Raw genomic sequence first — 72,089 nt, 5'->3', positions numbered from 1 at the left:
GCTTTACAATCTGATAGTAGTGAGGGGAATAATGTGTGTGCAGAGCCAACATCCCAGCCATCCTTGGCTTGGGTATACATCCCAGAGGATTTCTCACACTGATCCCGAAGGGATCTTGTGTGAGATTGTTCATGGCGGTTTTTATAGAAGAGACTTTGAGGCAGCCTAAGAATACGGGAATAGATACAGGAATGGATAACTAAAATGTGCAGATGAATACTGGAGATTATGACATCACAGTTAAAAATAAACACATACATGCACATGTAGCAAAGTGCACAGACCTTACAAATACAGTATAGAGTGAAAAAAGAAGGAGAAACAGAAATAAATTTATAGCACAATATGACTTATATTTTAAAATACTCTAATATTGCTACCTGTTTTATGAGGATAGGTTCATATCAAAAGACCAGAATCAAATATATTAGTGCGGGTGCCTATAGGAAGGGAAAAAGGATAAAAATGGGGACAGGGGATGGAGGGGAAAAACAGAATAACTAACTCAAATGAAAAGAGAGGGCTTACATTGCTAATGTGCTCTGAAATGAAGAGTGTACGTTTAGAAAAACAAAAACAAAACACTCTCTTTACTTCCTTCTCCAAATTCCTCTCAGCAGGAAGCAAACACAAATACTATTGAGTGAAATAAAAGAAAATAACATCCTATGCCGTCTTCAGGTAACACAGCCAGATGTGGCTAGAGTGTGCTCTCACCTAATCGTCCAAGCACATGAGGCCCAAGCAGCCACTGAATTTGCTGGTGGGGCTAAGTGTCTGGTAAAAGACGCAAGGATAGAGCCCTGGAGGAGTAGGTGAGTGTTAACATTTGTTTAGTGACCCTCCATTTAGAAAGAGTAACTCATATCCACACATCAGTAGTCTTGAGTTGTGAATATTTTAAGAAACATGGAGAATATCAAAACCACGTCACATGCAACAAACAGTAAGGGAAGAAAAAAAATGTGCTCTACCCACTTCCCCTCCCTGTTAGCTCTCACAGTGCCTACAGATGTTTTCCTTCTGACTCTCCTCTTTGCTTCCCTCTGTGACCCTTCCCCTCATACTGATTTTGTTTTTAACTTTCCTTGACTCTCAGTCCTGGCCTCCTGACTTCCTTGTAACTAACACCATATCCCTGTCGGCCTGGCATCCACTTGAAGATTATTGCTTTGCACTGGCATCTGAGAACTTCCTCTGCTCGTGACCCTAACAGCCACCACTCAGTGCTGTGTATTTGGAAAAGGGAGGAGGGGCAGAGGCTCCTACACAGAAACATCTGTGTTGGTGCCCATTTTCTCATATCTACTCGGAACATTTTTCTTCATTCGATGCTGTTAGGATGGTCTAATGTTGCTTTTTAAAATGAAAACCACCTTTAGATTTAGGGAAAATCACATTCACATTTATAAAGGCTTCTTATGTGAGATCTGAATGTTTATGCCCGAGTTCCCAAGAAGTCATAGGCCAAGAAGCAGACAACAACCTACATAGATTGGTACTTAGGGCAGTAAGCTAATAGGGATCCTTTTATAATTCAGTACTGAGCTTCCCTCCTCGTATAACCAAGCGGGAGGGGGGGGGGGGATTTTCTTTGGATTGAATATCTGTTTCCTGTCCTGATCACCGGCACCTGCTCCAAATTTGGGTGAGAATGCCACGTGCGGACCGGCATCTGGCGTCCCAAGCCAAAGCGAGCTTAGAAGACTCCATATGTGATCAGAAATGGGGGAAAATCCTGGCTGAGGTTTTCATTAGGCAAATGAAAGCTTTAGGGTTTCATTTCACTTCAAAGACAAGATCCTCCAAGCAGCACATCCTGTTGGGCTGGGAGTGATATTATATTAACAGCCATGAGGTGCCAGAGACGAAGAGTGGAATACAAGCCATCTACTTCCTCGCCATAAAACGTGAGGAGCTGGGCAATGCCAGCGGTTGTTTTCAAATTGAAGAGACGACTCAAGTATTCCTAGAGTCCTCAGAAAGTTTCCCCCAGACGGGATTTTCCACTTTGAGGCGGAATGAGTCTTGCAAATATTTCAACAACCAGAACTGTCTCAGCCGCGTCATAAACAGGAGCAACAGTCAGTTCAATTGTTATAGGCAGCCACTCTAAAATAATTCTCTGACTTTTCATTTTATCCTCCCTGTCAGCCAAGTAGTGCCATCTCTGTTCATTAAAACAGACTGATATAACTGAGAATGTCTCATTTCTTAAGCGCTTGCTCTGTGCCAGATACGTTGTTAGATAAATTAGCATGTCGGTGTTTTGCCATTTGTGTATTTTGCTCTCAGATCCTTTCTCGGACTTTCTGCCGCCGTGCAGTTTCACAGGAAACTGCGTTGTCAAGGCTTCTGTTTCCTCTGGCTTCCGTGTAGGTTTGACCAAGGTGAGGCATTTCCAGAAGGCTAACGTCCTTTCCTTGGCATTTCTGGAAGCATCTGTGCCTCCCTTGCTGTCCCGGGCAGCTTCTCCTCAGGGCAACCAATACTGCTGAGCAAGTCCTGCCTGGTTCTGCTTTTTACCAAGTTACCCTCCACCCAAAGCTCCAGTAAAGCCACTTTGTCTCTTTGTTTTTCCAGGAATAAAGGTGGTTATGGCTACATCTTTTGCCTAATCTCTAGGTTGCCTCACAGTTCCTGTATTAGCTTTTCAGCTATCCCAGCCCCTGGGTAACTAGTGCCATGGTTTTTTTTTGTTTTTTTGTTTTTGTTTTTGTTTTTTTTTTTACTAGTGCCATGTTTTAATTTCTTTCTGTTTGAAATATCCCAAGTTGTGTCTGGTTTCCTGACTGGATATTGGCTGATATAATACATATATACACTATCTTAATTAACCCACACTACAAAATCATGAGGAAGGCATCATTACCCTCCAGGATAATCATGCAGGATGCAAAGGCTCTGGGAAATTAAAAAAATGTGTGCGCGTGTGTGCATGCACCTGTGTAGATATGCATGCATGCATGTGAGTGTGTGTGCCAATGGTCACAAAGAAAGGAAATAGGGGATCTCAGGTATGAACTATGTACTCTGAGACTATGTTCTTTCAGTGACACTACATTGCCACTCCTTTCTCCCTGTCATCTGTCATATTAAAGAATACTATTGAATCTACATGTCCTTTCTAGTAGAAACTCCTCCTTAGTGGAAAGAACCCTCAGTGAAAAGGGATAAACAAACTATCAGCCCTGTGTATCGAACTTCCTTCCTCTGTCCCCAAAGTAAAGGTGCCTAATTCCTGCTCAGGATCAATTCATCCCTTCAGGCCTCAACCCTGTCCCCTTGGCCATTCTCCAGAGTGTTGCCTCTTCTGTTTCTCTCCCATCTTTACTGCAACTTCAACCTTTTTATTTACCCTCAATCCTTCCCAACACATGCACACAAAACTCTCCCTGTTAACAATAACACCCCCAGTTGATCCATCATCCCACACTCTTCCCAGACTTTACATCCCCCGACTTCTCTGCCTTCTCACCTCCCATTCACTTCCCCATCTCAGGTAATCTGACTTCTGCCTGTTTCACTCTACCTCTCTCATTCTGGATGGGAATGGTCTCCCGATTGACAAATCTCCTAATTCCCAGATGTTAAAGGATAGTTCTGATGCATTTGACACTGTTGTTGTCCCACTGCCGTGACCTTTTTCACCACTGTCCTCCACTAGTTCCCCTCTTACATTCAGATGGTTTGCTCCTGTCTCGTCAGAGGCTTCTGTTTTTACCTGCTTCTTAAATGCTGGCTTACATCAGGATTCTGTCCTTAGCACACCACTATTATTGGACATCCTCCACTAAAACTCTCATCCGTTCCTCAAGCTCTCAAATACCACTTATACGTTAAAATTCCCAAATGGGTATTTGCAGCACAATCTATCCAGATGTTTAGAGTCATTATCATAAAGCCTGCTAACCATCTTTAAACACAACACGTCCAGAACTGAACTCATCATTGTGACCTTCAGAATTGGCTTTGTCACATGTAATCTATATTTTATCATCTTCTGAGCATCTGAACACTCATACCTGGAACCTGAGAGCTTTCCATGGTTCTTCTCTCTCCCCTGTCCAACAGTTTTGGCCACATTAGCCTCCTATGTATCCTTCATCTGGTCCCTCTTCTCAATCTCTATTACCACCACCCTAGTCGCATTATAATCCTACCCTTCTCTGTCTACCCCCCACTAGTGATTGCATTGATATGCTAGGTTCCTACTTAACTGTCAAGCCTCAGCTGCGTCACTAAGCCCCTCCTCCTTCTGTGTGTCCCAGCATCCAGAGCCTTTCATGCATGTGCTTGTGCTTCCTCTCACTGCCCACATCATCTCTTCTTTCTGGACAGCTAGTCACTCTCTCATTACCTTTACCCATTCTTTAGATTACACCTCCATTCTGATTTCTTCAAAGAATCCTTTGCCATCCTACCACCTCATTATATTTAGAAGCAGGCTCCTTTCCACCAGAATATTTTGCCAGGTCGTAATTTTACATATGACTGACCATGCTTCCCCTCTACCAAGCTTACCTCTACCACTTGGTAAGCTCCTTAAGGGCAGGAACTCTGCAGGAAATCCCTAGGATTTGGTATTGTCCAAATACATATTCTGCAATCAGTAACTGGGTTATAACATAAATGAATAAATTGGGAACCACTGAAGACAGAACTTTTACACAGGAATCTGAAGAAATTTGATGAATCTCAGAACATGAAAACTTCTGCAGTTCCCTATTTTCTCATGATTGTTTTGAGGATCTTCCTATATAATATATTTTTATTTTTTATTTATTATTTTTTAATGTTTATTTAGTTTTGAGAGAGAGACAGAGTGTAAGTGGGGGAGGGGCAGAGAGAGGGAGACACAGAATCCAAAGCAGACTCCAGGCTCTGAGCTGTCAGCACAGAGCCTGACATGGGGCTTGAACTCACGAGAGCTGTGAGATATGACCTGAGCTGAAGTCAGACCCTTAACCAGCTGAGCCACACAGGCATACCTATAATAAATTTTTAAATCTGAGAATTTATGTAGTTTCAGAAATATTAGAAATATTTAGATATTTAGAAATTTATATTTAGATATTTATAAATAATTTATAAATATATATAAACATATATAATATTTATAAATATAAATTTATAAATATATAAATACCTATATATTTAGATATTTATAAATAATTAGAAATATTAAGTCTGTGCCCTAATACAAAGATATGTGTGTGTGTGTGTGTGTGTGTGTGTGTGTGTAATACAGCAGGTTTTAGCAATGTGGTCCTTATTCTCTTGCATCATGCAATGTGGGGAGTATTGCTTCTTTTCCTTTACCCGTAGTTTTGTTTTTGGTCTCATTCAGAATATATCTTCCTTTCTGGTCTCACTATTGGTGTCACCAATGCTTAAGATATGCTGAGAGGAAAACAAGAAAGTATTAACACAAACATTTTTAGAATTAGGATAGATACTGATACTTTGAAGCAAGTGGAAGTTAGGGTTGTGCTTTTTTTTAAATTTTTTTAATGTTTTTATTTATTTTTGAGACAGAGAGAGACAGAGCATGAGCAGGGGAGGGGCAGAGAAGCGGGGAGACACAGAATCTGAAGTGGGCTCCAGGCTCCGAGCTGTCAGCACACAGCCTGACACGGGGCTCGAACTCATGGAGTGTGAGATCATGACCTGAGCTGAAGTTGGACACTTAACTGACTGAGCCACCCAGGCGCCCCTAGGGTTGTGTTTTTAATTTCTACATCTGAAATTTCACATACTGAGATTCATGGATAAATGTATAAATCAAAGGAGTAACCAGCCAATGTAAGAAAGAAGTTATATTTTTATTGTGATGTCTATTTCAAACTGTGCATCTCTCATCACTTCATGTATTTTTGTAGAAAACCAAAAGCAGCATAACATTTCAAACATAACCCAGTACCTGGAACCTGTCAGAGAAGCTACTGATGCCAACTTAAAGGAGATTATGATTTGTCAAATTCATTGTTTTGTATAAACTTTCAGACATTTGGCAAAACTGAATGTGTCTGAATGGGGGATGGAAAAGAGAAAAATCATTGTTAAAGGAAAAATATTGGAACTTGAGCAGAAAAAAGGTTCCGTGCCCCAAAGAAATCTGCCCACAGTTCTGAGATGTATAGTTAAAACCATAATCAAGGACTGAAATGGGACTGAAATAGGTCCTAGCCCTTCCATTGACATTTTTCATATTTGAATGACTTTCATCATGTGTTAGTGATTGTTAATTCATTTTTCATTATATCTATTTTACCTATCATACCAAGACCTGCAAGTGTGGTTATGAACAGGGCTTTCAATTCACTACGATCCAGGTAGGAAATATTTTATCATATAATTGCCTATCTCTCTCCCAAAGAAAAACTATTAAAAAGGATCTAGTGACTGTTTTTACTCTTTTTTTTTTTTTTTTCATTTTGGACTGTAGTTGTTGCTCTTAAAGACAAAAAGAAAAACCCACAAAGAAAAAGGCTTTCCATGATCTTATATGATATACATTCATGCAGTTATATACCTCTACACACACACTTCTGTGCATTTGTGGACACATGTATACGAGACAACTTCTTAATTTGTTTTAATAATAACATAACTTCTTAAGAGATTTTCCTGTTGTTACATAAAAATACTGCTTTGAAATCAAGCTCAGGAAGGAATAACAGTCCAGAAAAGGGCTGGGAGACAAGGAAGTTATATTGTCAGGGCAGGAGCCAACATAGGAAAAAAGGTTTTTAGCCTCTCCCTCTCCTCCTGGGAGATACAGATAAAGGAGGAGTAGCCTGTGATCCAGAGGGAAGGACACTGAGTCAGATTCCTTAGGTGATTAAAAGATACAAAGTACAAAAAAAAAAAAAAAAAAAAAAAAAAAAAAAAGTAAGGTATTGGCTGAGAATCAAGATAGATTATAAAAGACTGCACATAGAAAAGGAGAGTCTGCTAGCAAAGATGTGGGACTTTTTTTCCTCCTCTTCCCTTGAAAAAGAGCCATAGAAAAACTGGAATAGAAATGCTTTTATCTAAAAAGAAAGAAATGAGTACATGTAATTTCTGGGTCATCAGAATAGCTCTGCAGCCAATCCCAGCTCCACCCTCACAGAGAAAAATTGGGCTAATGACCTTGAATGTCTCTTTTTATCTGGTGAAGACTGAAAAAGCCTCAGCTGGAACAGGGAGAGACAGGGGATCCCCCCACCAAGTGCAACTTCACCTTGGGAGTGGTCTGGTGCTTGCAGGGATTCGCTCTCCCTTATCGCAGTTCTGTGCCTTCAGGGCTGTGAGATGTTATCACAGACTCTGAAGGTGCAGGAGGAAGTCAGCCCACCTCCCCAGACCTGGTTGTCCTCACCTATAATACAAATTAAGGCAACCTCGCTTACTCAGAGGCTCTTCCAGCTGTTTTAGCATATCGGAAACATCTTTTCTAAATCCCAAAGGCCGAAGTTTAAAATAGTAATTCTGACCCCAAATTCCTTTCTGTTGGTGTCAAACTCAGCACTTTTCTGAACAACTCCAGAAAATCTCAGTAGGGCTGAACGCCATGTGTCCAAGAGGTTAAATGGGAGACAGAGTGTGAATTAGAGAGTTATTTTATAAACAAACACTAGCTAGGATTGAACTGTGTCCTGATTTGGAGGTGACTTAAGTCCAATTTCCTGCTCCTTCCCACTCTTTCCTTTCAGGACCAAAGGCATTAAGTGCTGTAAAGACAGCCCCTGCTGAGAGCCCCCCTCCTCTCCTCCTCAGGATCCTGACAGGAAGGAACTGCCTTTTGTCACAATGTGACTGACTGGTGAGTGACAGTGAAATGCTCCATCTTGCTCAGCCTGAAGGACAGTGGCACTAATCCTAAAGGACAAAAAAGAGTTAAAAAAGGAAATGGCTTGGGGAAAAACTGGCCGGAATCTCATTCAATGAGAGAACTGAAAGTATCTTCTGAATGGCAGCTAGTAAGAGGCCTATCAATCAATCCAAAGGTCTCCATACACTGTATGAGTACTGTTCCGATCAGTGAGACTCTACCAAACCTATTATGATGCAAAGTTGTGGCTCAACACCACACATCACAGAGCTCTTTCCCAGTTCTGTAGAAGCCCCGGTCAATTGAGGGCAAGGGCCCACACCGGAAGGCTTCTGGGAGCACCTGAGAGCTCAGAGCAGACCTTTTCCTTGTTTCCTTTCTGTAGCAGATGGCCTACTGCAGTGGCTGTGGTGTCTGCTCTCCTCACCCTCTGTCTTGGCCTTCCCCTCGGTTTCCTGCTGTCCTCTTCCGTAGGAGCTGCACAACTGAGCAAGGAATAGCTCTTAATGTGCCCATCATAGAGCTGGGAGGAAAAGAATACAGACATACTTGCCCCAGAAGCAAAAATAGCTCTTGTTGCAGGGCCATATTCACTCCCTTAAGGACTTCTGATTTTACAAAAGGAAACTTCCCCAAACGGAAAGGTTAGATGAAAAACACTATCTGAAAACTGTCTTAAAACTGATAGTGCTGGTTTTCTCCACTAAAGTGAAAACCAGGTAAAATCATGAGAGAAGTACCCTCTCCACTGGCTGCTGATTGGTTTTCAGACACCAGTTTGGTATTCGTTCACTGTTCAGATATGCAGAGAACTGCTTAGTTACATATTATATACTAATGTCTTCCAACCAAGATGAAAATACCTAACCATGCAGTACTCTGTGTGATTGCTATTACTTATCCCAGAATTACTGTTTTATTTGATAATTATGTAACGTGATAAGGTATACCAAGACAGCAGTCCTGATGTGTAAATAGGCAGATCCTTCTGGTAATTATATCTGTTTATCAGAGACCTGCTGTTTTATTGATATTTATTCTTTGTAATAGGGTCAATATATCTTGCTCTGTGTTCAGAAATGAGAGCATCCAAATGCCACTCACCTGTGACACTATTTTGATGTGAATCATATTTACTGTTAATTGAATTACAAAGTTTACACATATTTAGAAAATATATGCTCGATAATACATGAGTCTTAAGTATCGGAGACTCTATTAAATGCTTGGTCACTTTCAGTAAGTGCCTTATCAATTATATCTTTAATTATTGTTATATATCAAGATATGCTATTTGAGTAAGTGTTAATGGAAAGATGAGAGTTCTTTTTTTTTAATGTTTATTTATTCATTTTGAGAGAGGGGGAGAGAGTGTGTGCATGTTAGTATGAACGGAGGAGGTGCAGAGAGAGAAAGGGAGAGAGAGAATCCCAAGCAGGCTCCCCACTGTCAGCACAGAGCCTCACATGGGGCTCGATCTCAGAAACTGAACCTCTAGATCATGACCCAAGCTGAAATCAAGAGTCAAATGCTTAACCAACTGAGCCATCCAGGCCCCCAGAGAGATGAGAGTTCTGATGCAATGTAGGTTCTTCACGTTTATCCAAAGCAAAGGCTGTGATGATTGCTTCTTGAACATATATTTTAAATGTCTTGTGTATGTATATGAGAGGGAGAGCTCAAATTTTAATGGAACAGCTTTGTTTTGCTCCTCTGGGAAATAAAGGATAAATGCTACAGAGTTTATAGTAGATGCTAAATAAACATCTGTTGACCAGTGAAATCGTTGACTAAACAAAGCAAGGAAACAATTTAAACATAGTTATGTAATAAAAGTGATTCAAATAGTCTGTGGATTAAGTATTATGGTCGCTCACACAATTTAAAATCCAGATAACGTAAGGTGATTTTTGTCTTTAGTAATTTTCTCCTTAAAACTGACTTTTCTCAGCCCTAATGTTTTTAGGGAAAAAGGAAGATAAAGCATAGTTTACCTCTGGGGAACAGAAAGACTTTCATTATCTTATGAAAACAGGATGGTCAATAGAATCATAAGTTCTTAGAATATCCAAATCATGTCTTGGAGACGCTTCAGAAATACAGAGAATATTTTAGTCCAACTCTCCACGTTTTTCATTTCTAACTAATTGGGATCAGAAACAGAGACAACCAGAAAATACTAATGCTTCCAAAAGTTCATTCGAATTAAGAATTTTGACTGAGTTATGGTCTCTTATAATTATAACCCAAGGATTATTAGAGTCACCTCTTCTGGAATATGTTCTTAAGCATAAATGTGCAAATTAAAACCCCGGCTATATAGTACCGTTTTTACATTGCCAAGATGTTTGGTTAAAAGATAAAGTCAGCATGGTGCAGTAGAGTCAAGAGACCTGCATTTTAGTTTCAAGTCTGTCCCAACTAACTATGCCTCTTGAGCAAATAACTTAATCCGTTTTTGTCTGTGAGATTAAGCCAGATTAGATCATCACCATTGACTCTTTTGTTCAATATTTCAGAGGCGGTGTGGTATCTCCCTTAATAATCACCCAAATATTTTTCACATGTTGAAAGCTTCCTATGTGCCAGTCAGTATGTGAAGCGTTTTGTGAGTATTTTTTGGTTGAATCCATGATTACTAATTCCATTTGCCAGATGAAGCTGAGGCTTAGAGAGGTTAAGTGACCTGCTCAATGCCTCACAGCTAATAAATGGTTGACATGGAGTTTCAGCCCATGTACTGTCAGAGACTGAAGACACGATCATGTTGTGAAACTCAGGGTTTAAGCATTTAAACTCAGGGTGCATCACTGGTTGAGTTCCCTGGAAAGCAGGCTCCAAAGATAAAGATTAACAAGCAAGAGATTTAGAAGGGACTGCCTTGTGGAAAAGAAGGGAGCCAGGATTGGGCAGAGGGAGAGAGTGAGCTACAACACAGTCTCAACAATGTCTCAGCCAGTCCTTCTGGAAGCTCTGAATATGTCATGACCATTTGGGGGTGTCCAGATTTCAAGTGACATGGTAGGGTCTTTATATCTCCTTACCAATTAATCAATTGTTTGGATACAAGACACCCTGGGAAAGAAGTGTGACCTTGGTCCAGGCAGATCTTTGCCGTGAGGCAATCCCTATAAGAGGCTGTCATGGGAGTACTTTCAGCTCACAGCCCCCCTAGAAGCTGAGGGAATACGTTTTTATTCCTGAAGGGAAACCATCCAAGATGGAGGGAATTGCAAATACAAGAAAGCTGGGCTATTTCTATATAAAAGCAAAACAGAACTGGGAAGCAAACAGCATAGCCAGAGATGATTAAGTTTCAGGCTGGCCTGATAGGGGGAAAAAACTGAGCCTTGCTTGATACCTCCCCCCTTCTTTAAAAATATCCATTGTAAAACAATTTGCATAAATATAGTTTAGAATTTTGATGAGGAAGAGGTTAACCTTGCTGTTGCTACTGACCAAAGTGATGTCACTGTGTGTATTTGAGGGGCTGAGCTGGCATATGGCAGCACCCTTAGGATAGGAAGCCATTCCAGTAAGTGACATCAAGAAGGAAAAGTACTGTGTATTCATTCCTTTGTTCATTTATTTATTCAGTGTAATTTAGTAGAAATATCATGAGTCTTGAGGTCAGAAATGGTTCAAATCCCAGTTCTGCCATCAGGGTAGATGTTATTTCTGTGTGTGTGTGTGTGTGTGTGTGTGTGTGTGTGTGTGTGTGTGTCTGCTTAACATCAAGAGCCAGAGCTTCCTAATTTGTAAAATGTGGTTAAAATTAATTGATTAGATGAATAATATCAATCATATAGAATAATGTACTGTGAAAATATCAACCTTCTTGCAAGATTTCTGGCATATATTAGGTGTATGGTAAATGTTATTTCCATTTAAATGTTTCTTTCACATACAAATATGTTCTTTCATCTACTTACCCTTTTAGCTGCCAGACTCTGAGAATACCAAAATATGATATAGTCCATGCTTCCTAGATTATCACATTCTGCAAAAGGAGAAATTGAATTGATATCTCCTGATGAACAGAGGTTTCAATCAGAGAAAGGGGATAGAGGTTTTCTAGGAAGAAGTAATAAACTGTTGGAAACAATGTCTCATTATGTTTTAAAGTTTATTTATTTATTTTGGAGAGAGAGAGAGAGAGAGAGAGACAGAGAGAGAGAGAGAGAGAGAGACAGGAGCAGGGGAGGGGCAGAGGGAGTGGGAGAGAGAGAACCCCAAGAAGGATCTACGCTCAGTAAGGAGCCCAATGCTGGACTCGATCTCATGACGGCGAAATCATGACCTGAGCTGAAATCAAGAGGTGGACGTTTAATTGACTGAGCCACCCAGGTGCGCCCCCCCCACCCCGCCCCAGTCTGTCTCATTCTCATATGTTGGGGGAATTTAGGTTCACTTTTTAGTAGTAAGCAACTGATTAATTTTCAGTCAATTCTTGTTATTTATCTTACTCAACTCATTGGCATCATTTAGCAAAGTTGATCACTTTTTCTTTTATGAATACTTTCTTCTTGGCATCCAGAATGTCATTTTTCTCCGGGTCCTCTTACTTTGCAGAATGTTCCCTCTCAATCTTGTTTGCTGGTTTTTCCTTGACTTCTTTACCTTATAACGATTAGAGTGTCCTAAGGCTGTCTTCCTATCTCTTCACATGACTACTCACACTCATTCCCTACGTGATCACTTCCTGTCCCTTGGCTTTCAATGCCATCTATATGCTGATCATTCCCCATATTAAGTGGTAACTCCAGCCTTACTTGTGAACCAAGCATTGTTTTTCACAAGAACCAGAGTCAGCCTTTGAGAAGACGGGCATCATATCAACACTCCATAACATTCCTCCAAGCCCCACCAGCACCCATGCTTCTCATTTCATTTTCAGTAAAAGCCAAAATCCTTATGTGGTCCTGTAAAATGGTCTCCTTTTATATCTCTGGCCTAATCTCTACTCACTGCCTTTTCACTTATACTGCTGAAGCCACTTTTTCCATCCTAGTGCTTGTTGCCTCTAGAAAATGCCAGTCAAAAAATCCAAAACCAAAAACCAAAAAACACCTAGATGGAGACTGAAGGCAACAGGGCAAGCTAAATCTGCCAGCATCTCTGCATCTGTTTCTTACTAAATCTAACCACACAGACCTTCCAAGAATCATGGCTATGCCTTTGCTTCCATCTTCCAGTTAAATAACCTCTTTGGGACAAGGAAAGGGATTCTGAGAAATGTAGTTGCAACTTATCCAAGTGGAAAAATGGCAAAACCATCCCGATTGTTACTATGCAAAACGGACACTTTCTTTGTTCATTTTTTCCACAGTTGCATTCCTATTTTCTACTACTGAAAGTGAGGAAACAATACAGCACAATAATTAATAGTAAAGTCTTTGGTACTAGACAAACCCATGTTTGAAATCCCAGCACTGGCATTTACTACCTATGGGAGATTAGAGAACTTAACCTTTCTTAGGTCCCAACTTCAAAGTAGGGTGGTAGTATAACTATCTCAAGGCTTGCTCTAAGGTATGTAAATCACCTAGAACCTGACAAACATCCCAAAGTGTTAGCTATTAGTATTCCTATTTAGTGAGTGCCGTATGCATAATAGTGACAGCTAAAGAAAATGCCAAAAAAAAATTGGAAAGAGAATTATTGAGAGGAGGAAAGGGCTTGGCAAATAATTCATAAACTGAATAAGTCCCCAGCAACCAGTCTCACTGTAACTACAAAGTTCCTGGTGCCAAATCTAAAACGTTACTCCTCAGGAAATATCTAGATAGCAACAAAGAGATAGCGAAAATGGCACACAAAGCACTGAAATGTAGCTAACCTTCCCCACGTGTTTCACATGCCTTTGTCCTCCACTATCGTAAATATTCCTTCCAGTTGTAACCACTAAATGAAGGTAACAGGACTCTGAGACTGTAAGATCACCGTCCAGTAGAGTCTGAACTTTTCTAGGAAAAAGGTGGCACTGACATTCAAATCCACTCGTGACTCCTGAAAGAAAGCACAAGTTTTACCAAAATGAGCAGGAGGTCTTTGGCTAATTGTTACCTAGGAGCAATGCAAGTGTAACCCGTGCATGTTTGTTTTGATGATGTCAACTGAGGAGTAGAACAATGTCACAATAGCAGCGACACAATTGCATTTGTCAGGCTTAGCACTCACCCACAGCATTGTGCAAACCCCAGCTCATGCTCAAATTCCTTCTGACTCATCCAGGAATTCCCCAGGGAATGTGTCCTGTTTACTGCCAGGTGTAATCCTCCTATCTAATCTCTAACAGCCTTCTTCTCTCCCACTCCCAGCCCTATAACTCTGAATCATCAGATCATATAGCCCTGTGCTATAGCAGCCACAGTGAGTTCCCTTCTGTTCTTGATTTCAGAGTTGGGGCCCAACACCAAGGAAAGAAAGCTGCTGTTCTCTTCCCCTCCTGCTGATCTCATAAACCTTGGTTTTCTTCGTCACACCAGGATAAACTGGTGTAGATTAGCCACCCACTGTGACCATCTCCTATTGCTGTTGCTACTGGTAATGGTTCTGATCTGTGCTACTAACATCATCTTTTTTTTTTTAATTAAAAAAAATATTTTTAGTGTTTATTTATTCTTGAGAGACAGAGCATGAGCAGGGAAGGAGCAGAGAGAGAGGGAGACACAGAATCCGAAGCAGGCTCTAGGCTCTGAGCTGTCCGCACAGAGCCCAATACGAGGCTCGAACTCACAAACCATGAAATCATGATCTGAGCTGAAGTCAGATGCTTAAATGACTGAGCCATCCAGGTGCCCCTAAACATCACCTTTTTGAAGGAAGGGGGAAGTCCTACATCCAGGTTTGGGTTCCATTTTGCTCTGTTCCATATGGTACAAAGCATGTGTGCTGCTTTATGCTATGTCTTAAACGTGATTTTTAGTGACAAGACTAAGTACTAAACTGGAACATTTTTTTTTCAACTGAATTTCTCAGTGAGAACCCTGTGATTGAAAAAAAATATTTTGATAAGTTTCCATTGGGCCATCAGGGTGGAGACTGAGACCTCAAGGGCATATTCAAACAATGGAAGATGCAAAAGACCAGAAAGGGGTGAGAAAGAGGAAAACAGTGGAGCACAAAAGGAGGAAGAGAGAAAAAAAAAAAAAGACTGAAGGAAGACTGTGCAGTATTATATGACCTCTCTCAGTAATCCCCAAATCTTCAATTCAGTCTGCTAATTCTAGTAAGATTTCCCAAAAGCCTTGACTAATTGGATTTATTGAGAAAGTGGTAATGTTCTGTATTAAGGTTGACACAAGATGAAATTGGTATCATTCCAGGAGCCAGAGAAGTGATTTTCCAAGAGTTTCTAGATATCTTAGAAAGTTTTAGGCTTACTCTAAATGATGAAATTTGGATGTTTAAAGTAAAGATATCCAGATCTCTGGGAAAGGAGCATTATCACACATCACAAGAATTAAAAGATATTTTTGCTGTCTCTTCCTCTCCCCAAGACTGAGAAAGCAGCCTGGATGGAGTAGGAAGTGGAGAAGGCTTTCTGCTTGCAACACACCCTGCAGCAGAGGAAATCCCCCTCCCTGATGCATCACCCACCAACCCTGGACAGAGTTCATGCTTCCGGACTCTCCCTTCCTTTAAGTCTTCACCATGAGATGAGATGTAAACTCTAAGTTAGAGGGTCTTATCGTATATAGAACATGAGCATGAAAACTGTTACTCCTTGGTCAGATTTCAAAATCGTACATGATCCATTTGGTTGCAAATGTGCAAACGGAGAAAAAGGGAGCCTTCAAAAACTAAATCATCTGTAAAATGTGAAATAATTAAATAGTTTGGCATTTAACTCATATTTAATTATAATTTGTGAAGTGGAGAGGAGAGTTAATATTATCTTCATCTTACAGATGATAAAATTGAAATCCAAGGTTATTAACTATGTGACATGTTCTTATTTGTTTTGAATTCTAATAAAATAGGTGAGTGCTGAATATATTGGCCTGAGGTCAGAAGACTTGGGTTCTAGTTCTGCCCTTCACTTATTAGCTGTTAGGTTCGAGATAAATTCGAGACCTATCTTTCTAAATTAAAAATAATCATTATTATCAGAAATAATAGTATTTACTTTTCTAATAATATTAGGCTATTGTGAGGATAAATTAAATGGGGCAAAGTATACAAAAAAAATATTTTCAGTTGCAAAAGTCTCCAGAAGTGTAATATTATATTTTTTTTCTAACATGACTTTACAGAAGCAAGTCTTAGACCCCCAAGAATTGAGAATATTAATACACTTACATGTACAATTGGCAAAGTACACACATTCTTGATCTCATTTAGATCCTTGTTACATTTGAACAACAGTAGGGGTTACATCAGTTTCTTAGATGAATTTGAGGATTTATCTACAAAATGTAGTCAATTGAACTGGTTCCTCCAAAGGATATTGCCGTATGAAGTACTCTATTAAAGAATTTCTTTTTGATCCACTTCCTTTGAAGACATTACAAAAGTACCAGATCTTAGCAGCCGTTAGGCTTTATCAAGTCAATCCTTGGCTTTTCATGTCAGGTATGTAAACATTATTAAACATTAACTGGATCTTTGAGACTATCATGGCATCATATGACAACTTCATTGTCTCCATCTATTTTCATAATAAGTGAATTATAAAACTTGACCAGAACATGCCAGGCATTTATAATACCTCTGTTTTCCTACAGTTCTAGGAAGACAAAGAGAAAAACTATTAAATGCTTGGTCACTCTCAATAAGTGCTAGTATCAATTATATTCAGCAATGATTATTACCTGTCAAGAAGATCCTTTAAAATATGAAGTCCTCAGGCTCTCAATATACATGCACATATGGATAAAAAAGTTTCCTGTACAACAGCATACAGATTTTTAAATATCTATGGTTCAGATACTTTAAACCATACACTTTTAACATACTGGATTCTTGATTAGTCTTCAATGAGGTTTCATTCTTTTCTAAAAGACAACTGAATATTTTTTTCTTAAATATAAGAACCTTCATGTTAGCACAAGCACCACTTACATAAATTGGCACTCAACCTCCCCTCAAATAAATTACAACTTTGAAATCCACTGCTTTTGTGAATATCACTATCTTTAGAATGGTCTACAAAAGTTGAACTCCTCTTTGATCAACCTGTTTCTTACTTCCCAATACTTAGTTAAATACCAGTTTTGTTAATTCCCTGTTCATTTACTTCTCATATGTATCCCTCTCCGTCTGTGGCTACTCACCACCTCAAACCTAGTGTTTCATGCCCCTACCTACATCACTGACATGTTTGTTTTCAACAGTACCAATAATGCCAATAAACGGCAGCCACTTGGGTATCCATGTAAAAGCATCAAGTCTTACTCAAGGTTGTATACTCTGTGCCCTGAACTAAGCTTGCATTAAGTACTCAATTATTTGGTGACTAAATAGCTTGCAAAAGTGCAAGCGAATCTACTCAGATAGTAGACACTTGGATATCAGTAATGAACATGATCAATAACTGTATTTTATTGTAAATACAATGGGTCATCATCACCTTTTTCCTGGATTATGACAAAAACCTCCTCCCTGGTTTCTTTGCTTCTGCAGTCTATTGACAACAAAACAGCGAGGGTGATCATAAGTGATAAAAATATGTATTTCCTTACTCTGTTAGTTGATAGGGCTGAGTACGAGATCCCAATAACAATGAGCACACCTGGGCACCAGATCTTGGTTTCTCTAATAAAAAGAACGAGGGATCTTTATTTTTTTTTTAATTTTTTTTTTCAACGTTTATTTTATTTATTTTTGGGACACAAAGAGACAGAGCATGAACGGGGGAGGGTCAGAGAGAGAGGGAGACACAGAATCGGAAACAGGCTCCAGGCTCTGAGCCATCAGCCCAGAGCCCGACGCGGGGCTCGAACTCACGGACCGCGAGATCGTGACCTGGCTGAAGTCGGACGCTTAACCGACTGCGCCACCCAGGCGCCCCGAACGAGGGATCTTTAGAAGTGACTGATTGCAGAGTCAGGATAGGGAACATGCAAGAGTCTGGAGCATCTTATAGTACAAGAAGTTAGCGTAGTACCCAAATAAACGAACATATCCGCTTACACTAGATGCAGGTGTTTCAAAGGGACACAGGAATCAACTGAAAGAGTTCTCAGTGGCAAAGCTGGAATGACTTGAGCAAAACAAAATAAATTATGTAGTATTGGATTATAACCCAAAAAAATACATGAATGAGAATAGCAAATCTCCTGTGCAGAACATTTCTGAATAACTTGTGCAGATAATGTCCCCTTGAGGAGCACAACTCCCTACCACTTAAATATAGGTTGAAAATAGTGTCTTTCTTCCAAAGGAAAAAGGAATAAAAAAAAAAAAGAGTAACTTTATTGTGATGAAGTCTGACAAACACTACTTTAAGGCAAGTGATCAAGGTCAACATCAACAGTGGTAAGTCATGTTAACAGTATGTATCTTTGATATGATATTATAAAAGTGGCATTTAGCTTCTGTGGTCTTTCTCCAAAATCCCATAAGCTCTATCTAACCATGAGATGAACATCAGATAAAATAAAATCTAAATTCAAAGAAATGCTATGCAATAACTGCCCAGTACTCTTCAAACCCTCAAGGTCACCCAAAATAAGGAAAGTCTGAGAAACATTCACAATTTAGAGAAGTCTAAGGAGGTATAATAATTAAACATAATCCAGGATGCAGTGTCCTAGATAGAATCCCAGAACAGAAAAAGAGCATTAGGAAAAACGAAGGAAATGTGAAAAAAGGATAAAAAACAAATGAAGTCTATCCTTTATTCACATTTCCTTACTTTTTACTTAATGTCCTGTAATATATCCCTGCCATCACTCAAAGGATCTTAGAAGGTCTAGAAAATCACGAGTGACATACCAAAAATTATGCTCTGTTTGGAAGTTTACTTGTCTTCAGAAATAAGCTATGTCTTCCTTAACCATTGGTTTCAGACTCACTCTTAGTTTCAGTTACAGTGCAAAATGTGACATAAACAATAAAATGAGATAAATGCCCTTTTCTTCCTGATGTAGTCTCTTTTCTAAACATGGTTGTGTCAGCAATAGAGAGGAAAAACAAATGCTAGCTAGTTCCATTGTATTTTCATAGCATGCTCAAAATTCTGACTCAGCTTCTTAGAGTGCCTTCTCTAGTCCAAAAAATGTATGGATTCTGTAGATCACAGAATAGCAATAAGCAAAGTAGTGAAGAAATACTTTGTGTACACTGTTTCAAGGTAGATTCTGAAAATTCCATGGGAGTGCTTTCTTTGGAGGAGTAAGATGGCGGAACAAAGAGAAACAGAAGTTCTCTGTCACTCTGCTTCCTGATCTATCATTCTTATTCCTACTATCAATAAACAGTCACTGAGCACTTCCTACATTCTAGGCACTGAACAAAACTAGGCATAGTCAGTAGGTGCAAAGGACAAAAAGAATCATCTCTCAATCCAGAATCTTTTCACACAATTGAGAGTATAAGAACATCTAAATTTTAAAAATTAAGGTAAGTGCTATAGTCATTCAAAATAGTAGGGTTCAACAGAAGAACGTTAGAATTCCTCTCAGACCTTTTCATTCTCTGTAAAATAGAGGAAATAACTACTTCATGAGGTTAAACATAATGTGTACAAATTGCCCCATAAAGGGCCTGGCTTATAGGTGGTTGCTGTAAAATAATAATAGCTATGACTTATGAGAGTTTTCTATGTTCTAGGTATCATCTAAGCGCTTTACATACATTTACTTATTTAATTTAAAAACAACTATATGAGGGGTGCCTGGGTGGCTCAGTCGGTTGAGCGACCAACTTCGGCTCAGGTCATGATCTCACGGTTTGTGAGTTCGAGCCCTGTGTCGGGCTCTGTGTTGACAGCTCGGAGCCTGGAGCCTGCTTCAGATTCTGTGTCTCCCTCTCTCACTGTCCCTCCCCCACTCATGCTCTGTCTCTCTCTGTCTCAGAAATAAACATTAAAATAATTAAAAAAAAACCCAACTATATGAGGTGTTTACCTCATATAGTTATTTAATTTTTTTTATTTTTAGAGAGAGAGAGAGAGCACAAGCAGGGGACAGGGGCATAGGAAGGGAGGGAGGGAGAGAGAGAGAGAGAGAGAGAGAGAAAGAGAGAGAGAATCTTAAGCAGGCTCTGTGCTGAGCATGATGTGGGACTTGATCCCATGACCCTGGGATCATGAGCTGAGTTGAAATCAAGAGTCAGATGCTCAACCAAATGAACCACCCAGAAGCCTTGAGGTATTCACGTTCAATATGAGGAAACTATGGCACAAAAGCATTAAGTATCTTGCCCAAATTTAGCGTGGAAGTGATATGTGAGCATGAAAACCTAAGGATTCTGGCTTCCGAGCCCATACTTAAATGCATTGCTGTATTATATGATACACGCTGGCAACAGCTTGATTACAGGGGAGGAAGTATCTTCCTTAGGATCTTCTCTATATTGTTTATCATGCACACTATCACTGGATTATGCATTGCACAAAATGAATCTTTGATTATAATTTTCTTTGACATGGCCAAGTACAGTGAAATGCACATGGGCGTTTAGAACCAGAGAGGTTCAGGATTAACTCCTGGTTTTTCTGCCTACTTGTTGAATGACCTGGACACAGAACATAAACTTTCTGAGGCTCATTTGAAAAGCAAAGATAATATCTATTTCTCAGAGCCAATGTAAACATAAATAGCACATGTCAAAGCACTATGAAAACTGTAAAGCAGAATATAAATGCTGGTTATTATTATTTGTCTGTCATCTTCAAGGCTCTCTACATCTGGCTTCAACTTCAGCTTATACCTCAGTAGTCTCCTTGACAACCAGGACTTGTGACCAAATATGCCCTGTTTTACTACTTAGGTGGTTTTATGTATGCCCTTAATTTGTTTGAGAGCAGAGAAGAGACTCAGCCACTAGGATCACAAGGGTCCATATGCAGCCCACACACACTTCTCAGGCATCCGTGATCTGGTAATATAAACTCATCCAGCCACTGTACAGCTTCTGACAAGAGGCTTATACATCACCCAGGGGTTTCCTAGGACTCAGAAACATTCAACGTGCACTATTTATGGACAAATATCAGGTCAAAAATCAAGGATAAATAGAGAAACAAGGCCAATCAATTGGCCAACCAACAAATAAATAAAACCAAAACCTTTAGGGATGGTGAAAAGAATACTCCACATTAAAAAAAAAAAATCAAGAAGATAGGCCTGTATAATTAAGAATTGCTGATACATAATTGAAACTTAAACTATGTTCTCAATAAAATAATAAAAACAAAGATTCTCTGAAATTAAAAAAAAAAAAAAGCAATTACAAGATAACACACTGAAATGAAATGGAAATTAGCTGCCCTAAAGAACTGATATAAGGAAACTAACAATTCTATGGTGATATTAAATACAGCACACCACAAGTAACAGAAGCATCCCTGACACTGCTGAAGTGCAAAATCAGTCTGGATCTTTCTGTAGGGCAATTTTGCCATGTAGATCAACACACTTGAAATTGTGCATATCCTTTCACCCACTGATTGCATTTCTGATCTTTTATTCTAATAAAATACTCTTTGGAGATGTATGATGTTATTGCTTAATAAGAATGTTTATTTAAAATGCTAGGCTTTTCTTTTTTTCCCTCTTTTGCAGAAATGGATACAGACTTAATACTCTGCAATCTGCTTTTTTTTCTCCTGCAGCCTACTTGAAATTTGCTTTTCTGTTTAAAATTTAGGCAAAAGTTATGAATAAATGTAGTGTTTGTGCTTTTATACATTCTAAATGGTCATAAAGAAAAGTGTGGAAAGATATACACCAAATATTGGTCATAAAACACTTGGAGAGTATACGAGGGAAAATTTGGTGGGAGAAAAGAGAGAAGAAGGGGAAAGGAAAATCTGTTGGCTATTTCTTAGTAGATCTCTATGTTGCCAGGCATTTTTCAAAAAGGATATATTGCTCTTATAGTTTAAAAGCAAAAAAAAAAAATCCATGAAACATTAAGGAGTGCACTTGTCATGAGCACTGGGTATTGTATGTAAGTGTTGAATCACTAAATTATACACCCGAAACATATTACACTGTATGTTAACTAATTTAAGTAAGAACTTTAAAAAATTAAAAAGGAAAAAGAAAACATCTATGAGATGTTTTTGAAACTTTTATTTAAAAGAACAAAAATTGGGAAACCGTAATAGATAAGGTAAGACTAGCTGCTTAACATATTAACTCCTAAATCTTAGTGAATTACAACAAAGGTTACTACTTGCTCAGGTTCAGTGAGGATGTTTGGTGGGCACCCTTCCATGTGGTAAAAACAGATCCTGTTATTTCCTTCATATGTCATGTCATATGTCACTTCTTGGGAGTCCTTTGCTCTCTGTAGACAGAGGATGGGGGAAGACAAAGGGGAGAGGAGGGAAGGGGAAGGAGTCCATTAAAGATGGGTTCTATGAGTGGTGCATATCATTTCTGCCCACTTCTCCTTTAACGGAGAACAGTCACGTGGTCCTAACAAGATTCAGATGAATGCTGGGAAATGCAGAGGATGCAGGGGAATACAGAGGAAGGCTGGGAAACAGTCATGTGGTCTTAACAAGATGCAGAGACCCAGGCTAAGTAGCCACTTCTCAGCAATATCTCAACATCATGGGAAGGGACTGCAGCCTTTGTAGACAGCTTCTCTGCCACTCAGTTTAAATGTCTAAAAACATGTTATTTGGCTAAAAATACATTAAAAATATATTAATATTGGGTCATAGAAAAACGTGTAGTGACATGAGAAGATATTTGTTACACCAACAAATTTGTACGGGGCTGTAAAATACTATAATCATATTTTAGTAAAAAAAATAGAGGAGAATACATATTTGAAAAAGAGAGATAGATTATATATATGTAAATATGTAAATTCCTTCCTGATTTCTCTCTATGGAAATCTTTCTAAAAGTTGAATTAATGGGTGAAAAATATTTTTAAGGTATTGTGCTATTTTGTCGCTTTCTTATTATCAACATAACTGCACTGGAAACATTTGAAAAATACATCATACCATGATAAAGAAGAAAAATTACCCACACGCCCACCCAGAGGATATACACCAAAATGTTAACGGTTATTAACTCTGAATGTAGATATTATGAGTGATTTTTATTTTCTTCCATGGGCTTTTTAGTATATTCTAAAATTTTTGCTATGTGCTTGTATCACTTTTATTGTCAGGAAAATTGAATACTACAAAAAAAATATTCCATCTGCTCCTTCAGTAATTTTTCAGAAGTTATCTTCTCCAGGAAATGTTACCTGAACAAGCCAGTTGTAATTAAGAGCTCTTTTCTCATGTTGCGGCCAAACGAAAAGCGTTAAGATAATGATACCAAGTGACCTCCACTTGGCATGGTGATCTACCGCACAGGGACCCAGGGTGTGGACAAGAGCCTGGCTAGGCTCCCTAGGGGACTATTGCATTTTGAGAAAATTATTTAAACTCTGCGCGCTCAGTTTCCTCATCTGTAAAATGAGGATCATTAGAGCATCCAGCTCACCAAGTGACAGGTAGAATTAAGTGGCTTAATACATACAACGCCTTTAGAAAAATAGAGGCGGGTAGTGACACCACAGTACACATCAGCTATCATGATTATTATTACTATTATATTAAATACTTACATAAATTTTTATCAAATCTTACTTTGTAATTCTAATGCATTTTTTTTTTTACTTTTACTTTATTATACATTCTTTCAAGTAAAAACCATGGCTTCATGTCTTTTTACAGCTTTTATGGCACTTGTACAAAATTTTGCACACTTTTAAATAAAATATTTATTGAATTTATCAGTAAATGCATAGAATAGACCAGAAAAGCCTCAAGGTCAGGTGTATTACAGTAAGAACTTAAACGTAGATGTTTATTTCAGAAATCTGCTTCAGGAAGTACCATAGATAGTGGACTTTATCAGTGAAAGTCAAAGGGAAGAGATTACGGGGAGAAGGTGAAGGGGCAGTCACACTGATTTAAATAGTCCTGAAGGGGGGGGTACCTGGGTGCTTCAGTCAGCTGAGCCTCCAACATGGGTTCAGGTCACCCATCTTGCGGTTGGTGAGTTAGAGCCCCATATCGGCTGGCTGCTGTCAGCCTGTCAGCCCAGAGCCCACTTCTGATCCTCTGTTCCCCTCCCTCCGCCCATCCCCTGCTTGCACTCTCCTCAAAATGAATAAATATTTTTTTAAAAATAGTCCTGAAGGAGGACAATGGCACTCAGAATAACCAAAAAAGAAAACGACAGCAGACTCCTCTGATCATGTGTCTCTGAGGGAAGTGGTAGTATCATTTGGATAACGAGTAGCAGCATCATTTTTTTCAGGAACAATAAGAGCACCTGAGAATTCTGTGAGATTCAGAGAAGGTAAGCAAATTGCCCGGGCGAACGCAACCAGAAAGTTTCCAAATAGGATTCAGCCCAAGTGTGTCTGACCACATGGACTGTGCCTTACTTGATCAATATCTGATGACAGTGTTTCCCCCAAGGTAGGTAACAAACAGACAACTCTGCTAGTACTGAATCTATTGTTTGTTTATTATTCGGTTTTACAATTTGATGTTTATTTTACTTAATTATGCTTTGCAAAATGGATTAAGTCCTTTAAATCTGTTATAAATAAGTCTCTTCCTCTTATATCAACAATGCTGCTTTGTTATTTCCCAGGGATTTCCCTGGGTCCGGTCCCCAAATCCCAAGTTTCCAAGACCGTGCTGCTTTTCTCACCAAGCTACTCCACAACTCATCACCGATGGCTGCGGAAGGGCAGTACAGGGCTCAGAGTGCTAGAGAAGTCACAACCCACAAACAGAGGAGGCACATTGCCAAACCTTCTTATTGGTTTAGCGTTAATAAATAGTACCCTGAACCAATCTGCACTGGGATCCTTCAGCTTGTCACTGAATAATTCATGGTTAATTTTGGCCCCCACCAAAAGATTTACAGTGCATAATCTCTTAAGTACAGAGATTGTAAGTATGTCAGAGGGTGTATTCAAAGCTTCACTGTTGTGTACAGTACATTCAACTTTGCCAATGAAAAGATCCACAGAAAAATTGATGTATTCTTATCCAACTTGTGATTAGAGAATGCATGTAAATAAAAAATGACATCTGATACCACCAAATGTCTCCCTTACTATGCTTGGTATTCGGAACTCAGAAATGCCCAAATAAATTGTGTGAAATCACTTTCAGAAGGACAAAGAAAACTAAAAACAGCTTTGCCTTCCAGTTTTAGACTCTTGAGTCTAAACTTTGAACTAGTACACTGTTTATTCTAGACATCAGTGTAACAACATTACTGTCCTAAAAAAGATGTATATTTCTATGAATTGACAGTATTGTGTGACATAGGAGAAAAGCACCCTTATCAGGATTTAGACAACCCTCAAACCACTGTCACTGAACAAAAGTAGAATGAGCAGTTCCCGAAGCCCCCATCTGAGCATCAGAGGCAGAGCCAACGGCAGTTACGTCCTTCTCATTTGGTCTTTTGAGGAGATTCTAACCTGTATGCACTGCTGTTAGTATACAAATGATACCTTTGACAGAGATGTCACCGTACATGGTAAAGTTTTCATTATAAAAATCTGAATTTTTATACAAAGAAGAGAGAACAAGAGCTATAATGTCTTGTTGAAAATTGCAAAAAATATAATACGACTCAAATAGATAAAACGAATATGCAAGGGATATCTTCTCCGTCTAATGGTTCTTGATGAGATAAACATTGAAAGATTCCCTATCCTGTGGCAGTGAGCAGACCTTTATCCATTTTCTTGGATCTCAAGGCAATATTATTTATTCATGACTTCTTGACTTTAGGAAGAGAAATACCAATTTGGAGAACACAACTCCTTTAGGAAAAGGGGAATCTAAATCATCTCAACATTAGGAGCATGTTGCACAAAATAACAGGCTGCTTTGTCCAAACACAGCAGGATTCTACTTCCCCTGGCAAGCACATTTGTAACATACATTTCTAAGCCATATAGGTTCTACTGTCTTTTTTTTTTTCAAGTAAAGATTGGTCAAACAAACCAACAAAAATCCATTTTCTTCCTGAAGAATATGAACAAATGTCAAAAAAGCAAGCACTTAAGTTACAATTGCCCCCAGGCAAACGTAACTTCATGCTGGGCTTATGCTACTATCATAAACACCACACCACAGGAAATCACTAACACTAACTATGACCAAGCCAGTCGTGTCTTTCCAGAATTTAAGGCATAATTGCCTTAATGAACTCACACGGCATCTGAAAAGTTTCCAGTGTGGAACCATTCACTAAAGTAAATTCTGTTCCATAGAATGGTGTTCTGTGTTTGGTCACAGATTATTATGAATTATTTCTAATTTGAAAGGGTGGTGAGCATCAGGTAAATGATGAATTTAAATGGGAAGCTATAAAGAGAAACTATCAAATTTTTTTCATATTTTTCTTGGGTGGGCAAATGTCAGAGTCTAGCAGCATCAGATCAACAATGCAATCTCAAATGGTAAGAATTTTGCTTGATGTACTCAAATTTGGGCATGAAAATAAATGGACAGTAGAGATGAGGAAAGATCAAGTAAGCAATCCAGTCCACATACACACCCCAGCAGGGGAAAATTGCTTCCTAAAATAAACTTTCTAATATTTTAGTACTGTTGACTTTTGTATGTCCCTGGTGATTAAGCTTCTATCACTCACTTTTCCTGCTAGACTATTCTTGTAACCCAATATTTTCCTATGTCAGGAAGTGCCTTAAATTTCTCCTTCTCAGTTTCAACCTACAATCCCAGTACTCCATGGGATATTAGGAGAATAATTAAGCAGTTGTAAATCATTCTAAATATTTTAAATGAATGCTACCCACAGTTCCTAGAACCAAAAATTAGTTCTTTACAATTTAAAATTTTTTTGTAGTATATTTTCTCTCATTATACATTATGCAATAGCAATTTAGGAAAGAGATGAAATCCTTTAAAACAGGAACTATAGCTATAGTGTAATTTCAATTAATATGTTATATATTTTTAATTTAGGGTGTCATATTAATCCTTTCTTTTCCTTGATTGTTTTTGTTATTCTGCCTTGCACTATTTTAGTTTTAGTCATTAATCCGGAACAAAGAACATCCCATAATTAAATACTACATTTCAAATAGTTTTAGAAAACAACTTTCATATAGCTTATTAATTTTATATTCAGAGGCAAAGCAGCACCATCATTATGATTTCTGGGCTCTACTCTTCAAGTTTAATTATTTAGTCACAATATTTGACCTCAAAATATAAGTTAAAAGACACTTTGAATGGAGAAAATGTCAACTTGAGATCCACAATTTATAGAATATTTAGAAGTTCATGTCTCTGTCAACCAGTCTCCCTCACTGATACTTTCTCTTCACATCTTATGTAGAATTCTCTTGAATTTGTCTCTTGGAGGAGAAACATTTTTCTTGACACAAATTAGGAAACCTCTCAGCACTGTATGTCATTACTCATGTCCCAAATTTATTGTGTTTTCAATGATCTTCAGTCCTTAGTTACTTTGCAAGAAAGTTATTTCACTTCACCTTTGACTTTGACACAAACAATACTAAAAATATATGGCAAAATATAATCTGGGATAAAAAGAAATTTCTGCATGAATAAAACAATGGAGTTATATACAAATATATTACATGAAAGATGACAATTTTACAGAGCAAAGACTAATACTAGAATATGATATTGAGTTTTGGAGATATCTCGTATATTTTACAAGACAACAATTTCATCAGTATAATTAAATAAAAAACTTGAAAACTCAGCTGATAGGTTTATAATTAATTCATTTTAGTAATAATTTATCAAGGTTTTGTGAATTTGTCATAAGCGTTATGAAAGACAATTGAAAACCTAATACTCTGCTTCTTTTTTTAAATCTCAAAGTTTATCATTTTAATATAATGCAAAAATCTCGAGTTCCTGCCAAAATGATCATGGATGAGTTCACCGTTATATAAATGGCCAGAATTGACTTAGGCAACAGATGGCTCAGGTTTTATTTGGGTGAGCAGTAAATTGTGATCTTTTGTATAGTAATTGAATTTAATGTGTGGTTACTTTTCTTTCTTTCACTTTTCTGCAAAAAAAATAACGAGTGAAGAATAATATTAAACACAAATTTGGCAATCATTCTCTTTCAAATCAATTCAAGGTTATAATAAACAGACTAAAGTATGCAACTACTATCTATCCATATAGAATATTTTTTTGATAAATATAATACATAATGAGGAAACACTTTAAAAAATTAATAATTTCTTATGTTCATTTCTACTCCTAATTTCTAAATTAAATTAATTATATATTTGGTGTTGAATTAATAAACACTGAATTGCCAAGATCAAGATTATTGATTTTAAAATTACATTTTGTTATTCATCAATGGAAGTACATTAACAGGAGAATTGCTTAATACAATTATTTTTCATTAAAAAGAATCATATCATGAAAATGCTGAGAAGCAAATTAAATCACTTCTTAGATTTTCTGTAATATAGTAATTAATGAGGTCCTTCTAGTTTGAGAAAGAATTTCTATACAACTTCTACTGATTTGAATAAATTATAGAAACTAAAGTTAGTGCATAGAGCTGATAAATTTTAATGTTCATAAAATGAAAATCATATAAAAACATAAAATGAATACACGTCAAAGATTTTATTATATTAGTTAACAAAGAAGCCAATAAGATGTCATAACTGGTTCAAAAAAAGAATTTGAAGAAGACACACATATTTATATGTATTATATATGCATGGATTATAGATACATATGTATTTATATAATATATAAAAACAGAAATGCTGAATTTGCAAAGAAATGTAGAGGTCAGTGAACTTTTTCTGTAAAGGGCTAAATAGCAAATATTTTAGGCTTTGCAGGCTACATCTCGTCTTGATCACACGCTCCTATTCTTCTTTAATGTGTGTGTACGTAGGTGAGGGGGTTTAACAGCTCATTAAGAATTTAAAAACCATTCTTAACTCACAGGTCATTTTAAAAACAGCTGCAGGCTGGAATTGGCCTGCCAGCCATAGTTTGATGAACGCTGCTATAGAGCAATAAAATGTAATTTTTTGAACATATCTTTTCCATAGGGCCAAAATCAACTGTATCTATATCACACAATATTTATTTGTATTGCTATGGACAAGACTATGTCTTTTTTTCTATAATCTAACATCTGCCCCTGCAGAGTATAAGATGGCCTAGTCAAGAGAAAGGCAGTCAGTGGTGCACATCCCTGTAGAACCAGAAAAACCTTAGAGACTCAGCTCCACGATGCCTAGCACTCCACTGAAACGATGTCCTGAAATCACTTCCTCCATTTTCAAGTTTTTACATTATTTTTGCAAAGAAATTTACTGACATAGTATGTAAATATATGAACTTTACCTAAAGCAGCGTTCAAATCTATCTAATTCCATTTATGTGTTATCTGACCTTGAAGAAATAAATGGATTCCTATACATCTTGGAATATTTATCTGTAAAGTATGATACTGACACTTTATTGGTAGTCTTAATATTAAATAAGGTAATAACTACATAAAATAGTCTCTTTTCTTTTCTTCCTTCCTGCCTCCAAACTTTAGGGCTCCTTTCTGAAGTGTCAACATCTCAACAGAAAGCATTTTTTGCAAAAATGGTCCCCAACTTAGTAAGATGGAACTTATGATTTTTTTGACTTTATGATGGTAGGAAAGCACTATGCATCCAATACAGAACCGTACTTCAAATTTTGAATTTTGATCTTTTCTTGAGCTAGTGATAGGCAGTATGATACTCCCTCGTGTTGCCAGGCAGGGGTAGCAGCCCCAGTCTCAGTCAGCCATGGGATCACAAGGATAAACAACCGAAACACCATTCTGTACCCACACAACCATTCTGTTTTTCACTTTCAGTGTAGTATTCAATACATTACATGAGGCCTTCAACACTTCATTATTTGTGTGAGATGATTTTGCCCAACTGCAGGCTAATGTAAGTGCTCTGAGCACATTTAAAGTAGGCTAAGCTAAGTTATGGTGTTTAATAGGTTAGGTGTATTAAATGCATTTTTGACTTATAACGTTTCAACTTGCCATGGGTTTCTTGGCATAACCCCATCACAGGTTGAGAAAAGATCTGTATCCTGATTAAAAGCTGGAATCTTTTAGGTTGCCTCTATCATTATTTCTCTCATCATGTGAGAGAAGGATGTGTAAATTTGAAGATTATGAATTTGGGCTAGTTATTAACCTCTTTGTGTCTCTGTGAGATAACAGAAAATATACGTTGGTGCCTGCCCCCAGTTCCTGGAACAGAGCTCATCTAACCCTTATAAACTCCTAAGTGATAAGAGAAGTAGGGGCATCTTCTGTTCTAGTGAAGTGACTCTAGGTGGGCTTCTGGATGATTCCTGGATGAGAGCCAGTTGCCAAAAAGACCAAGCCATAATTAGAAGCTTGGAGTTTTCAGATCCACCCCTGCCCCAATACTCCAGAGAAGGGAGAGGGGCTGGAAATGGAACTAATGATTAATCATGCCTATTTGAGGAGCCTCCATGAAATCTCAACAGTAGGGGATTCAGAGAGCTTTTGAGTTAGTGAACTCATGGAAGTGTTGGGGGGAACAGCATGCCTGGAGGGGGCCATGTAGCTCCCACGCCTTCCCACATACTTGCCCTATGCATCTCTTCCACCTGGATGTTCATCTGAATCCTTCATCACATCCTTTAATAAACTATTAAACGTAAGTAAGTGTCTCCCTAAGTTCTGTGAGCCACTCTAGCAAATTAATTGAACCTAAGGAGAGGGTTGTGGGAACCTCCAATCTGTAGCCACATAGGACGGAAGCATGGGTTCTCTGGGTTTAGAACTGGCATCTGAAGTGGGATTCGAAGGAGTTTTGTGCAATTGAGCTCTCAGCCTGTGGGATCTGACACTATGTACAGGTATTAGAATTGGCTTAAATTACAGGATACACAGCGGTGTCACAGATACTTGCTTGTTGGTTTGGGGAAATACCTCCACACGTAGAATGACGAGAAGTGTCAGAAGTGTTCCATGTGAGTAGTGAGGGAGCCTCACAGGAGAGAAACATGGAAGGGAAGAACTGGGAGTTTTCCTACGCGGGAGGAAAAAAACTCTGAGTTCTTTTCTTTTACAGTCTATTTCTACACTTGTTAAATGGTAATAACTTATTATCAATCTCATAATTAATAAACAGCCTGACAAGTGATAAATACTTGATAAATGCCAAAAAACTATTTCTTATCAAGATAAATATGGCTTGTCTTTTTCTAGCATTACGTTATGTCTCTACTCAGTGAACTTGGTTTCAGATTGTTTGGGCCAGGGTGGTGTAGGCGGGCAGGATGAGGCGAGGTAGGGGAGAGGCTGGGAGGGATAGTGGGAAATGCAGTGGATGAGAGAAGAGAAAACAATCCCACCACCTTCATACAATGCCCAGAATCACACAGTAATGACAATTCAGTAATGACAATTCCTTGATATTATTGCCTTTAATTCCCCCTGAGAAGCTTAAGTACCTTATTTTACAAATATTTATTCATGCCATCTATCTTTATTAAAATACAATGATCTTTAATGCCAATTTTAACCAAGGCAAATTATTTTCATTAATTGTAGTCAGTAAATGGTCTAGTCAAAGGGGAAGTTTTCTGGATTACACTACACTGGTGCCTGGTGCCTGGGTTCCAGCTTTGATTCTAGGTGCCTTCGTTAATTACTAAATTTCATGGCTAAGACCATTCAAAACATTACCTTTTACTGTGAATTGCAAAAGTTGCAGAGAAAATTATTTTGGCCTACCTCATAAGAAGATAAGTGGCAGGTTAGCAGGTATTTGAGGAGGAGTACTATATTCTAAGAAAAAAATCTAGAACACTCAGTTGGAGAAATTATGTACTTTGTAGAAAACTCTATAAATTCTTTTCTCTGACTACTGGAATGGTTTTTAAATCATTTTGGATATATAGTCATCAATTTATCTTTTTAAAATAAAACACTTCCTATTGATCCCCTTAATTATTTTTCTCAAACATCATATCAATAGTTAAGATTAATAGTCTCTGAGGGATTTTTCATCAAGAATTTATTAATTCTTGGATTAATTTGAAGATTCAGAGAATAATAGTTTTATTTAGTTAATTTAGTTAAACAATCCAATTCAAGGTAAAATAAAGTATTGAATAAATATTCAAGTTCAGTCAAAAAGACTATTTGATGTTTGGCTTTAAAAACATATGCAATTAACTCACCGGCCAGTTTTTGTGGGTGTGGAGGGATGTTTGTTTTTTCTATTTAATAGAACGATCTATTTTGCTATTTACTTAAGCCACTTTCCTGGTCTGCTGAGGTAGCTACAAGTTCATCACTGATCTCTGTATGATATTTTCCTGGACTTAAAGAAATTACAGTATTGTTCAGCTTTTTTTTGATCCAGGTATATAAGAGTCAATTATTTTCACTCATCTTCAGAAATTCCATTAAGTTTCTTACTCCAGACTAAATGGGCCAAACTTTAAATTTATTATTAATATTATAAGACTCATCACATGAAATTATAATTATTTGTATCATAATTCACTCTTGTCATCTTCCAAATAATCAGAGAGAGAGAGAAAGGTGTTGTGCATGTCACTAAGACTGCCTGTGACTGGCTTCATGTTCCCTATAAATGTACAATGACTACATCATAGATTCCATAATTAAACTTAGTGCAATGTAATGGATGCTGAAAGCAAAGGTAAAATAATATTGTTCTAGGAATTAAGAGTAAATAAACCAATAAAATAAAACTGGTTGTAAAAATGTGTTCAAACAAAATCATAAATATCCCTTTAATTACTTTATTTACTTAGGAATTTCACATTTGTTTTAATTATCTCTCGCACTGACAAATTTCCCTGGTGAGATTTACTTCACAAGTTTTTCAATACACTCTAAAATTTTACATATGAATTTCCTCTCTTTTGATGTATAGCCTCCAACCTCTGTGCTACGTTTTCTACAACAAACATTTACCAAAGCCTTAATACAGATTTAATACAGCCTATGAAAACATCTATTAAGCACTTACTTTCCACCAGGCACAGTGTGCTAGAACCAGGGAAACAAATGAAATTTACACAGCATACGAAATTGTAATATTCTATGGATCACTCTTTGTTTCCAACACTTGCAGCACATGTCAATGATGGCTGCTTCTAAGGATTTATAATTTCTACCAAGTGCTAAGGACTGATCCTCTCTAAAAGTGATGAATTATTGGGTATCCCCAAAGGCACATGGGGTGTAAGAGACCAACACATGCATGCAAAGTTGGCCCCGAGTGAAGGCCCTGATGGCTTATATTTAGGACACGGAGACAGAGATAAATTAAGGCAGATGAAGGAAGTACATACAAGTTAAAAAAAAAAAAATAAAGATCTTCGGCAAATTAGCTATTTTGTTGATAACTGCTTCACTTAAATGCAAATAATTAATAGTCTTATTTGTCTCTATCACCAAACCACTTCCAACAACATCTTTAAATCATAAGCAAAGTCTATAAACATACGACAGGGATGTAGATTCATGGGTATCAGTTGAAAGACCTACTGAAGACTAAATAAAAGGAAAAAGTTGTATATAGTTGTTAAGGTTGAAATGGCATTGTTTGCTCACTAGAAGTATTCCACAGTGATTAAAGTATTTAAATTCCCTATCGTTAACTCTTAAAAGTATGTGTTTACTGACATCGATTCTTTTTTTTTTTTTGAAGTTCTAATAAATATAAAGCAGTGGTATATGTCAATACCACATGGAGAGGGCTTTTTGCAATTTCCCCGTAGGAAAAGCACAGCACTCAGAGTACCCCCCCCCCCCCATGCCTGTCTTCCAAAGGAGCCTCTTTCTCAGTTTTGTAAAAAGCAATCAAGGACCTCTGTGAGGACTTACATATGACTACTAGCTGGCCACACAACCTTAGTCATGCACATTAATGTTACTTTCTTTTTCCTCGCTATCATGATCATAGACACAAAAGGCACACAATCACCAGATTCTGCACTCACCAGATTCTGAATTCACGCCTTAAAAAAAGGAAAATTGTACATGCTTCCCTAGAGAGAGACAATACAGAAATGGAGACACGTACTTCATGACACAGATTCACTAGTCCCGAATGCTCAGATATGGACCTTAGGCTCCTGATCTTGGAACTTCTTTTCTGTGCAAACTAGAGACGTCAAGAAGAAGGTGCTACATTGCATTCTACTGCTGTGTAAATCTTTAAGCATTCACCTTTGATTACAGAAGTTGATGTGTGAGTGGCTAGGGGAAACTAGTTTCTGAGAAATGAGAACTCTCTTGGCCTTCATGGGGCGCATGGCTCCCCACAGACAACCTGGTGCATTATTTAGTTTTTCCAGCCTCTCTCTGCAGGTGTTAGTGCTAAAGCTTAGGCAGTGCAGATAAAGCTAGCTAGTGGAAGGAAGTCAGGTTTCATAGTGTGATCACATTGTCCTATGCCATCCATAGGAAAACCAAAACAGCTACTGAACCATTTCTGTTTGGTGTTTTACAATTGGATTTTTACTTTTTAGATGAATCTGAAGAAACTTTAATTTTTCAGGCACACGAAATCTTGGAGGAAGAGTTCTTGTTGCATTGGAAACTAAGTTGTCTAATGCCAATGAGGCATTTCTGTACCACCAAGTGTATTTACTTATATCAATACTCCTTACATTAAGCTCAAGGAATATCCTTCATTTTTGTTTCCTGAGACAGATTTTCTCTGGATATAAACTCCACAGTGGCACAATTAAGTAATTAGTCCAAAGATAGTGATTTACCACCTGCTGAGATCTATGCATCATAACTCCTGCTCTCAGAGAACTTAAATTCTAATTAAGAGCAAGAGGATGGCTCAGAAGGCAGTAATTTTGTAGGACAATTTGAAAAAAATCACATAAATAATCTTGTTTTCTCAACAATTATATTTTATTTCTATTTAAAAAACAATATTGTGATAAATGACCACAATTTTAATTAACAGACTAGTAGCTTCTCATCCTTGGTAGGAAGTGATATCTCTCATTTGATAACTATGTTTGTTAGTCAAGATTCTCTAGAGAACAGAACCAATGGATGTGCGTGTGTGTGGCGGTGGCGGGGGGGGGGGAGGTAAATAGATATGTTATATACAATTGGCTTCTAATATTATGGAGGCATAGAAGTCCGAAGATCTGCATTTGGCATCCTGAAGACCAGGAAGAGCCAATGGTGCAGGTCCACTCTGAGTCTAGTCCAGTCTGAGTCCAGCCCTGAGAAGCAGGAGAGCCAGACAGACTTGAGACCCAAAACAGCTTATGTTTCAGTTCAAGACTAAAAGCAGGAAAAGACTGATGTCCCAGCTCAAGAAAGTCAGGCAAGAGGAATTCCCTCTTACTCATGAGAATGTGAATCTTTTTTGTTCTATTCAAACCTTCAACTGACGGCATCAGGCCCACCCACATTAAGGAGAGCAAACTGCTTAACTCAGTCTACTGATTCAACTGTTGATCTCATCTAAAAACATGCTCGCATATCTGTGAATAATGTTTAAGCAAATATCTGGTTACCCCATGACTCAGTCAAGTTGATACCTAATATTTATCATCTTTAAATCTACCTCTTATCAACTTTGTACCTAACACATCTCCTTAAACCATACTTAATCTCCAAAGAAAGCCAATAACAAGATCATAATTCCACCTAGCATGATACAACTGTCCTGTGTATAACCAAAAATGTACTTACTCCTTCCCAAGCAGAGGAAGTAAAGGCCTTAAGTGATGTTTACTCTTATTTTAGATATTTTAAGTACTATTATGTAAAGTTAATAATACTTAAAAACTATGATATAAAGTCACCAATATTACGTAATATGGGAAGAAAAGAAAGATACTTGTTATACACATACAAACATATTTATAACAAAATAAACAGGAAATTCTCATGGCAATTATGCTCATTTCTGTACCTGGTTTTTATTAAGTAACTTCTTCCACTATCCATTCTATATTCTGTTTGCCTTCAGCCAGCACCTCAGCTGGTTGTGATTCTTTACCTAACATGGTGACCCAAATTTCATTCCTAAATGATCTGGGCCATTAATAGTTCTGCCTAGATTGGGTTACTGTGATTTTTCATTGATCTTAATCATAGAGTATGGTAACGCTCTAAAATGCCCTGAGGGACCTCCTTTATTCCAGACATAGTCTATTTTGCCTCCACTGTGGAGTTGCAGTCCAATTTCCCCTTAGTAGTCAGGATCAACCACCCAGACAGCAGAGTAATCCCTGTTTTATCTGTTGATTGAGAAAAGTGAGGAGTCAGGTGGCAGTCTTAACTTTTAGTTCAATGGAATCATTGTTCTGTCTTCTGATGGAAACATTCCTCCCTTTGGAACTAAGACCTCTAAGCCAGCAGAACATAAAGTTGCAGGAACAGGAAGCAAAAATTTTGCTGGTGAGGGACACCTGGGTGGCTTAGTCGGCTAAGCAACCGACTTTGGCCCAGGTCATGATCTCACAGTTTGTGAGTTTGAGCCCCGCACTGGGCTCTGTGCTGACAGCTTGCTCAGAGCCTGGAGCCTGCTTCAGATTCTGTGTCTCCCCCTCTCTCTGCCCCTCCCCTGCTTGCACTCTGTCTCTGTCTCTCTCTCTCAGGAAATGAATAAACATTAAAAATTTTTTTTTTAATTTTGCTGGTGGGTCATTAGGGATAATAATAGTGTCAATTCCATTTCCATCCATGGATTCCTGGACCCATGAATCCCGACTATGGGACAAACAGCACCATATACTAACACTGATTCAGAGAATGTACAGCCTTCTAGAGAAGCTTGCCCATCCCTGCAAGGTATTGCCACCTAGCTATCACTATAACTGAGTCTTCAAAAGAGTATTCCATCATTCGCTGGAGTCATCTGCTTCAAGATGGTGGGGAACATTGCAAGATAGCGAATTCCATGAGCATGCGTCCATTGTTACACTTCATTTGTTGTGAAGTGAGTTCCTTGACTAGAAGCACTGCTTCTAGCAAAGCACACTGTTCTAGTGTAGAATACCATGATGGTGGATAAGGCATTCTGTAAGTCCACAGATGACAATTTGAATTTTGTTAGTAAAAACGAAACATTGCTCTTTCCATATAAGTGGTTCAGTATAACCAATCTGCCACCAAGTAGCTGGCTGGGGAATAATACCTTATTGGAGACTCAGTGTTGATCTCTGCTGCTGCCACTGGGTATCTAACAGTGGCCATACCCAGGTAGGCCTTGGTGAGTGGGAGTCTGTGTTTCTGAGCCCATGTAAACCCTCAATTCCTCCAACCTGAACACTTTGTTTATGAGTCTATTGGGCAATGACAGAAGTGGCTACAGAAATAAGCTGACAGGTATACACAAAATAGGTTTTCCATCCACTTGATTATACTTTTTTCAGCATTATTGAGATAAAATTGACATATAAGATTGTGTAAGTTTAGGGTATACAATATGATGATTTAGTACTTTTATATATTGCAAAAAGATTACTACAATAACATCGCTTCACATAATTACCTGTGTGTGTGTGTGTGTGTGTGTATGTTAAGAACATATAAGATTTACTCTTTTAAATAATTTTAAGAATGTAATACAATATTGTTAACTATAGCTACCATGCTACACATTAGATCCCCAGAATGTACTCATCTTGTAACTGGAAATATGTGTACTTTGACATATCCCCATCCTCCAGCACCCGGCATCAATCATTCTATTTTTATTTCTATGAGTTCAGGTTTTGTTTTTACATATTCCACATATAAGTGATATCATACAGCATTTGTCTTTTTCTAACTTATTTCATTTAGCAAAATGTGCTCAAGTTCCACTCATGTTGTCTCAAATGACAGGATATCTTCTTTCTCATAGTTGAATAACATTTCATAATATATATAATATGCATAATGTATGTACATATGAATGAATATATATATATATATATATATATATATATATATATATAAATAAATGTATCTCACCTCTTCTTTATCCATTCATCTATTGATAGACCCTCAGGTTGCTTCATGCTTGGACATTATGAATAATGCTACAAAGAATCTGAGAGTGCAGATATCTCTTCAAGATTCAAGATCCTGATTTCATTTCCTTTGTGCATTATCCAGAAGTGGGATTACTATATCATATAGTAGTTCATATAATAGTAGTACCATAATAGTACCATAATCATTGTGGTTTTGCCTTTCCCCGATGATTGTTAATGTTTCTGTAATGATATATTGACCATATATGCATCTTTTCATGTACTTGTTGGCCATTTGCATGTCTTCTTTAAGAAAATATTCTGGTCCTCTTATTCATTTATTTTTTAATTTTTTAATGTTTATTTATTTATTTTGAGAGAGAGAGAGAGAGAGAGAGACAGAGACAGAGAGAGAGAGAGACAGAGAATGAGCAGGAGAGGGGCAGAGAGAGGGAGAGAGAGAATCCCACGCAGGTTCCACACTGTCAGCACAGAGCCTGATACAGGGCTCAATCTCACAACTGTGAGATCATGACCTCAGCCTAAATCAAGAGTCTAAACCTTAACTGACTGAGCTGCCCAGGTACCCCCTCTTATTCATCTTTTAATTAGATTGTGTTTTTTTTTTCCATTTGATTCATGAGTTCCATATATATTTTGGATATTAACCCATTATCAGATAAATGATTTGTGAATATTATTTCCCATTCTGTAGTCACCTCATTTTGTTATTTCTTTTGCTGTGGAGAAGATTTTTCATTTGGTGTAGTTCCTTTTGTTTACTTTTGGTTTTGTTACTAGTATTTTTGGTGTTATATCCAAAAAGTCATTAACAAGACCAATGTCAGGGACATTTTTCCTCTTTTCTTTTTTCCAAGACTTTTAAGGTTTCAAGTCTTATGTGTAAATCTTCATCTATTTTGAGTTGATTTTGAATAGGGATCCAATTTTATTCTTTTGTATCAGATTATCAGTTTTCCCAGCACCATTTACTGAAGAGACTATCCTTTCTCCATTGAGTATTTGTGCTCCCTTGTCAAATGTTAGTTGACTGTATATGCAAGGGTTTATTTATAAGCTCTTGATTCTGTTCCATTGGGCTGTGTGTCTATTTTCATGCCAGTACCATACGGTTTTCTTTAGTGTAGACTTGTAGTAATGTTTCGAATAAGGAAGTATGACATCGCCAGGTTTGCTGCCATTCTCAGGATTGCTTTAGGTACTTGGGGTCTTTTGTGGTTCCATATGAATTTTAAGATTTTTTATATTTCTGTAAAAAATGCCATTGGATTTTGATAAGGATTTACTGAACCTATACATGGCTTTGGGTAGTATGAATGTATTAACAACATCAATTCTTCTTATTCATGAACATGGAATATTTGTGTCATATTCAAATTCTTTCATCAATGTTTTAGTTTTCAGTGTATGTATCTTTCACCTTGTTGGTTAAATTTACTTCTAAGTATTTTACTGTTTTTCATGCAATTGTAAATGAATTACTTTATTTCTTTTCCAGAAATTTTATTGTTAGTATATGAAAACACAACTGATTTGTGTATGTTGATTTTGTATCCTACGTTACTGAATTTGTTAAGTAGTTCTAACAAGATTTTGTTTTTGTGGAGTCCTCAGGATTTTTTTATCTATGATACCATGTCTCCTACAAACAGAGACAATTTTACTTCTTCCTTTCTGATTTTTTTTTTCTTACCTAATTGCTCTGGCTCAGACTTCCATTACTATGTTAAATAAGAGTGGTGAGAGTGGGCACCATTGTCTTGTTCCTGATCTTAGAAGAAAAGCTTTCAAACTTACCCTACTGAGTATATTTGCTGTGGACTTATTATATATGGCATTTAGGTATGTTCCTTCTATTCTTAATTTATTGAGAGCTTTTATCATGAAGAATGTTGTACATTGTCAAATGCTTTTTCTGCATCTATTTAGATGATCATGCGATTTTTATCTTTCATAAAGGTAAGATGTCACATTTATTGAGCCATCTTTGCGCTCCAGAGATAAGTCCCACTTGACCATGGTGTATGAACCTTTTAATGTTCTGTTGAATTGATTTAGCTAGTATTTTTATAAAGACATTTGCATATATGTTCATCAGGAATATTGACTTGTAAGATTTTTTGTATGTTTTGTTTTTTTGTATGTTTTGTTTTTTTGTATGTTTTGTTTTGTTTTGTTTTGTTTTGTTTTGTTTTGTTTTTGTACTGTTCTTATCTGGCTTTGATATTTGGGTAATCCTGGCCTAATAAAATGAATTTTATGGGAGTATGCTCTTCAATGTTTTGGAAGAGCTTGAGAAGGATTGGTATTAATTCTTTAAATGTTTAGTATAATTTAGCAATAAAACCATCTGGTCCTGGGCTTTTCTGTGTTGATTACTGATTCAATCTCTTTATTCATTATTGGTCTGTTCAGATTTTCTATTTCTTCATGATTCTGTCTTGGGAAGTTATATATTTATAGGAATTATTCTTTCCTCTAGGTTATCCATTCTTTTTGCATATAATTATTCATAGTATCTTATTTCTTACCTCTTATTTCTGTGGTATCAGTGTAATGTCTCCCTTTTAATGTCTGATTTTGTTTCAGTCCTCTCTCTCTCTCTCTCTCTCTTTTGTCTAGCCAAAGGTTTATGAATTTGGTTGATCTTTTCTAAATGTCATCAAACTTTTATTTTGTATTTCTGATCATTTCTTTCTGCTATCATCTTTGTTATTTCCTTCCTTCTGCTAATTTTGGGCTTTGTTCTTATTTTTCTAGTTTCTTGATGTGTAAAGTTAGGTTCTTTATTTCAGATCTTTCATGTTTGTTAAAGTAGGGATCTATCACTATAAAACTCCCTCTTAGAACTGCTTTTGCTGCATCCCATAAGTTTTGTTATGTTGTGCTTCTGCTTTTGTTTGTCTCAAGATATTTTTTATTTCCTTTTAGTTTTTTATTCACTGGTTGTTCATGAGTGTGTTGTTTAATTTCCATGTACTTGTGAATTTTCCAGTTTCCCTGCTGTACTGATTTCTAGTTTCATATCATTATATTTGGAAAAGATACTTATTATGATTTCAATTTTAAATTTGCTGACTTGGTTTGTGACCTTGCTAAAATCTTGCTTCATTTTGTTTAACATATGGTATATTCTGAGAATGTTCATTTTGTGCTTCAGAAGAATATGTATTCTGCTACTGTTTGACAGAATGTTCTGTTTGTATCTGTTAGGTATTTAGTCTGAAGAATAGTTCAAGTCCAATGTTGGTGTATTGATTTCCTGTGTGGATAATCTATCCATTGTTGAATGTGGGGGATTGAAGTCCCCTAGTACGATTGTATTGTCTATTTCTCCCTTCAGATCTGTATTTGCTTAAAATATTAGGTGCTCCAATTTGTGTGTGTGTGTGTGTGTGTGTATTTAGTAGCTCAGTTTTATTTTCTTCAGTGACAAATATTTAAGTGCCCCTTAAACCCAGCAACAGGGAGAGAAAACAAGTAGACAAAGGGTGAGTACAGGCCAAAAATGAGACCCTGATAATAAACTAGTAGTCACTCCAAATACCAACTCCCTGTGTCTTGCCTAGTAGGGGACACAAAGTTAGGCCTCAGCCCCCTTGTTCTGGGCCTAGGTTTTGTGGAGTAGGGACCTAAAGTCTCCAGTGCTTCATACCACCAAGAAAAGCTGGTCAAGAAAGGAGTTGATGAAACTTTAGAAGAAAACAGGATCTTCAGCAGTGCATCTTTGTTGCCTTCATTTTATCATGTACTTGAAAACATTCCAGTCTGATCTTAGCTTAGCTTCGACTAAGTTAACAGTGTGGTTCTCCTGGCCACGTAAGTCCAATTAATTTTAAATCTTCATCACACATGATCTCTCCACAGCATTAATACTATCGACCCCTCAAAATTCTTTTGAAAATATGCTTCTCTTTCAGTTTCAGTGACACCATGTTTTCTTCCTATGTCTCTACTCTCTCCTTTCTAAGTCTTGTATGAGATAATTCTCCTCCTCATTCCTCCGTCTCCTGACTCTCAACTCTTGGAGGTTCTCTCAACTTTTGTGGGGTCCTCTTCTAAACTGCATTTTCTTGTCTAGCTTCAACTACCCTCAGTATGGAGATGACTCACAGATTTGTGTTTCCACCCAGCTCTTTCTTCTATGTTCCACACCATATACCTGACTACATATTCCACTTGTATGTCTCAAAGCCCACCTCACCTTCTGCCTCCTCTAAGTCTTGGTCTTTATCCTCTGTTCCCAGTCTCAAGAACATTGACAGTTTATTTTCAGTTGTATAAATGAGAATTCTAAGACTCTGTCGCCACTTCCCCCTCCATCACATCCTTACATCTACAATCACCCTGATAATATTTTTTCATACACATATTTCTTAATTTCTTCCATTTCTTCTTTAACTCCCCTCTCTTCTCACCCCCCAAATCCAAGATAACATTACCTCTGCCATATGACTGCAATAATCTATTAACTCTTTCTTCCCTTGAGGTTATTTCTAGACACTCCAGTCTATTATTCCTACTGCAACTACAGTGACCTTTTCAAACTGGAAGACTAATCATATATTCCCAATGTTTAAATACTTCAATAAGTTTCCTTTGTATTTAGCTTGAAAAGTAAAAATTTTAACATACTTATGAGACACTGCATAGTCATACCTTCCCCTATCTTTGAAGATTCATCTTTTTTTTTAAGTTTATTTATTTTGAGATAAAGAAACAGAGTGGGTGGGGCAGATAGAGAGGGAAAGAGAGAATCCCAAATAGGCTCCACACGTCAGCACAAAGCCCAATGTGGGGCTCAATCTCATGAGCTGCGATCATGACCTAAGCCAAAACCAAGAGTTGGACACTTAACCGACTGAGTCGTCTAGGCACACCCGAAGATTCATCTTTAACTTATTTCCCTCCATCCTTTTGTCTCACCTTCCACCCCACTGCACTCTACCGAGACCAAGCTTGTCTCATTTGCTTGAATGCTCCATACTTTTTCATATGACATGTCCTTGCAAAAAATCTCCACCCCCATATACCCTCGTCAACAGACTGGCACAAGCCTCAGGAAGGTTTCACTAATTCCCTGACACTAGATACTCGTAAAGCAACATGTACTCTCATTTGGGTTACTTGTATCCATGTCTATTTTTCTCAATAAACTGCAATTCTATTAGAGTTAACTATGATGTCTCCTTTATTCACAGCTATGTCCCCAGATCCTGTCTGGCACTTCGATGAATAAATGACAAAGCTAGATGAATAATAATTTTTTGAGTGTTGATTTCGTGTAGGCACCACCAGGGTCATATAAAAATACATTGGATATGGTCCTTACTCTCAAAGAATTTGCCTTTTGTCTTAGGAAATAAGCATAAATAGGAATGAAAACTAAATACTACACAATGTAATTCACATCTAATGCTATAACATGAGAAGTCATAAAACAATTTTAAAATATTTACAAAGCAATATTAAAAGATATTTATAGCTGGAGTGATCAAACGATAAGTTTTGGATGAAACAAGTCTTGAGCTTGACACTGAAAGAGGAAGGAGTTAGAAAGCCAAAATGGAAAAGGTGGAAGTTTCTACAGAGAAGAATGGAATGAACAACACTCTAGAAGCAGGCGAGTCCTGGGGATCAAGATCAAATGGTGATGCCCTCCCAGTATCCCTTTTCGGGAGGAAATGAAGAAAGACTGTAGTCCTAGAATGTGATAAAAGCCAGACTGTGGTAAGATAAGAATTTTAGCGACTCGAAATCCTGAAACAAAGCTTTAGTATTATATTTCTATAAAGTATGAGAAGCATCCTTGCTGCGTAACTGGAATGTGAGAAGAAAGGTATGAAAATCCAATGGGCTGGTTTTAAAAACAAATTTTAAACAAGCTGTAAAGTTGTAATCTTATTAGACAGTTACACATATTTTAACGAAGTCTTTAGAAATAGCAGCACATAAAACAGGATGTGTGTTTATTATGTTACTAATAAGAGTTCCTCCATGCTTTAAACATCCTACTTTTCATGCTTAGATGCACCCACAGAATCTCCTTTTAAATAAAACTAACCTAAAGATGGTTTTCCAACAATCCTTAGAAATTGATCCTTCATTTTGGAAGCTATGTTTTTCTTGAAACGTCACCTCTAAAAGAACAAAGTTGCCTATTTGGCAATACCAAGCATAAACATCACCTTATCTGTGAAATCTTCATTTTGCAATAGAAGAATTAAGAAACTCACAATCTCTTTTCTGGAATTTTCCTACATTTGAAATGCTAATGTAAATTTAAATTATACATTGATTTATAGCATTTCTGTGGATGTGTACCAATAACAACATCAAACTGTGTAACTAGATCTCCAGATGACGATATCATCTAGACTGAAAATTGTTCAATATTCAAAAATAGACTTTTGTTTAATATGATTTCTTATCAAATTAACACATCACATAGTTTTAAGTGTCAAAGGTTTCCACAAGACTTGTTTTGAAAAAGATCAATTTCCCTGCCGCCCCCACCACCATCCTTGCTTCCTGCTACCAGACATGTCCACTTAATTGCTTAATTTCAGATTTAGGCATTAGCTATTGACTTCCAGTTATGGAAGATGAGAATATCCCTCTTTCAATATTCTCCCTCCACCTGGGTCCCACCATATTAGCAGTTTCCGTTGTCCATCCTCTTAATGTAGGCATATCAACATTTGCATAGATTCACTGTTTATTACAACTATGCAAAGCAATTCAGCCCTGAGTCATGTGATAGATGGTGCCATTTTCTTTCTTGCACAGCCTACTGCTTTTCCTGTAGTTAATAATAGTCTTATTGAGAGCTTGCTTAATTTTTAATTATCACTAGTTTAAAGCAATCTGTCAATCATTTAATCCCTTGCTATGAAGCAAAACACATTTGATGTCCTATTTCATTTTTTTTGCAATAACCACTCATACAGCCTTCTGATTCATTCTAGTCTAAATGTAGAGTACAAATGTCATTGTACAGTCTGTCTTCTTGGGGGATTCTCTTTACTTAGCTCTTCAGTTGAATCCAATATTCTCTGTACCCCTTTCTTGTCTCCCTCTTTCTTCATTCATTCACTTTCCTGGAATATATACTTTAGTAACTTTCTAAGAAAGTATGCTTGAGAGGTAAATATTTTTATTAATATCATGCTTTAACATCGTTTATCTTCTTCACATTATTTGGTATAGAGTCTTTGTACGGAACTTATTTTCCCTCAAAATTTTGAAAACATTTATTTACTATCTTTAAGATTTCATTGATCTTGTTGAGAAGGCTAATTCATTTTTATTTCTTGATCATCTTGTTTTTTTACAATTGTTGAATGTTCTTTTTTCCCCAGTGTTTTAAGGTCTCATGACAATTGTCATAGTGCAGATCCCATTTTCCTCCTTGTTCTTGGTACTCAGCAGAATGTCTCAACCTGAATATATGTCCTTCAGTTCTGGGAAATATTTTTAAATTATGTCTCTAATGATTATCTCCCTTGTTTAATGTACTTCTCTCTTTGAACTGGCCCTTTAATTTTCTTACCTTTCCTTTCTTATATTCCTTTTTGAGGGGGGGAGGAGAAGATTTCCTGAGCTTTATCTTCCAAACCATTTATTAAAATTTCCACTATCACATTTTTAATTTCCAAGTCGTACTTTTTATTCTCTAAATATTAAACTTTAGTAGTGCTGTGTCCTTATTTCATAAAAGCAATATCTTCTCCTATCTCTCTATTTATGTTTTTTAATCTTTCATTTCTTGCGAAGTCTCAATTTCCTCCAAAGGTTTTTTCTCCTCTTTATATAATTTTGTCTTAGACTCTAATAGTAGATTTCCCTCATTGTCTGGTGATTCCTGGCTGCCTGCTCATAATGAAAAGCAAGCGCTTGCCAGCTGATTTGAAGCTTTCTTCCCATGGTAGGGTTTCTTCATTGTTGGGTTCATTATAGTGTGGTTTGGCTGAGCAATTAGGATAGAGAACCCAAATGTCATTATCTTTAGGTCTTTTTTTCTTGGGTTAGTTAAGTTTAATGGCGAAATTTCTTCCAATTTTCTATCTGGAGGGTAAGAGTCAGGCTGCCAGTATTCTGGGAGACAAGCAGTACAAAAATCTGAGAGGATGTTAACTTTCCATATATAATCTTTCATTGACTATCTGGATTTTCAATACAATATGCTTACTCTCAAACATATTTATTTTCCACAATCTCTCCATTAAACCTCTTCCAGAGAATAAATTTTCAGTCTGCTGTCAGGGTGAGGAGGTACAACTGCCTAGCTGTGTACAATGGTAGAATTGATAAAGGAGACTATATACTTTATCTAGAAGCTTTCAACCAATTTCCTTTTTAGCACCAGCCTCATACACTGTTCTGGAAGTGACTCTCAGAGCCAATTTTTGTGGCTTTCATGGACTCTGTGGTAAAAGTAGTTTTGTTTGTGATAATTTGTTTACTGATTTGTGATATAACTTTCTGGCTTCTAAGTCACTTACCACTCATCTGTTTGCTTGCGAGCTTCTAAACATAAAGTTGGTCTATTTCTTTCTTTTTGCTTTTGTGAGTATATGTGTTTTTAAAACTCCCTTTACTATCATGTTAGTAGGGTTTCAGGGGAATAGATGTAAATATGTGTGTCCAATCTACCATTTCTAGAATTCTTGATTGGCTATCTACTCATCTGTATTAATGGGATTATTAATGAACATTTTTCAGGGCTCTTGTAAGAATTGTATGAAATAGTATGTGTAGAAGTACCAAGAAATTGGCCTGGCATGTTATAATATGCACTCAAATACTTACTGTCCCTTCCTTTTGAAGCAGTAACCACAATCATCTCCCTCATTTTATTCTCCTCCTGGCTGCCCCATCCATTCTCATTCTACCTAATAAAGATACTGAAAGTCAGAGGGACACATAAGGACATGCAAACCATTATTGTCATAGAGATTTAAGTATTTCCCTTTTTTGCCTTTTTATACATACATATCATTCTTTTTCACCCCGAACCCTCCTGTGTAAGGATGTTATTATATTCCTTAGATTATCAATAGTTGCCCTAAACAACTCACAGAATTTTCACACTTTTCCACAAACCAAGTAGGAATATAACTATTTCTAGGATCATATCCTACAAGACAAGGCATTCCATTCTTGCTCCCACATCATCAGTCTGCATACTGGCACCAGATAGACTGGGTAAGTCTATTTGAGAAACCTCACGAAACAGATCCTTAGACCTCACCTTCAGAGAATCCAATTCCGGTTCCTGCTGGAATCTAAAATTTCATTTTAAATGATTTCAGTTGATTCGAGGAGTTCAGTAACACCTAGGTTTAGAAACTATTCTAGTAGGGTACAAGTTATCTACTTAGAGTGGAAACATAAGGGTATTTTCTTAATGGATCAATGAAATGTCTTATGAAAAGCTTTTGAAAGTTTCTATTACAGCCTCTATTTAGATGGCTCCAAAAGATCATTTGAATGAATTTTCTTCTTGATCTTAAAACCCTGAACATGTTCTCTAACCCTGGATGACTGAGCAGAAGAGGGAGCTGAAGCCATAAAGAGGGCACTCAGGGCCTTACGGCATTACCATATTCTATAGTAGCTTTGCCAGCAAAGATGAACATTGTGTGCTTTCAACACACTGATAAAGTAGCTAACGGCTTTGCTGCCGACACCTAGAAATTACATAAAGAGTGCTACCTGCTGGAGATGCTCCTTGGACAGAACATGTTGGTTCTGTCACAAAAAGTACCATCATCTAGAAATTGCATTTCACCAAACTTTTGTAAATGTTATTATTGTAGAAATTACATGTAAAATCAATGAACTCTTCCTCTGCAAAAATTAAAGAATTTTACAGGAACAAGAAAGTATAGGTAAGGATGAATCATTATACTAATGCTTTTTTTCCCTTATGAATTCAAATTTCTTATAAATTCTTGTGAATTTAGCATAAAGTCCAGATGGTGTATTTACAGATGCTGAGCTCTAAATGAATGCTTCAAATGAAATCACTGAATTTTATTGCCAAAAAGAATTAAAAATTATGCTATCTACTACAAAATCCTCTCTTTATTGGCAAATAAACAGAGACTTAGAAAACCTAAATGTTTTATCTATAGTCATACATCTATTAGTTGACATTGGAACCTGGTCTCCTAATTACTGGAGGAATTTTATGCCCACCACACCATTTTTCTTAAATTGTGTTCTTAAAAAACACAGGTGTTACTAAGTGTTTAGTGGAGGGAAATGGGTATATAAGTTTAAGTAACTATCTTTTGAATTTCCACAAGGGGTAACTGTGAACAGGCTTTCCTAAGTGATCACATATACTTCTAGCCATAATGACTATTAAAATTTCACAGGGGCTCATAGAACACTTTGGGAAATCACCTTTATTCTTCGCAGCTAAATTCTGTCAGCATTTCTGTGTAATTGTCCTCATGGGAGGCCATGGTACTAAATCAGGTTAACTTAGAACAAATTTTTTCTTGTTGCTGTTTGAACAGTAATATCCAAAACTTCACTGGTGAATAAGCAAGATACTGCACTAGAGCTCAAAGATGTAACACTCTCCCCTAAAGAGCTGTAGCAAGGCAGAAGTTTTGGGGAAGAATATTTTTTTGTAGTTTCAGTTTCTAAACTGGGGTTTCTGTTGCAGTCTACTGGGGGCGCTATATTTGTGTATGAGATCAGGATCTATGTAGTTACATTACTGTAACCACTTTGGAAATTCTTGACCTTGATCTATACAGAATATATCTACACTTGCTTTAACTGTGTTATTATTACTTCCATTCCCCCTATTTCTATTTTTCCTTTAATGTGCCTTGAGCTCCTCAGATAAAAGGATTATCAGAAGTACAAAGTGTTGTATTATTACTAGAAGCATAAAACCTCTTCAGTTCATCAGTGAAGGTTTGGTCCATTGACTAAAATGGTCTACATTTTTTGAAGTATGCTACCAATATATTTCTGAAGACTTATAAAAATTTTGAAGGACATATATAGAAGTATGTTCTGTCTTTTGAATGCTCAAATGTCAGTTTCTAGGATTATACATTTGGTTTCTCTAAAGACACTTTGAATGTAACTTTACCCCTTTTCTTCCTGAGATAGAGAGGAATAATTATGTCTACCAGTCTTCTTTCTAACAGTAGTTTGTCAGGTGGTAAAAGTTGCCTGTTTCGCAGATATTGACAATTTCAGTCGATGCTGCCATCAAATTAGATGGTCATTAAGAGAGCTTGGAGAGAAAAATCCGAAAGCATTTGCTTACTTTATTCCTTCTCAAGTGAATAAACATTTTCAAAAATAGAGTAGATAGCACATTTGAACTGATGAAAACCATCTAAAGAGTGTTTCTGCAGGCTACACAACTGCAAAGAAAATCCAACCACTGGAATGATAGGGAATGTGCAGTAATCATTTTCTCAACCTATAAACTCTCACATATAGAACTTGACTCCACTCCTTTGTATTCACATTCCTTTCTCAGGTACCACTAAATTCCAATCCTCAAGGTAAGAAACTTTATACATAAGCCTTTCTTCCTTTTCGTTCATCACCATCAGTCCCCAAGCTCTGATTACTGCCATATTTCTCTCTACTTCTAGGCACTTTCATAGTTTACCATCTTACAATGGGGCTATTGTTATTCCCTTGGTTTTTCCTTCTGAAAGTTAAACTAATTTTATCTTCCAACCCAGGTTGTAAAATTTTTAAGGGCAGTTACAGTCTTGTGCTTCTTTAGTGTATCCAATCACGGCCCAGAGAACTTCACTGGAACTCAAAACTAAGCATTGGTTTTGATTCATAAAGGACAGAGATAATGGGAAGTTCAAATGATGAACTAAGAGGAGATATTCTAACCCTTTGAATCCAATTACAGGAATTCCAGATTTCCTCTTCTGAGATGGATTTAGAACACTGATTTCTAGAATAACATGGACAAAAATGATGCAATGACATGGATGATAGGGCCCTTGGATGGGTTAACACAGGTTAAGGTGGCAGAAGAGTAAGAAATTTACAATACTTATGTTATATTTTTCTCTGTAGCTCAAGGTTCTTTTATCACCTTGAAAACTTACCTTATATCCACATTTCATTAGGAAAAAAATCCTTTCATGTTAAAGAAAGAAGAGTAACAAGAAATTTTAGTTAAAATTTTGACCTGGTTATTTTCCCTAGGGGCTTAGGGAGCAGCTTCTCATAAACTCTCAGAAGCTCTCATGAGCAGGACAGTTTTACAGTGGTCAAGGTGGTCAGAAAACAGAAAAGAAGGTCTTGCTCCTGTGCGTCTGCCCAGTGCAGTAAATGGGGTCAAGTGACCCCACTTGAGAATGGGCTGGAGAAGATAATCGAAGGAGACGTGTGCAAGCATAAAGATAACATTTCAAATAAAATTTAACATCATGCAATAAGAAAATCCAGAGGCAGAAAACCCAGACATTGTGCCTAGCTCTCTTACCAGTGTGATTTGTGAGCCTGTGTCGTTTCACCGCTCTCGATCTTTAGCTTCCTCACCCACGATGTAGATAATGGTAGTGATACTTACCTGAGAGCAATGTTATGAGGTAGGATGAAAGACAGATTTTCATGGTGTAATAAACTCTTTGTTGACAGATGAATATGTGGGCTGATTATTTTCCCAGATACAGTGAAATAACCTGCTATACATACACTTAAATTGTATGCTCAAAAGTGTAGAAAGGAGAATGTTCCCACGTATGCCATGGCCATCCAGTCAAATGTCATCCAGAACTTTGGCTAGCAGAGGCTTGTACAGCAGGAACAGCCATTCTATGTCCCAGAGCCTCAGAACCAGCCAAGATATTTATCACCTTTATCTTTGTCACCCAGCAACAACACCCATGGCTCCACCATGGTGCAAGCCTTTATGATCTTAGTATTTATTGAAAAAGAACTCGTAGGCCTTGACAAGTGAAATATCACCAATAAACAGAAGAATAGAAGGGTTAATCCAAGAGACGAATGAAAAAGCAAATCTATTCTCCAAAGATAATAGCGTTAAGTAGAGTCCAAAAACTGGAACTGCATGCAGTATTTATGAATCACAGGTTATAAGCAGTATACTGATATGATACTACGGATAGAGAGAGAGAGAGGAAAAGCCTCAATACCTAGGATATTTATTAGACAAAGAAAGAAAAGATTTTATGCTCCCCATCCCTTACACCAAGACAACATGTGGTAAAGGAAATCATTTTAAAAGAAAGGCTCAAATGTCAAAGCTTTCTGCTTGCTATTTTATGCCACTAAAGGTGGAGACTCAAGATAGAAACTTTTTCAAACTTTATTTTTATTTCTGAAATTTTTTAGGAAATACCTTGACAATCCTTTTTGGTTGTCAAAGACGAAGTTGCCATGATCTGAAAGCTTATTATTTTTTTCTGTATGCAAAAGGAACATGTTTTTTTTTTTTCCTGGCAGCTCCAGAAAGAAGTTGAAGGAACCCCAGAAAAACAGAGTGGTAGGAGGCATGGTATCTGAAAACAAGGAGGAACAAACTCCGGAAACTGGAGGCTGTAAAATGGGGGATGGTGTGGTAAGTACTTGTTTGTTTGGCATGAATAACATCCCCTCTCTCTTCTATCTGTTAACCTCTCTGCCACAGCACATGATCCTAATGGTGTCCGTTAGAAAGATTCTTTCATTCTCTCTAGCCCTCCCCGCTATGCTGCTGCTGCTCCTAGTATTATTACTACTGCTAGTAATATACACACATACACCACACCAACACGAGCCATAGTGGCCAACAAGTCGCCCAAACTGAAATTTGATGTACAGACATCATTACACTTAATTCCTGGTAACTAGTTGATACTCAAACTCCTCCAGATGCTTCCCCTGTTACCCTCCCCCCAATTTCTTAATGGCCACATATATTTTTAAAACAAGATTCCAATCTAAATTACACACGATATCTTACTGTCCTGCTGCAAGAAAGTAACCTGAATGAAGGGTGACATATTTTCATCAATGAATATTCTGTTCCTCCCAACCTTTTTCTCTAACCATGTCATCACCTACTGATGGTCCTTGGTGTATGTACATGTTAAAAGGCGTCTCTCCATTTTTTTTTTCATTTAACATTTGTCTTTTTCCAGGTTCTGTCCAAAAGTCTGGACAAAAGTCTAACTGAGTATGCTGATTTTTCTTTAGAGAAACAGCTCTAAAGACTTTTTGTGAGTCATCAGAAGGCTCCTTCTCCCAGATCCCTTATATTTTTATTTTTGATCTTGTCTAATTCAAGAAATTATCTTGACATTTTGTTAGAAAACATACTGTTGGGGCACCTAGGTGGCTCAGTCAGTTAAGCATCTGACTCTTGGTTTTGGCTTAGGCCATGATCTCATAGTTCATGGGTTTAAGCCCTGCGTCGCACTCTGCACTGACAGTGTGGAACTTGCTTGGGATTCTCTCTCTCTCTCTCTCTGTCTCTGTTCTCTCTCCCTTTCCCCGCCCCCCCCCAAAATAAATAAATATTTTTTTAAAAAAAGAAAAGGAAAGGAAAGACACTGTTTTCCTGGGATACCAAAAAAATGAATTTCAGCTTTATTTGCCAATTGAAGAACCAGGAGAACATGCCTAAATTTCCTTTTACAGATCCCTGAGACTGGGGGACTCTTATCCCTGCATGAAGCTCTCAGTGAAATCTACAGCAGTTCCAAGCACAGAGGAGAGTGTGATAAGAGACTTGGGTCTTACATCTCTAGCATATGCATGTCAATCAAAATCAAAACAGAAGAAAAATTCCTAGTAATTTTAACACTTGGTATAAAAAATTGCAAATGGAAAATGCTATGCCTACCTAACTTAGCCAATAATGGTGATTAGACTATGAACTGTAAATGGTTCAATTCATTAATTATTGTTCTCGAAGCCTCATTAAATAAAATTATTTTAATGGAAATCATATCTTCCCTGAATGTAACTTCTTTCTTCAGACACAATACTGTATTTTGTCACTTTCGATACCAGTTAAGAAGTATAATTTTCATAAAGAACATAATTCCTAATATGGAATAACGCATAAAGTCTGTTAAAATGTTTATCACCTCATGAATTACAGATATATTCTTGCAATGGTCTACTTGCCTCCATTCTTTCATAAACCTACTCTCTCTCTAATGAATCTTTTAAATACACCAGTTTCCACATTTCATGATATTGCAGAAAAATATCCAATAACTTGTCACTGCTTATAGAATCAAACTTAAGTTTAACATTTGGGGATTTTAATCCTTTTCATCTCACCTCTTCTCTCCAGTCTCACTTTTCCCAATTCCTACTCAAATGTATGAATTCTCACTTGGACAGGACACTTTCTCACATGCACAGACAGGTATACCTAGAAAATAGTGACCTTTAAACTTCAAGGCTTCTTACTTGTGCAGGCCCCTCAAAGGGCCTGAGCTAACTTTGTTTTCATAATTTTATTTATCTGTTTTTCCTAAAGAGAGACCTTCACAAAAAAATTTGAACTTCTCTTGACGGTATGTTAAATACATTAACTCCATTGTCTAGTTTTCACAGAGTACCCCCAGATTTTCATGCCCTTTTCCTTCTGCTTTTTACTCTAAACATTTACATCTCTTCTTCAAGGTTCAAATCAACTCTTTTTTCCTTCACAAGACATCTCACAGCTACTAGGAACTTCGGGCACTATTGTTTTATATTTCTCATTTTTTCTCACATTTGGAAATCATGTGTTATCATCTTGCTTATTTATTTATCTTCTTACTTTTATTTTAGATACAGAGAGAGAGCGTGAATGAGCATGGGAGGGGGGGGGGAGGGAGAGAGAATCTCAAGCAGACTCCACACTCGTTGCGGAGCCCAACATGGGGCTTGATCCCACAACTCTGGGATCATGACCTGAGCTGAAATCAAGAGTTGGACACTCAACTGACTGAGCCATCCAGGCACCCCAATTATCATCTTGCTTTTATATGCTCTTGTAAGCCATCTGAAATACATTTGGAACATGGATAGTATATGTACATACATATCTACACACATAGGTTAATAAGTTTCACAACTCTGACTAGGAATTTTGCCTATGCTATGCACTTTGTTATTTTGTTCTATATTGCCTTTTTTGTTCTCTAGACAATATATATAGATATTGTATTCTAGCCAGGTAATGGATAAGCATTTTCAAAGTTAGTGCTAAATAATCCACATGATATTTGATATGCCATGAACATTCATTTATTCACAAACCATTTAGTATGGGCCAGCTATGTTTTAGGTACTATACTAGGTATAGTTCAATAATGGCTACGAATAATGAACAGATACAAATCAATGTATTAAGTGCTATCATGAGGGAATCACATTTTTATCTAAGGAGCACTGGACTGTGTCTCCTAGTCAGATAAGGATAGAAGGGAGCCATTCAATGGGATTACATAGGAATCCATGTTTTCCACAATTTGGGGTTGTTTTGTTTTCATTTTGAACCCCATCTAAGAGGTATTCCTCTTGTGAACTGATTAAGAAGTATCTCCTTTCCCTACTCTAAGGAGCACAGGGGCCCTGACCCTGAAGGAAAAAAAGAAATGGCCTATTGACAGAAGGCTGCTACAGAGAAAAGGCAGCCACAAACTTCTGCTCATAGAGAAGGAGAGTTGTTTTATCCCAATGTTAACAAATACAGTGGGGGGAAAGAGATAACTAGACTGATTTTATACTTTTGTTTGCTTGTTTGGTTTGATTTTTGTTTTTGTGGAGACAGGCCATTTAAAATTTGCTAGCAGTATTTGGCTTCTGATGGTGAAGACATCAATTTAACTGTAGAGCAATTTTTTTTTTTTTTTTTTTGAGAATTCAGTAAGAGGGCCTTTTAAGTCTCACAAATGTAAGGCAAATATCCACCCATGGTTCTTGTTGAAAAGTGTGGTAGCACTACAATCAGAACACAGATACTGTAGATTTAAGTATTAAGTATTCTGTTTAGTAAAAATGTTTGGCAAGATCTACATCATTATTAACAGGAAGAATATACATTCCATTCAGAGGATATAACCAACTATCCAGTTATATCAGGGGTATGATACATCTAGATATTTCCAAGTTTTCTCCTTTAGGAACGACTGTCCCACTAGTATCTCTTGGCATTGTTCCCATTCTGAAATTTCATGTGAAGAAATACTTGGAGGAAAGACACACATCTCTGTGTAGTCTGAATCTACACTTCAATTCTGCAAAGACAATGTGCTGGGTCACAGATAAATAGGTTGAAGGGGGAAAAAGAAGTCTTAATTTAGGGCTGGAATAGTTAATTGGGAGCCTGCACTCAAAATCATGACTTTTGGACATTCTTGTCAATGAGACTTAGGTTGGGCTGCTACTTCTAAAAACCTGCCAAGAAGTAGGCCCATATCCAGAGGTTGGTTTGGGGCCACTGATCCTTAGAAAAACTTCTAGTGGGGGTCTAATTCCTGTCTTCACTGTACTTCTGTTGACTCTACACACTCAGACCATTTTGATTAAACACTGGCTTGAACTATGCTTCAGATTTTAGAAACTTAACAATCGGTCTAAAATCACAGAGTAAATTTTTATAAGGACTGAAGAAGAACTGGGAAAGTCAACAACAAAAGGATGATACTCTGAAGTGCTCTGAAATATGTAAATTTCAGAAAAAATTATGGCTGATAGAGACGACAAGTGACCCCCAAGACAGATGTGTAGGACATATAAGCATTTCTAAGGGATCCAATAACAGGGGCTTGGACTTCCCCAATTTGCAGGATGAAATCCCCGATCATAGTTTGACTATTAATGGCAGACTGACTTGTTTAGAGTCATAGGTTAGGATATATGATAGCACATCAATTTTCCAATAATTGACCTGGTCCTCTTCTTATTAATAAAAAGGATCATAAATAAAGAAGTAAGATGATTTATGCTTATCTTATGTGGTGTTTAATTTTATATGTCAACTTAACTGGGCCATGGTGCCTATATACTTAATCAAATGTTATTTTCGATGTTTCTATGAGGCTGTTTTTGGATGAGATTAACATTGAAATCAGTGGACTTTGAGTAAAGCAGATTGCTCTCCATAATGCAGGTGGCCCCCATCCAATCAGCTGGCCTTAACAGAAGAAAGAATGACCTCCCCTAAGCAAGACGGAATTCTGTCAGCAGACTGCTGTCTGGGTTTAAACTGAAATACTGGCTCTTCCCAGGGTCTCCAGCCTGTTGGTATACCCTGAAGATTTTAGATTTTCCAGCTTTTACATGAGTCATGAGTTAGTTCCTCAAAAAAAAAAAATCTCTATTTATACACATCCTATTGTTTTTTTTTTTCTCTGAAGAATCCTGAATAATATTCCCTACTTTGAAACTGTGGTAGTTATTAAACTTGCTACTAAACACTGAAGTTTAATGCAAAATATACATATTTCATATAGTGTCTCAACATAATTAGTGCCTCTTACAGCCATGTTATTTTATTATTGTGCATATATAATATTATTCTTTGAAGTTGTCCATAGACTTTATCAGATTAAAAAAAAATGTCCATGTCACAATAATCATTAATAACCTCTACTTTAAAGGCATCAGAAAACCTGAGGGGTCTAGACCCCAAAGAGAAAGAAGGAGCAGAAAAGTAAGCCTAACAACCTGAACCAACTTTTTTCATGCCTCATTTGCTAATTTTTAGACAGTTCAGAAAGAATATAAGAAACCAAGGATAGATAAATCGGCTGAAAAGCTGAGCATAGCTTCTATCATATGACACTAGAAAAACAAAAAAAATATTTTTTCATTCAAAAGAGGAAGAGCTCTCAGTTAGAGACACTGGAGGGCTACATCTTAGGAAGGAGATGACGATGAAGCAGAGGCAGACTCTCATGCTTATAAAGATTTTAACCCAATCCTCTGCCAGTTCAGACTTTGATTTAATTGTACTGATCTACCCTTGCTTTAGCTGTGCCACAGTATATATACCTTATATACTTCCTGGGGCAAAATGGTAGAAGGATGAATGGATGGATGGATGGGTGGATGGATGGATACAGAGATAATAGATAGATGATAGATAGATAGATAGGTAGATAGATAAGCTTTTTATACAAAACGTCTGTTATTCAGTTAAAAATGATCAAGTTTCCATACATCGGGCCAAGAGAAAAAAAAAACAAAATAGAAACCCATAGGTGACATGTAATTTGAGATTAATTATATAGAATTTAGGCAAACTCTAATTAATATGTCCAAGAAGATAGATGATAAGGCGAAGTACTTCAGCATAGAAATTATAGAACTGAAAAATACAGTATTGTGAAATGAGAACTCAGTATATGGGTTTAATAGCATATTATATATGGAAGAAATGATCACTTAACTTCAAGATACATAAGTAGGAAATCTCAAGACTGATGCATAGGGATAAAAAAAGATTAAGAATACAGAAATGAAATTTTGAGATACATGAGAACTGATGAAAGCAATAGAAGTACAGATAAAATTAAATCTAGGGACACAATAATAAAACTTTTAAAAAGCAAAGACAAAGAAAAATATTTAAGAAAAAAACATGTCGTTCAAGAGAGTAATGATAAAAGTGACAGCTAACTTCCCAACAAAAATGATGGAAGTGAGGAAATAATAGAATACCTTGAAAGTGTTGAAAGAAAATAACAGCCAGGGTAAAATTCTTTACCTAATGAAAATATCCTTCAAAAGGTAAGAGAAAATAAGTATCTTCAGACAATAAGAGAAAAACACTGATATATTTTTCCTTGGCAGCCCCATAGTTGTTCTTCAAGCAGAAGAACATGCCATAGAACAAAGAAAGGAAGAGGGTAATAAAGAAAAATGGAAATGGTAACTATGCTGTATATATAAAAGAACTTGGACTGTACAAAACAACAATAATGCTCTGTTTGGTTTAACTGTATTCAGAACTAAAATGCATTGAAATAATAATATAATAAAAGGGAACAGATAAGTGAAGTTAATGTATATGAAGATTGTAGCATCATCTGAGAAGCCCTGTAAGTGTATTTATATTGGATTCTAATAAATTAAAGAAAATGTTATAATCTCTATGGTTATTGTATAGGGATAAAACATTTTTGAAGACACTGAGGAGGGCACCTGTTGGGATGAGCACTGGGTGTTGTATGGAAACCAAGTTGACAATAAGTTATATTTAATATATTAAACAAACAAATATAAATAAATAAAATTTCCTTGTAGCGGGGAAAAACATTTTTGAAGAACAAAATATCTAGCTAATTTCTAAAGCTAAGTAAAGAGAGAAAAATGAATATAGAACAGGTGAGAAAAATAGAAAACAAACAGATCATACATAGATATACGCTTAACTCTATCAATGTCTACTTTACATATAAACAAGCTACAATTGCAAGAAAAAGGTCATGCAGAATTAAAAACAAAGAGAACAAAATTATATCCTCTTCACAAAAACATAACTCAGCAAACTTAAAAGTAAAACTGATACAACATAAAACTACAAAAGTAATCTAATAACACTCCATTAATATTTGTCAAATTTAGGTTATAAAGCAAAAGTATTATTAGAGTTAAGGACAGATATTTCATGATGATATACATATACATACACAATGAAGAATAAATATAAAAATTTGTACACATAAAATGACATAGATATAGGAATCCTTTTCCAATAAAATTTCCCAATAAAAAAGGGGAAAAAGAAAAATCCAAATAATATTGGGAAATTTTAGCACACTTCACTTGAACACTGATCATATTAATGAAAAAAATTTTTGAATGTGAAGAAATAGATATGTTCATGGTTTGAAAAACTGAACATTTAAAACAAAAAGTAAATTTTCTCAAATTGACCAACGGATTCATTACAATTCCAATAAAAATTCTGGCAGATTTTTTTTTCAACGTTTATTTATTTTTGAGACAGAGAGACAGAGCATGAACAGGGGAGGGGCAGAGAGAGAGGGAGACACAGAATCGGAAACAGGCTCCAGGCTCTGAGCCATCAGCCCAGAGCCCGACGCGGGGCTCGAACTCACGGACCGCGAGATCATGACCTGGCTGAAGTCGGACGCTTAACCGACTGCGCCACCCAGGCGCCCCTGGCAGATTTTTTTAAAGTGTATATGTGTATGTTAGTGGTGGAAGAGGGGCTGTGTCAACACACTGATTTTAAAATTTATATAGGGGCTCAAAAGAGCAAAGGTGAGCTTAAAGAAGAACAAAATTGGAGGCAAGTTTAAAGAAGATAAACATACATACCAAATACCAAAATGTATTCTAAAACAGTAGTATTTAACAAAACGTGGTAAGAACAGACAAATGGTCTGATGGAACAGAAGAAAATCCAAAGATTTGCTGCCTGAAACTGTCACTTGATTTTTTAAAATGTCACAATGTAGTGTAGTTGAGATAGAATAATCTTTTCAATAAACAATAGTGGATCAATTAGATCTGCACATGGAAACAAACGACTTAACCCATACTTCCTACTGTACAAAAAAACAATCAATCCCATATGGATTGTGAAGCTAAAAGTTAGAAAGAAAACAAACAAAAAAAATTTTTTTTGGAAATTTCTTCATGACCTTGAGATAGGGAAGGACATTAAAGCACTAAGTATGAGGAACAACAATGACAACAAAAAGGTTTAAATTTAACGGTATTTAAATTAAGACCTTGTTCTTTCAACAAAAGATGCCATAAAGAAATAAAAAATATCCACGAAGCATAAAATATTTACATCCTTAACAAAGTAGTCATGTATATCCATCCCCTCCTCCCAGTCCTTTAAATCAACATGAGAAATGTAGACATCTCAATTGACTATTGGGCAAAAGTCTTGAACTTCACAAAAAAGGATACTTATACTGACAAGAAAAATGTGAGAGGGTACTAAATAACATACTTAAAAGTTCATACGCATACACACAAATCTGGAACAGTCTCCATAAAGGATAAGAAAATTAAAATTGCAGTGAGATATACAAATACCCACCAAATAGCTAAAATTAAAAAGACAGATAATACGAGGTATCGACAGTAATACAGAGCAACTGAACTGTCAGATAATTGCTACTGGGAGCATAAATGGGTATTTCTTTCCTGAGTATAGACATAACAGAAATATATCACCAATAACCATGTACAAGAATACTCATATATTAATAATCATAATAACAAATGTATAATGGATAAATAAGCTATACAGCAATGAGAGTGTACAAACATTCACGAACATGGGTTAATCTTACAATTACAAAGTTGAGTTAAAGAAGCCAGACACAAAAGAATGCATACAGTAGATTCCATTGATATAAAGTTCTAAGAAAGCCAGAGTTAATATATGGTATTTGAAGTCAGAATACAGGTTATATTTGGGGATGGGGAGAGTAGCTATGTATTAGTGGTAGAGAAGGAACATGGTCAGGGTAGTGGTTAACCTGGGTATGTTCATTTTGTAACAACTCCTACAGCTGTACATGTTTCATCTACTTATGTATAAGCCTGTTATACTTAAAAGCTCACACATATACACACAAAATTTGAACAGCCTACACACAGTAAATATTCAAGAAATGTTATCATTACTGAAGGTGAGCATTTGAGGCACTAATTCCCTACTCTCAAGCCTGTGAAAATCAACAGTGATGGCCTGAGCCACAGCGAGCGCAGAAAGACACAAGAGGCAATATGCAAGTTCCCAATAGAAAAAGATGGCAAATGAGTAACAGACTAGAAATAGAGTGTGTCTGGAGTCATGGAGACTGTTTCATTCCTCAACTCCATGTTTGTTGAGCTGCAACACCCTTAATTCCATCTCAGTGGAGTGGAATATGTTGCTATGTTCTGACAGAGCATTCTGGAAACTTAGACATTTTGCCACATTGCCCTTTTCAGTTCCCTCCTTTATCATGGAGGAGAAAAAACAAAACAAACAAAAATACACCTTTTATGTATTTTCTGAGATTTGGGGGTACTTTTGAATATCAAAACTGTGTACAATTTTCATGTGGGGATATCTACAGCTGGAAGGTCAACAGTACTTAAAGATATCACAATAATGTGTGTCTTGAAAAAGATGGAGGTAATCCCTACCTTGCCCTTGGTCCACGGTTTTCCATGGCTCCACAAGAAGGGATATATAGGTGAATGGAGGAGATAGAGGATATAGGATAGTCTGGTTAGCTTGGGGTTTAGAAGCCTGTAATGTAATGACAGAGGGAGTCAGGGTGAAACCAACACTTCAGCAGCCTTTGATGCCCATTGATGATCATTCATTCTGCATCCATTTAAGGGATACCACTCCATGACTACATATGGCCAGGTAGGCAAGGAGACCTCCTCTTCCCCTATCCCTCCTTCCTTTCTCCAACATTTAAGGAAGAAGCTCTTAGAAAAATCATTTCTGCAACAACCCATTAATAATGCTTTGTCCCCAAGTTTAAATTGTTTTTCCAACTGATGAGAATCCTATCAGGGATGATGCTTCAGCAACTGTCTAATATTTTGCTCTCTATTAAGAAAGAATTATATTGAGGGGCACCTGGGTGGCTCAGTCAGCTAAGTGTCCGACTTTCGCTCAGGTCATGATCTCATGGTTTGTGGATTCGGGCCCTGTGTCAGGCTCTGTGTTGACCATTTGGATCCTGGAGCCTGCTCCGGATTCTATGTCTCCCTCTTTCTCTGACCTTCCCCTGCTTGTCTCTGTCTTTCTCAAAAATAAATAAACATTAAAAAAATTTTAAAGAAAAAATTATATTGATAAATCTGAGGTCTACTACACTTTCTCTCCAATTAGAGGTTGCTGTGTGATATGTGTCTGCTACGTTTAGGACCATATTACATTTATTCAGTGGCTATATCTTATAGTCTTCTGAATTCAGGCATCATTGGGCATTTAACTCTGGACATGAAAAACGATCTTGAATCAGCTATTGATGAATTCTTTCAACGCGGTCACTCTTTCTCTCATTTTTTTTCACTTTGTCTCTTTTTTAATGTTAATTTTACTGAGAAGAAAAATCTTTCCAAGCTGTATCTCTACATTACAGAGGACACATATGCCATCTGGATATTGTCCCTCTACTCCCCCTCTCTCCTTAATCTGCTATTTCCCAAATTCTGTTTTCCTCTCCTTATACTGATTTTGCATTACAAAAACCTAGCAAACCATCTGGCAAGAGCATAATCTTCTTTGGAAAGAGGGCAACAAACTAAGAGTGCAAAGGCCAGAACTCTCTTTAGCATATAAAGAAAGAAGACATTTTTGGAACTCTAATACATTAATAATTTTTGTTCAGTGACTTTTTCCTTCTCTTAAGGATATCTGGTCCCTGAAAAGAGATGAACGATATTTAAATATGCTACCACACTCGATATTTAGGAATTATTCTCTTGAAAAACTTCCCTTTATCTTAAGGGAGGATAAAGCAATCTTTGCTTCTCCTAGAAGAGAAGGTCTAGCATTTTCCCATAAACACTAAATTCCTAAAAAAAGAAAAACAAAATTCTCCCTGTTTTCTGTTAATGTTTGTTAGTTGAGCAGTGGTTGTTGGGGGTAGGAGTTTGCAGTAGTTTGAAGCTGACCTCTCTTAAGCCCTCAGAGCAATAGTTTGCCTAATTCATGGTAATTCCTTGAACTTAGAATTAGAGTAGTTGAAGTCTTTTTTCTGTTTAGTGTGTTGGCTGTGATTATAGGACAAGAAAAACTTCATTTAAAGCCCTGTTAGAAGGAATGAATGAGTGGTTCTAGTGGGAAGACATCTAGTGGGAAGAGGTCAGGGCTATCGCTAAACATTTCATAATGCACAAGACAGACCACATAGAGTTTTTCAGCCCAAATATCATTATTTGAGATTGAAAAACTCTGGGCTAGAACATACCTCTATATTTACGTCTACAGTGAAATTCAAAGTTAACAACAGATACTTCATGAGAATCTGGTAGTCCTATAAATTCCCTATCTATTGGCCAACATGATTATTCCTAAGACACAATTAGCATTTTTATATGGCTCTATAAGGGTGGCATGTTTATTACTCCAAAATTTCTAGTAGCGGATTCCATTGACTTCCTCCAGATGTAATCACTGACTTCCAACGTCATCATTTATATCTCCAAATGCAGCCCATTTTAGTTCAATAAAAATGAACTGCTAAAATTCCACTCATCTCTCTTCAATGAGATTGACTTCCCCAATTTTGACAAGTCACCAGAATTTGATGATAATCTCAGCAATCAGATGGAAAATCTGAAAGGAGAATAATCCAATAACTGGATCCCATTCACACTCTTCAGAGGTGCCATCAAACCAGCTTAGTTTATTGTTTCACTAGAAACAAGTAACTGCAAAACTATGTAACTACCAGGCCAGGTGGTAAAGCAACCTAGAGGTCAAACAAGCAAATTGACATAACACTTTAAAATATGCTATTTTGTCAGGGTGAATGACAGTTCTGTTATGTGCATAAAATCACAGATTTATCTGAATGCTAAGTTACTTGTCAAGGAGTCATTTTACCATTCTTTTTTTTCCTCTGCCTTGTGTCATGCAAGATTCCTTGAAGCAACTAAAAAAACAGCCATAATCCATTTGATTTTCTGCCTTCCCATGAGAAAAATTTTGACAGATGATAAATAGCAACTGCTGACAATCATCAATGCGAAGCTATCATGCTTTTACATTAAATACAAAAACAGAGTTGTAAAGTCACAAGGGATAGGACTTTTGACACATAAGAGACAAATATATAATCCTCAGAACTAAATCACTGTTGGGATCTAAGCAAGTGCAACAAAGCACAGCTGCTTTTAGAATCTCACAAAGTCAAACTAAAGCTAACTTTGATATCTGGAACGTAACGCATGTTCCAACCCATGCGCCATGCTCTTATCCAGAAGCTTGAGTTAAACTTGCAAACATCACCGAATGTGTTGCAGAAAGGAAACAGCCATTTTATCATACTGTCTCTTTTAATTAAGGCCAAAAAGGAGACTAGAAAACAAATAAAAATACCATAAAACCTAGTTAATTAGAATAGAAGGGCAATTCTGAGCAAAAGGGGTTTGAATATCAGATGTCTGTATCTCATTAAACCTATACGACAGCTCTGCATGTATGAACCTTCAAAGAAAAGCAATAAATTGTCCAGATTACTTGTCAATATGAGGAAGTCATCTGCAAAGGTTACATCCTTTATAGTCTAAGCTGCTCCCTCTTCTGCTGTTGACAAGTAATCAGAGTAGTTCACGGATCATTCTTTCACTTATGGCTTACTTGTGGCTATTTAGTGACATTCACTTCAAGTTATCTAACCAATTTAGCAACCTAAAGTACCCCTGGGACCCAATTTCCACCTCAAATTATATATATATTTTTTATTTTGGATTAAATGACTAATTTTAATGGGGAAATCTTATCTAATAGGCTAGGGAATAGCACTTATTTCAAATTTCATGCTATTCTAAATGATCCTGGTAACAAATTAAAAAGGTTTTATAGCACACTGTTTATTTACCTAATTAGTAATACACTGGCCTTTTGGCTTTTATCTAAGCTTGTTTTTCTCTATTTGGCCTAATTTCCCATGGGAGAATAAAGGTGAGATAGAGAGGGTTAGAGAGATCATTCTTTATTCTCCAATCTCCTTCCTTTCTTCCTCCTTCTACTTAAACACACACACACACACACACACACACACACAGATTTGTAGCTCTATATAGGTTACAATGCTTAGCAGAGTCTCCAACACTGAAAAAGTGTGAATGGAGCCACATTTTCAGAAAACGCTTCTGTGGGTTTTTTTTTTAACATTTTCTATGTCTATGAGATTTTTCTACATTCATTCTACATATCAATATTTCTAATTGTGTATTTTGGTAAACTAGTCATAGCCTCCAAAATCAACCATTTATAAAGGGATAGGTTATGCCTATTAAGAGCACACTTAAATGAAAGGAGCACCTATATGAAAGTTGGCAGAAGTGATAATGGTGATGAGAACAGAGATCCCATTATGCATTTTACATATATGGTTGTATTACATATTTATAATAAAACTATTGGGGAGAAAATACTACTAAAATTTACAGCCTTTAAGTAAGTTATTCAATTTTACATATTTAGAAATTATCAAAGCTAAACTTGAATTTTTTAAAATATTTTCTTAGTGTATATATATTTTTGAGAGAGAGAGAGTGTGTGAGCAGGGGAGGGGCAAAGAGAGAGAGGGAGACACAGAATCCGAAGCAGGCTCCTCTGAGCTGTCAGCACAGAATCTGATGCAGGGCTTGAACCCACAAATTGTGAGATCATGACCTGAGCCGAAGTCAGACAACCCACTGAGCCGCCCGGGCGCCCCTTGAATTCTTTTTTTCTTTCTCTCTTTTCTTTTGCCTAACTTTTGGTCATTGATTCCATTCAGTGCCTCTCATAGAAATGCTTAAGTTTAATTACTTTCATGTCTTTCTTTTTCTTTTTTTTTTTTTTTAATGTTTCTTTTTGTGTGAGAGAGAGAGAGCACACACAAGCAGGAAGGGCAGAGAGAGAGGGACAGAGGATCAAAAGCAAACCTGCGCTGGCAGCAGAGAGCCTGACAAAGGGCTTGAGCTCACTCACCTCAAGATCATAACCTGAACCAAAGTCAGATGCTTAACCAACTGAGCCACCCAGGTGCCCTATTTTTCTTATTTGTAAAAAAAGTTTTACAGTACCTTTCTTCAAAAGAATATAAACTTTCAAAGTTATATAATGTTATGTAACACTAATGAAGAATGATGGCTTCAATAATACTGAAGTTTTAAATTCTTTCTTTTTCTTTATTTTATCTTTTTACTGAATAATACTTATTGACTATTACATTTACAAGCTTAGTCTTTGATGAAGATATACATGATAAATAATTTTTTTTTGTTTTTTCACACTAGCTAATTATAAGTTTGAGAAATTATTCTCTCAAACTTTGGAATCTGAGATGGTGAAAACAATTAAGTAGAATTCCAGTATGTCTTATCAATAAGTGGGATAAAAACATTGAGAAGTATGAACCTCTATGGTTATTTCACGTGAATGGAAATGCCTGGGATTAATATTACCTTGAAGTAGATGATAGGATCCTAAGGAAGTTAAAGACATTGAAAGTCTAGATAACACACATTTACAAAGGAAGTACTTATTTGTATTCAAATGTAAATAGAAAAACATACAATGGCTTTCATATTAAACTATTAACTTTTAAGTAAAATGAAACATATGGTTTGTATAATGTCAGCAGAAGTAATATCCAATATTGATTATAGGTTTTTTTCTCATTAAAGTTGAATAGATGCTGTAACTAATAAAGTTGCATACTTTTTGGCCAAAAATACTCAGAAATAGAGTAGATGAATGATTCCATCCTAGAATACATTTTTGGATCATTTACTTACCAAGTGCATCATGTAGTAGAGGAGCAGTGTTTTCTTCTTGCTACAGATCAAACAGAAGACCCTTAAGTGAAAGATATCAGTATTGTCAAGAGTTAGTTTTTTATCCTCATCTGACCTTCATTGAATGTACTTGAGAAGGGCTATCAGAGTGAAGACTTTGTTTTCAAAGTACCGTCTGTCATAACACCTCTTTGCCAGCCTGATCTTTATAAACTAACTTATATAAAGGCAGGAATACTATGATACCTGGATGACTGTCTCAGAGATAGAAGCATGAATAACTCTAGACCATGTCAGCCTCCAGGGATATAAGGTATCTTAGCCTATTTAGGCTGCTATAATGAAAATACCTTAGACTGGGTGGCTTAAACGACAAACAGTTCTAGAGGCTGGGCAGTCTACAACCAAGACAGCAGCCGATTCAGTGTCTGCTGAATGCTTGCATCCTGGTTGTTAGACAGTTGTCTTTTTGCTGTACCCTCACAAGGCAGAAAAGTAAAGGAGCTCTCTAGGGCCTCTTTTATAAGAGCACTAGCCTCACTCATGACGGTTCCACCCTCCCAAAAACCCCACCTCCAAATACCATCACAAAATATGAATTGGGGGAGACAAGTACTCAATCTGCAGCATATGGTAAGGTACTTAACTTCTCCTTTCACAATCTCACTCTTAAGAGGGAACATCTAATAAGAAATCTAAAATCAGAAAATAAAACTTGTGTAATTGGGCCACATCAAGTTTTCTTATCACCTCTTACCCTAGCTCAGAATTAGGACAAAGGCTCTTTCCTCCTCTTGCATTTCAGTGGGAGTGGGCTTCATTTCCTCATAGGGAAAACATCTTAATATCCCATGGTTATATTAAGGGCTTTTGCCATTTTAATTTTATTTGTCTAACAGAATGATATCTAAAATTATAAGAGACAGATCAAATTATGGCAATTTATCACCCAGTTATAGAAAATTTAAAAGACAATAATCCTATCTAGCCAAACTACAATGCAAGATAAATGATGTCCCAGTACTAGAATATTTCACTAGATTTTATGTTCTTGCAACTTAGGAAAAGTGAACTTGAGATAATCAATGGTCCCTTAGTAGAGATCACAACACCTGTTATATCCTATTCTTTCTTTAAGCATATTCCCTGGTGGCTATGAGACGGGGGAAATGGGACCAGTTAATTTGACTAGTTCTGTGTACTCTTAAGCATAAGGTCAAAGGTTGAGTCCTAAACAGACTGGTTAACTTCAAACGAAGAAGACATCTGTTCTTCAGTCACATATTATGCCTCCAATAATCCTGGCCAGCTGTCTCAGAAACATTTCAATCACAATAGGGATCAGTTGAGACTGTATAGATAGTTTATTGGTTCAGAGCAAACTTATCACCACTGTAGGTAAAAGAGATCAAGTCAACACTCTACTTACCGATGATCTGTTAGCAATTTTAATGCAGAAAAATCCTCACTGATTTTAAAACATTAAAATTGGTTTTGTTTACACAATGTCCCCCAAAAGCATCTATTCAATGAATGAAAATCAGCTACAATATTTAACACTGTGTGTGGGACAAACAGTATTCCGGTGTTTTGTATTTTCCAGCTGTCATAACGACAAAGCCTTCTCTTTTGTCTTACGGCATTTGTTTTCAGTTGCATTCAACATTTGGATCGAATTGGCATTTGAAAAACCTAGGAAATGTTTATTTATTCCTTTGCCAAGGAAAAAGGCAGGTCATTCACTTGGTGACAGATGGACAACAAAAGAATCAGAGTTCAGTGACTCACCCAGAGAGACAGTCTATCGGCAAAAGCATGACCTGGGTCTCTAAAACACAAAATTTTTATTGTGCCTCAAACTCATTGTAAACCATTTGTTATTTAAGCACATTTTGAACTTGGGATATTAAATTATCCCTGAAGTTTCATTGTTTTAAGAGAGATTCTGAAGAGATTCTGACAACTAATCACAGTCAGAAGAGAAAGACATTATAAACCTAGAGTTATTGTTAATACATCTAGTCCTTGTTGTCTCCCATAGTGTTATCTGTGGTTGTCTTTCCAAAAGTATTGAACAAATGATACCAAACAAATCACAAAGGGTTTAAAATTTGTTTTGCATTCTCATCAGACAGTCTTAAGCTAAGTAAACCAAAGCTGAGTTCAAATTTTATTCTCTTCCTCTAAGGGGACCAAAAAGACAGGCAAAACTCCTAACTTCATTCTAAAGTTAATTCATTAACTTCATTCTAAAGTTAGAAACTGTGTGTGTGTGTGTGTGTGTGTGTGTGTGTGTGTGTGAGAGAGAGAGAGAGAGAGAGAGAGAGACAGAGACAGAGAGAGGGATAGAGAGAAAGAGAAAAGGTAAGTACTATAGCCCTGTGCTGCAGAAAATTCTAAGAATTTGTGTTGACTCTCCTAGAAACAAGGGAAAATTTAATCTAGATTATGGAGGCTACCTAGTAAATCGATTAGCAATTAAAAAAAAAGCTACATTATTTTCAACTCACACACCCAGTATCAGGAACATACCTAAATGTTAGTATTTTTAGATCTGATTTCTGGTTCTCTTTAAATATAAAGTCAACCCCCTTGATCATTTTGTTGAGTGTGATAGGATTCTTCTTATCTGCTACCAATATATTTTTAAGCACCAGAAATTTATTAGACTGTTTTACAATTTTTGTCCATAGATCATTTAACTCATATTTGGGTGGTTTTTTAAATGCAACCATTTTCAAATAAATCTGGCTAAGTGCTTATATGGCCTTAACTGCACCAGGTAATTCTAATGGCTGTTAGCACTACCTGCTTTTTATGGCTTTCTGGGCAAAAAGACAAAGAAGGGCATTCAAATTTCAAATGGCAAAGCATTTAAAAAAAAAAGCATTTCCTCATGTTCATGAAATACCATCTTTTGACATAAATGTTTCGGTCAGGCTGTGGAACAGGTTAAGAGGGTGTTTGGAGAAAGGAGAAATATAATGTAAGCTCAATATTTAGTTACTTTTTGCAGTAATATGACTCTGAATTTCCTCATAAATACCAGATCTTTGAGGAGGGCAACTAAAATGTCAGCCTCAACAAAAAGAACAATTATTAATATAGAAATTACCAACAATGTATATTTTAGAATAAAAATTTAAGCCTCATAATTTAAAGATGTTCATGTATTTATTAATTTAGTAAACAAACATTTATTTGGCATTGAGGTTTAAAAAGATTAGTCCTATACCAGAAGGGCAATGGATGAGAGAAAAGGCTGCCTCTGTCCCCTTGTGTTAAGAGAAACCTGAGATTAATCCTCATTCTAAAGCCAAATATTCTCCCTTATGCATGGAATTCATTCTACTCTTTCACTAACCCAATGAGGACTGACCCCATCCCTTTCCACATATACACCCTTCAGTCTACATACTACTTTTGATGGAAGTTTTTACCCTTCTGATTTGCCCTTGGGGCTTCTTTTAATCGAAACATTGTAAGACATGGGAGCCATGTGATGAAATTTACTCCTGCTTCCATATATCCCCTATCGACAATCTTGTAATGAAGGGTGGCATAGCTCTCCAATTCATTTTAGACCAGATTATGTTTCCAGTGAGGGCAGGCACTACTGCACCTCCTTCATCATTGTGTTCCAGAGCCTGGAATACTGTAGGTGCTAAATGAATATTTGTTAAAGAAATAAATGAATGAACTCTTAAAACTAATACAGGACACGCTTATGCCAAGATCAAATATTTTATCTGATTTTGTATGGATTGTTATCCTGCTCATCCTCTTCCAATCTTGCCTTTCTCTTTTCCCAAAGCACTTGTTCAAGGCTGTTTAGAACCCTTCTCATGATTTGACTTATGTAACTGTTATTTATGAGTCTATTTTCCTGATTAGGCTGTGATTCCTTGAGGGCAATGAACACAGCTTCCTTCCTCTATTTATACAGCTGGTACCTAGGAGAATGCCTCTCGTGGGGTAATGCTCAATAAATATTAGAAGGAATTGTTCTGACTGGTGTATACATGTATATTACAGTTGACTGAATTGAGGCCCTTGTTTATAAGGAACACAAGAATACCTAGGTATAATGCTAGGCATTTTCCACATATTATTTCATTAAACATGAAAACAACTCTCTTAAGTAGGTCTCATTAAACTTGGTGCAGCTTTGGAAACTCAGATTCAGAGAGGTAAAGCAATTTGACTCAAGTTGAGTTAGCAGTGGCAGAATGCGAATTCAAATACATCTTTCCATCTCCAATGTCAATGCCCCTTCTACTATATTATACTTTCTCTGCATTTTCCCTCCAGATGCTTAGGACAGAACTAAACTAAAATTTTATTCTTTTAATATATAGACTATATCCTGTGTATTCAATTTACTGTTACCAATATTTCTTTCATAAAGTTTTACCAAGGGCTAAATTTATCATTGAACCAATTTTTGATGTCATTAGTATTGATACTATCTTCCTTAGCAAGTTGTATGTTTTTGTTGTTGTTGTTGTTGTTGTTGTTGTTGTTTTGTCTGATTGACTCTTTCAATCAGAAAGTGTTTCCTAATTTATATTTCTTCCTTTTCAATTTCAGGTCATTATCAATCCAGCCTTTCCTTGCTGTTACTAATAAACCTCTTGGGGTTCACCCCCTAGTCATCTTTTTCAAGGCCGCGTTTGCTAAGATGGATAATCATTCCTCATGAATAATGTTCTGTCCTTTAAAATTTTAAGTTTTTTTGGTTGCGTTCCATCCTACCTCTGCAATTTCAGTAATGTTCATTCAAGAGAATAATATAGTGATCAGACACGTACCTAGCATACTATTCCAAACATGGTTTAACTTTCATTATGACCTGCCAAAATAACTTGGTTGATTTGGAATCCATGCTGTGACTATAGTCACTTTCTTTTTCTTAAATGTTTCTAAACTGATTTTATGACTCTATTTTTACCAAAATATTTTATAGTGAGAATTTTAATAAATTAATACACTTGCACAATCATTTCCCCTGTCATTTTCTCAAGCCAGGGCCTATATTGTACATTAATTTTGATTCTGGCCTCTATGATTGTTTTCATCCCTGTACTCATTACGGTTATATGGGATCATAATAGTCATTTTGAATCCCATAAACCGATTATACAAAACATGATTATGTTTGCTCTGCTCCTCAGTATTTTCTAATTCTTAGCTAAAAATCTGTGTTATAAACAGATTTAGATGTTCTGAAAAAATTCCTTTCCTAAGGTCATTTCTACAATACTAAAAAGATATTTACACAAACACTTGAGTACTCAACTAATCTCCATGTATATTATGTAATTTTTAAAATCCATTTTCTTTATGTTTGATATGCTTTTTTACTTTTAATTAGTTTTTTTTTAAGGAATCTCTATGCCCAATGTGGGGATTGAACTTACAACCCCAAGATCAGGAGTCATATGCTCTACTGACTGAGTCAGCCAAGTTTGATATACTTTTTTTTTTTTTTTAATTTTTTTTTTCAACGTTTATTTATTTTTGGGACAGAGAGAGACAGAGCATGAACGGAGGA

The sequence above is a fragment of the Leopardus geoffroyi genome, chromosome C1 (assembly GCF_018350155.1).
Source record: "Leopardus geoffroyi isolate Oge1 chromosome C1, O.geoffroyi_Oge1_pat1.0, whole genome shotgun sequence".
In the NCBI taxonomy this organism is placed as follows: domain Eukaryota; kingdom Metazoa; phylum Chordata; class Mammalia; order Carnivora; family Felidae; genus Leopardus; species Leopardus geoffroyi.
This window is presented reverse-complemented; position numbering follows the sequence as displayed.